We start from the raw sequence: 72,089 nt of genomic DNA, 5'->3' as shown, positions 1-72,089 counted from the left end.
TGATGATGATGAGGATGATGGGGATGAGGACAATGAGGGAGGTGATGATGGAGATGATGATTGCCAAGAGTGGAGATAGTGGGGTGATGATTATGAGGAGGGTGGGGATGAGGATGATGAGGGAGGTGATGAGGATGATATAGATGGATACAGTAGTGATGGACATAAAAGAGGATCCAGTGGATTTCAGCAAGGGGATTCTAGTATTGGTACAGGTAAGGCCTAGCTAGTTAGAGCTTATAAAGGTGATCAAAGAGCTCCAAATTTAGTTAGACTAGGTTGTAGCAAAGAGGGATGTGGTGATAGTAGGGAGAGATATAGTGATATTAGAGAGGGATCAGGCTATTGTAGAGAGGAAAGCACAGGAATCATGGGATTTTATTAGTAGCATCAAAGACATCAAAGATCCAAACTTCTAAGAGATGGCTATGATGATGGCTATGTCACATCAAGATGCATAGTACTAGAGGGATAACTATGAGACATTAGTGTCACCAGAGCAAAGAGTAAAGAGTTATCGGTTAGTGAGGACTCACTATTGGCAGACATGTAGGACACATAGCAGTGGGGGTGATGGGCTCAATGAGGCCACCATAGATAGGTGAGGGGTCATCCTTGAGGTTGGACAAAGGCTATGAGGCTCAGGACAACATAGGTTGACACAAACATGCTCTTGTATAGAGGGTGCTTCTTTTTCTTTTGGTATGTTGTTTCATGGTTCACACCTACGGGAAGTTAGTGTTGATGTAAACCATGGCCATGTACTCTGATACTTTTTGTGAAACATTTATGAGATGTAGCTATGTTATGATGACTATATGAGATGGGTTATGCATGTGTTTACTATGATTTATATGGATGCATTTATGCTTTTCTATGTGGACTTTAGATAATGACATCATGTGTTGGTTGGTGATATTAGATGCTTTGGAAATGATATCTTTATATTTTTATTTTTGTCACGTATTTTTCTCATAAATGGATGCCTAATGAAATGTAAATGGTATGGAATGAATGTAAATTAAATGTAAAATGATATGAATTCCATGTTTTTTGCATATATGCATTTCTTTAAGTTTTTATGGATGTTTCACATATGCAGGATGATAATGCTTTTGTTGTATCAGAGTATGAGACCATGGTAGTGGATGAAGTGGATGTCAAAAGATAGAGGAGATGAGACAAGGAATAGATGAGGAATAGTTAGTATGAGATGAGGACTTTTTCTTTCACAATGTGCACTATATGTCAATGGAGCTTTATGTTGATATGGTAAATGGAATGTAACACATCATGACATAATGGGCTAGAGCACAAAAGCAAACATTTTGCATCAACAAGTACAATGCAGACAACAAATTACCTTGTCCTTCCTGAGGCATATATACATGCCCCAAACTCTCAAAGGTACATTTTAATAGATGGAAAATAAAAGATGTGCATGGACCATCTTGGAAATTCGCATAGATCAATTTATATCATCAAGTGGCATAAGAACATGATTGGAAAAAAACAAAGAAAATATAAATCACTCACTAAACAACATGATCCAACAACTATTCTTGTCTATTATTACTTGTTGTTTAGTGTTTTAGGTTTTTAGATAGTGTTAGATAGGTTGATCATGTGATAGGTCTATGTGTTGATTCAGTTGATAGGTTCATTGTGATACATTGGATTGATTGTCATGGAAGTGTCATGCTTTGAGTTTTAGCTTATGAAAGTGTGAGTGCTTAAGCAAAAGGTGTGATCATTCATAGTGACTATTTTCAAGGTTTATTACAAATTTTTGGTGGGTTTTGTGATTTTTAGGGTTTTTGAGGATATTTGATGTTTTTGAGTGACTTGTTTCTTTAGGACATTTTATGATTTTTAGTGTTTATTTTAGGACATTATATGATTTGTAGCAATTTTTTCAAAACTTTATTGATTTTTATCAATTTTTTCAAGACATTTTATGATTTTTTTGATGAATTTGTTTAGGACATTTTATGATTTTTATGAATTTGTTTAGGTCATTTTACAATTTTAATAGATTTGTTCAGGACATTTTAGGATTTTTAGAATCATATTTGATTTTTTTAGGAGTTTATTTAGGATCATATTTAATTTCTTTTGTAATTTTTTAGGATCATAAGGGGTCACAAGGGTTAGCTCCAATCCAATATGTCATAAGTCCAATGGATAAGATGTGCTTAGGGACATGCCCCCAGTTCAATTTCAAACCCATGCACTATGTATGTTAGGATTAACCTCAAATAGAAATAACAATTACATGCAAATATAAACAATATCAAAAAATAATAAATCACATAGAAGAGAACACAAGACACCAAGATTTTTACGTGGTTCACCCAATCCCTAGGATATGTCCACCAAACAATGAGTCCAATATTATTACAATCCAATTATTACAACCTAATTATAATTGGTAATCCCTTATAGCTCAATGCCACCGCAAGAAGCAATTTTCACATCACAAAGAAAACACCTAATCCTAAGCTCTTTTATACAATTATTTTTACTGCTTTAGGGTTATAATTAATAATTACATGTCAACCCAAAATCTTGATAAAATAAGGCCCCAAATAATTATGAAGTATGTATAGTACTTCCCTGATCAATCACCACAAACTAACAGTGTAGGTGATATGCCCCCATACAAGATGCAAACTATGTACAAAGGCCAAAGATAGAGTATGTACAGACCAGTGACGCATGGGTAAGACAACAATGGAAATTAACTAGTTCTTGGGCCATGATCAAGGACTAGGGATGTCTTGCAATATGAAGGATATGACAAAAAGGGGGGGAAACCAGATGAAATCTTAATAGATGGAGGAGCTATAATTGATTACACATGGTGCCTATTTGCCAGGTCTTCATCATGGGACTTGCCCAAAGTGCCTATTTTCTAGGTGTTCACTCTTGGATGAAATTTTTCTCTTGACTCAAATTTTTGTGCCAAGATGTCTTTTTGCCAAGTTTTCATCAAGGCATCCATTTTTTCATGACTTCTTTCACTTTTTTTGTTTCCTTTTTCATGACTTTTTTGCTATTTTTTTATGACTTCTAGATAGAATCACGAATTTTGCTAACAAATGCTAAGAAGAAATTTTTTATTGCTAATGATAGCTAATAATTTATGGATCCATGATTGACCATAACTATGTAGGATTTTTTCCAAGTCTATAGCTAAAATCAAACCACTAGAAAGGCCTCAAGATATACCATCATGTACCATATGTAAGATAGTATATGTTGCTTATGAATCAAGGCATTTGAGGATAAATGGGTCAAATTATTCATTATATGGGATGCCACTGATGATGACATGCTCAAAGGCTTGATAGATAGAGGTTTTATTTTAGGTGTTGGATAGATTAGGCAGTAGGATTTGGTTATAAATAGGTAGATATAAGGAAGAACTAGGAGGATTGAGACCAATGACTTCCCACATGAGCATTGACCATGAGAGTTCAAAAAGACTTCATGGCATCTTGAACACTAGAACACTTATATTCATGGTATCAACTTGTTCATCTTGTATCCTTGGGAGTTTCTTATCTTTTTCTTTTTTATTGTCTAATGGTGCCTTTTAGTTTTCACCAAGAGACCTATTCTTCTCATGTTTATCTTTGTTTTCAATTTTGCAACTGGAAGATGGATTTGACTCTGCAAAATATGCTGACATGTTCTCTTTAAGTGAAATTTCTTCTTTATTATGATCACTCAGAATGCCTTCATAGATTTCAAATTTTATTACAAAAGCATCATCATTATCAAATTGATCAAAAATTAGTGGTCCACAATGTCCCAATCCAATAGTTCAAGGTAACTTGAGGGGATGTCATCATCAATGTTGAATGGGCTTTGGTCAAAGGTATATATATGGATATCAGATTTAGTTGTATCATTTGGGTCATCAAAGACATTGTTAAGTGCATAAAGATTATTGATTTTAGGTTGGGTGTCCTCAAATGCCTTTTCATCATTCAAAACATTCACACTCTCACATGTAGGTACCTTAGTACTAGGAGGACCTATTCATAATGGTTTGAATCCAAACCCCAAACTAGGAGGTCATCCTTCTATAGTGATAGGTTCAATTATTCCTTGTTTCTGAGATCTAAGACCAATGTGTACATCATAGCCTTGTTTCTACATGATAGTAAACCCAAGTCCATACTTTTTAGGAGATAAAAAAGTGGGTTCTTTTTCTTCTTTTTCTTTCTCAATATAGACAGATGTATTCTCATATACATGTTCTTCATGTAGGCTACCTACACTAATGAAATTGATGGAAGTAGAAGTTTTTGTATTGATCTTAGAATGTTGTGCTTGCAATAGTTGTGACTTACCATAAGATTGGGGAGAAAGTGGTGACTCTTTGATGTGGAATACTTAAGACACAAAGTATTCTCCACAACCTTTTGTCTTCAATATATAGATTTTCTTTGGCATTAATAAGGAATATATCTCTGTCCACATATTTAGAGGAAATTGTGGCTTGTACTTCATTATTTGTTGGGACTTGATATGTAGTAGCATCTCTCAATTTAGCACAAAACTAGAAAGGATCTGGATCACCAGGGATGGTAACCTCCACATTGTTGTAGGAAAACTTCAGACATTGATAGTATGTGCACAGCTTTCATAACATGAATCCAAAGGCATCCAAGTATCATGTTGTAATTCATTTCGATATCTAGGACTTGGAATAATGTATTCTTAGTAGCTGGACCAATTCTTATGGGTAATATGATGACACCCTTGGAGAAACATTCACCATCATCATAGGCCTTTATTGTGATTCTGTAAGAGGGATCCATATCTTCTTTAAGAGTACCTAGAACCTTGACAACTTTAAGGGTATAGATGTTTAGTCTCACTCCTCCATCTATCAAGACATGCCTAACCTTGACATTATGGATAAAGACTTTGAGATGAAGGGGATCATTTTGGTTGGGTCTATCCTTAGGAATATCACAAGGGGAAAAGGTGATATGTTGTGATGTGGATAGGTTCCCAACCATGGCCTAGAACTAGGTAACATCAATGTTATCTATGACTACTAACTCTTTGAGGGCTTAATCCAAGATCTTCTAATGTTGGGGGGACACATGTAATAGGTCCAAGATGGATATTTGTATAGGGTTCTTTCTGAGTTGTTCAACAAGGCTATAATCAAAAGAAGTAGGATCAATAGGTTTACCAGAGGCCGTAGGTTTAGCAAAGGTTGTAGGTCAAACTAGGCTCGTAGGTCTAGCTTGGGCTCCATATAAGGTTATATAAGTGTGATGGGTGGTGAGAGCACAGTGAGGGTCTTCATCTTTTAAGGTGAATATGGATATGTGAGAGTCAAATTCATTAAAATAGTTGATGGTGTAGCCATATCCAGTGTGTGTGTAATTAGCCTATGAGTTGGAGTTTAAACTGGAGGCTTTCCCTTTGTCATAATTACCCATAGGATCTTGAAAATAGTGTGATCAGAATTAGATGCTAGTAGTGATGAATCGACTATGATCACACCATCATCAATAAGGTCTTGTATTGCATGTTTTATTTGGAAACATGATGAGGTCTTATGTCCTTTGGTGCAGTGGTAATCACAGAATTTGTTGCCATCCCACCAAGAGGCCTTAGTTAATGGTACATCTTTAATTGGGGGTAACTACAGGAAGTTATTATTGATTAATTGTTGTAGTATAGTGTCAAGAAGTATCCCCAAGGGTGTGAATTTTTTTTCTTTGGTTCTAGGACATCTTCAAGGTTTGTCTAGCATGGAAGTTTTTAGTTTTATGTTGTTGAGGTAGTGTTTGATTGGAAGTTTGTGAATTTTTAGGGTTTTCACCTTTTAGAGTCAATTAAGGTTGTGTTGTGTTGATCGTTCATGCATCCACAATACCATCATAGGTTACATTCTTTTTTTTGGAGAAAAAAATTTCCTTGTCATTAGATGAGTTGGTTTTGGTGTTTTCCTTGTTGGTTTTGAGGATGCCCTTACAGATGAGAATGTCTTCAATACTAGCCCCTTTTATATCAACTTGGAAATGGTGCTCAAACTTTTGATCTTTAGTTCATACATTAAATCTAGGACTAGATTGTCAATCTAAAAATTAACCTATTGTTCCTCCAGAATGTTCAATGAGCATTGACTAACTTTCTCCAATGTAATAAGAAAATGATAAATGGTTCTCCCATCTTCTATTTAGTTAAGCACAAATTAGAAAGGGTCACCTCATTTGTAATGTCGAAGGTAAAATAAGAGATGAATTTGTCTACTAATTCTAACCAAGATTTTATGTGACCAAGAAGTTTGGAGTACCATTCAAATGTGGGCCCACCTAGAGAACAAGGGAATAGTCTTATGAGGTAGGTGGGCTCATCACTAAGTTTGGTACAAGAGGCATAGAATTCCCTAATGTGATCAATGGGGTTGCCTTTTCCTCGATATTTTTTGAATCTTGGTGCCTCAAAATGTTTTGGGAATGGAAGCATATACATTTTTTTATCAAATGGATTAGGACATAAGTCCCTTTCTATGTATAGAGCCTATTTATTTTGGACTCCCAATGCCTCAACTTGTTTAGAAAGTTGTTTAAATTGTTGCAATAACTCTTCATTAGGGTTTTGAATAATAGTCCTCTCTTTGAGTCTTTTGTGTCTACGAGTAGATTTTTTGCTAAGGCAAGAACTATGCCTACTTGGTTCTGACATTTTTATCTCTAAAGAGTCAGGTGATGTGTCACTAGGTGGTGGAGGTATGTTAGCACCTCAAAGACAAAAAGGTCCTTGTTGTGGTACATGTTGGGGTACTTGTTGTGATACTTGTTGTGGTACTTGTTCTGGTATTGATTATGACTATTGTACCATGGGTTTTTGTTGTATCACTTGTTGTGGTTGTTATTGTGTCATTTTTTGTGGTTGTTGTTGAGATACCTCTGTTGGTTACATGTTGGACAACATATGTGACTATTGTTGTAGAGGTATCTGTTGTGGCATGTTTTTGAGTGTAATAAGTGTTGTTTATAAGAAATTTATTGCTTGAGGCATCTTTGGTATTCCAACTATTGTTTTAGTTGCTCTTGTTGTTTAAAAAACATGGTTTGTTGTTGTTGGAATTGTTTCTAGTACATTGTGTGTAAGTCAAGTAGATTTGCATTGGGTTTCATGTTAGGGTATTGGATCCTTGCACCACTTGAGGTTGTTGTTGTGGTTGATGTTTTTGTTGATATGTTGTATGCATATTAAGTGGATTTTTCACTTGGTTGTGCAGTAGCAATGTTAAGTCCTTGTACCACTATAGGTTTTTGTTGTCTTGAAAGTTGGTTATGTCCCTTGGATGTGAACATCACGTTTGGGTCTTGATACTTTTGTGTGTTAGATGTTTCTCCTTGGGACATCATATTGATTTGGAAATGAGATGTGTTCCTTTGGGGAATGCATGAAATGTTTATAAGACTCTTTATTTACATGTCAATAGGGGTTTTTTCAATGGATGTTTCACATGGTGTACTCATAAGGGGCTCCATAATATTTGATGTCATAACAGTTGGTAAAGTTAGGAGCAAGGGTGCACTTTGTTGATTTTCCTTCAAAGGAGGTATGTTTGGCATCCCTAGAGTGCAAGTCCCCTTAGGAATGTCTTGTTGTTGCATTATTTTATTAAGGTCAATTCATAATGTCCTTTTGGGATATGTAGGAAGAGTCTTGTTTACATTTATTGATGGCAGTTTATCAAACAAGGGATTGATATTAATGTGTTCAAACATACTTTGGAGGATTTCAATGGTTGATTCTTGGTGAGATCTTATAGGTGTTATATGTGTGTCTAAAAATTCCAAAGGTTTTTTTCCCTTGTCTAAGTCCAAATTAATCATGGGTTGTATGTTTTCAAATGTTGGGGTGTCTTGATATTTGGACTTAGGTCCCTCCAAGTTTGGATTAAATTTGACAATTTCTTGGGTGGTCAAAAGTTTAAAGTTCTTCTAAAAAGTCTTGTCTCAACAAGCCCTAGCCATTTCTTCACCTATGATACCATAATTTGTGTCAAAATCATCACTGAGGTGTAACGTACCTTTTATTTTTGAGGTGTTGAAGGTACTTGTGTTAGGTTGATTGAATTCAAATGGGTGACTTTCTTCATCTTTAAGAATTGCAGGTACACTTCCACATCTAGGTGGTATGGGTACGAATATGGGTTCAAAATTAGGACTCCATTGAACCATTCCATGTGTAGGGGAAGTGCTTAAATGAAATTTCATAGTATTTTTGTTGTTTAGTGTTGATGGTGTCATCTCTTGATGGTTATGATCTTTTAGATACATTCTTAAGGGGTCCACAAGTAAAGGTTGTGATGCTTCGATTTGGTCTGTGTCAAATGTTTGTTGGGGTTTCTTACTCTTCTTTTTTCTTGGACAAGTTTTAGGTTGTACTTTGGGTTGTTTTTTCACCTCAAAAACAAGGGTTGATATAGTGCTTCAAGACTTTGAGCTAATTGTATCCTTGTGAGTGTTGGCATGATACCTAAGCATGCAGATGCAATGGAGAAAACCCTAAATGGATAATCTACCTCCCAAGTGTGCACCTAAACTACCAACTGCACTCTAATAGTACCAAGTGTGCTCTTGGTGCACTTAGGGACTTGAAGATAAGAATTTGGTAAGCAGAAGGTATGTAGTTGGTAAAAAAATGTGTTAGGGTGACCAATATGTAGAATGTGAATGATTTGAGTGTTTTGGGGTGTTTTCTAGGGTTTAGGGATGCAATTCAAGGTATGGAAGTGTAGATTAGGGTTTTGGAACCTATAATGAAATCCCTAATTACCAACTACACTGTGAAACTACCAACTATGAACTAAAACTACCAACTGTGCACCTGAAGTGTGCAGATAGTAAAATATGGGTGCAGTTGGTAAAATAGGGCAAAACTTGATAATTTGGATGTGGGTATGCAAGATATGAGTATTTTTTGGATTTTTAAGTGTTTATGCATGTTTTTCAACCTAAAGAAGTTTAAAATGAACTATGATTTTGATATGCAAGGTGAAAATGTCTTAAGGAAAGAAGGAAAATGCAAATGTGAATGAAGTTTTGGATTTTTGACTAAAGGGGATGAAAATGACTCTATGGTATGTAAAATGAAAATTAGGATTGAATTTTGGACTTTGGAATGATGTTAGATGTTGATTCATGCATGTTGGATTATGAAAATTATGGTATGCTAATCTTGATAATGACATTTAGGACATGCAACATGAGGGTATGAGATTAAGGTGACAAGTTGATTGATGGATAAGTTGATAGGGTTTGATATTGGAAATGATGCTAGTGTTTGAAACAATGAAAGATGAAGGGGATATGCCACTAGGGTAAGTCAAAATGACATTTAGGAAGATTAAGAATTTTATAATTCTATGATAAGGGTGTATGCAAGGTTTTATGCTTAGGATCAAATCTTTGGAAAGTATTTTATCTAAGAGTTTAACCTTGTGAAGATGGGGTTGGATCTTGAGCGAAAAGAGATAAAAGACAAAAAATATCAAGTTGATAAAAATGACAAGGTCAAATCCATCAAGACGTAGGTAGAGTTTGACCAAATGACAAAAGGACTAGTCAAGATCCATCATCCATCAACACTGGGAGATACTCTAGGACTCATACATTGTTCAAATTTTTGACTAGTTTCAAAGTTTTTGGGTTCAAAATGACATTTAGGGTGACCAAAAAATGGGCTAATAGCTAACATACTATGAGAAAATCACAAACTCAATAAACATATGTTAATACCCTATAGTCTACCATGAAAGCCCACTAAAAAAAGTCACCAAAAAATGGGCTAATATCTAGCATACCATGAGAAAATCACAAACTCAATAAACATATACTAATACCCTATAGTCTACCATGAAAGCCAACTAAAACAAAGAAAGCAACATAAAGTAAAACTCGCTCTTTAGTTGCAGCACCCATGTCCTACTTTCTTCTCCATATGATATAGCTCCAATTGCCTATAATTCACACAATTGAAAAGAAAAAGCCTATGATATGATGATACTATGAGAATACTAGAAGATTGATTTTAAGATTGAGGGACAAAAGACCAAGGGACCAAAAATGAGAGCAACGTGGCTCATTTTATAGCCAACACACAAGAGGAGAGCATTGGACTAGTCACCTTGAATGTACAACTTGGCAAGAGATTCCTTTAGGAAATTCATGACCCATATGATACAAGATGCAAAATATAAGATTATATGATGCATGGAAGTCAACATGCCTATAAATGAAAGAGGATCTATGATGCATGATATGACACCTTAAAGCCACTTATAGACAAGAATCTATGATGATGAAGGCTAAATATAGATATGTGTAAGGAATAAGAAAATGTGAATTATGACATATCTTAGCCAAGTGTAAATGGAGAATCTATGATATGTCACAATGATGTCAAGGTTATGTCAAGATTATGTGGAATATTTGAATTAAAAATTCATTATTCTACACAAATAGAAATTAGGAATATGGAAATTAGAGGTCAAAAATGTGATTTAGGAAATTGGGAATTTCCATGGTTTGTGAATGATTAATCAATTAATTAATAATATGAATTAATTGAGGATGTTAGTTAGAAAGAATAATTAGTAATGTAGGATGAAAAATGATTGAAATGACATAGGATTAAATCATGGGTTATTTAATCCTATAGAGAAAATTAGTAGATGATTGGAAAATTTGATTTGATAAGTGCAACAATGTCCTTTGATGAAATGTGATGATTATGCAGATCAACTAGGATGATGATGGGTAGACCAAAGCCATGGTCAAATTGAATGACTGATTAGGATTGATAACATGCCAAGGACACATGACATGGATTAAGGACATGTAACATTTAACTGACATTGTAAATGCTACAAGATCTAGATTGATTGATAGGGTTGAACATAATAACATTGACAAACACTATCAATGTTATTAAATTGATATGATAATGCCATGATCTAGCATTGTGATACTTGACAATGTCAAAGATCAAATGATGTGAATGATGATTTGACCTAGCACTGAGAGCCATGATAGTACTAAGGTCAAATTGATAGGTTTGATAAGTTTTGATAGGTTTCCAAGGAACTAAGATACATGGTACTGCCTAGGGTTGGACAAATGATGATAGATTTGGGATGTTTGACATGTTCCAGGTTGATTAGGATTGGTTCTAGGTGATTTGATATGATTCTGGGTTGATTTGAGGTGATTATGGGTTGATTTGATATGATTTCAAAATGATATGCAAATGATGCGAAAGGGGATATGAATGATGAAGGACATTGTTGAGATATAATCAAGTTGGCCAAAAGATCAGAATTAATGAAATAAGAAGATGGGATGAGTTAGTATGAGAAAATGATGAAACTGTAGACTTGAACCATTTTTTAGCATCTACACCTTCCTCAATGAATGTTATATGGGGTAATTCTATTGGCCCTCTTCACCTTGTTGCCAATAATGACTTGCCTAGAGCTTCTAGAAAGAATTTCCCAAATTTCAATGGTGATGGGAAGGTCTCTATTAATGAGCACATTGTGTCTTTCTTTGCTATATGTAGTGTTATTTATCCTCAACATGAAGATATATCAGTGAGGATGTTTGTGGAAACCTTGGTTGACAATGCAACTGATTGGTTTCAGTACCTTTCAGTAAGATGTATCACAACCTAGGATGACATTTGGAACCAATTTGAGGAACACTATAAGAGTATAAAGGATGAGCATACTCTCTTAACTTATTTTACTAAGATAAAGAAAGAACCAAGCATTCCTATGAGATATTTTATATTACTAAATTCAAAAAATTGGTCAATAGGTTCCCAGCTACAAGCAGGCCTACTGTTGATATCCAGAAGATGTTCTTCATATCTCCATGCCCCCTGACATAAGTCATCAAATTAGACAAGTACATGTGGCTAATTTATTGGCTACTCAAACCTTTTCAATTGATTTGAAAGATGATCTAATAATAGCTAGGAAATGGAAAAGAGAGATTCAGAGTGGAGCATCTACAAGCCTTGTCCCTAGTGTAACTAACAATATTGAAGCAATACTTTAGAAGCTCTCCAATAAAATGATTTCCATGAATAGATAGATGGGAAAATCTGGCTCTTCACTCTAGCAACCATATCAAGACATTCCTTGAAGGTAACACAAAGGCAGACCATTGTAATTGTCATCTACTCGGCAAAAGTTTGTTATTAAGGGACCTCCAAAGAAGAAAAATATGTGCATTTTTCATCTATGATTTGATCATGGTGGTGATTCATAACTAGAAATGAACAAATATAAGCATCTCACTACTTCTAATGAGCTAACCATTGAGTACCCTAAAGTGAGGATGATTCTACTCCCCATGGTGACTCTAGAACATTCTTTTTGGAGTATGAATCAGATTTAGAGGTTGGACGCGACTACTTTTCCACCGTGGATAGAATTTAGATGATTGTTTCTATAAGAAGTCAGAGAGAGAAGAACCCAATGAACTCTATTACTTCTTAGAACATAGCCACTAGCCCTTCCCCAGGTGCAACTAGAGCATCCACTTCCTCATCCTAGAGGAAAGAGCAATCAAATTTTGAACTGAATGGTAAGATTCATTCCTCATTTGATATTATACAATATTATAAGGATTCTCATATCCAGGTGTCTCCCCTTGATTATCTCAAGATTCATCTTATTGAATTACAAAAGCTAGTAGATTATTGTAAAAGTGATGCTAATGCTAAAATTCAGCTCAATGTCAACTCTACTATTAGAAATAACCAACCTTAGTTAGATAGTGCCCCACTAGCTTATGAAAATTTTATTTTTCCTATGCTCTTAAAAGAGGAAGAAGCATAAGTTTTGGTTACCTCCCCTGGTCAGAAGTTGGACCCATTCTATGTGTCCTTATACATAAATGGCCATAAGCTTAGTAACTACATTATTGATTCTGGAACTTCTAGTAATGCCATGCCCTCTTTAGTTGCTCGTACCCTTAGCTTAACTCTTACCAAAACCTTTGGATATTACTATTCCATGGATGCAAAGTAGGTCCCTCTAATTGGTCAAGTGAAAGATGCACAAGTAGCAATGGTTGTTCACCCTACAAAGAGAATGAAGCTAACTATCATGGTAGCAGATATTCTAGCCAATTATGGGATGCTTTTGAGTAGAAGCTTTTATAGAGACATGGGAGGTAAAATCAATATGAATTGGTCTCATTCCATTATTCCAATGGGGAATAAGAAAATCAAGCTGGAACCCAAGGAAAAGGCCAAATTCACAATTTTAAAGTCTAATGATCCTAAGGCACAGATCCTATATCAAGAAATGGAGTTTGGAAATTACATGATGTTCTCTAATTTTGATTATTTAGAAGAAAAACTAGGTCCTCGTAGTGATTTTTAAATTTAGACCCTGGAGTTTGATGGCAATTGTGCTACTATCGAGTCCAAAGCTAGTGTGGTGCTTGTTTCTCCAAGTGGAGATGTAACTCAACTTTCCTACAAGCTACAATTCAAAAACACCAACAAAATAGTAGAGTATGAAGCCTTATTTTTGGGTATCACTGTCGTGAAGAAAAGAGGAGTGAATATCTTAAGAGCTCAAGGAGATGTAGAGCTTATAGTGAAGTAAGTTTGTGCTCAATACACCATAAAGAATGCTAGACTCAAGAACTAAAAAAATAGGATTTTGGATGAGATTGAGCACCTAGATGCCTTCTAAATACAAGTTGTTCAAATGGATAAGAATGCAAGGGCATACTTGTTAGCCATGTCATCCTCCTTGCTACTCCCACATTTGGATTTCATAGATAATTAGTACAAGGTCAAAGTCTTGTTCAAGCCAAACATTCCTAACAACATTGAGACCTAGCAAGTGTTAAATGATGATAACCAAATCTAGTCTTCCTAGAAGGATCTAAACCTTTCAATGACCAATACTTTGAAGGAAGTGAAAATGCCTACAAGGATTCCTCCCCTGACACCAAGAAAGAATTGGAGCTTGGAGCTGAACAACTTAAAGGTAAAAAGATCCCTTGACACCTTATTTCACCTGATAAACTTTTTGATAGGCATGATGCATTTATTAGAATGGAGAGGGGAAGAAAGGGTGGAACTTCTAGAGAATATGAAGGGATGAATATTGGCACTGAATATAACCCCAAGCTGGTTAATATTGGTAGTAGTTGTTCAAAAGAAGAAAGGGTGAAAGCAAAACTTTTGTTGACAGAATACCGAATATGTTTGCTTGGGGATATGAGGACCTAAAGACCTTTAGGAATGGTGAGATCAAGCACAAAATTTCCCTCAAGCCAAAGGCTACCCACTTTAGGAAAAAATAGCATAACTACAACCCTATGGTCTTAGATGCCATCGGTCTTAGATGCCATCTTTAGGTAAGTTCACAAGATGTTGGAAGCCAGAATTATCTACCCCATACATCATTCAACATAGATAGCTAACATTGTCTCAGTCTGGAAAAAGAGTGGGGAGATTAGAATTTGCATGGATTTCAAGAATTTGAATTAGGCATCTCTAAAGGACAACTACACCTTACCTAATATGGATCATCTACTATAAATAGTTATTAGCTCCAAAATGATGTCCATGTTAGATGGATTCTTGGGTTTCAACCAAATTGAGGTGAACCTAGAAGTTCAGTTCAAGACTACATTCACCACTCCTTGGGGAACATTTGCATATAACATAATGAACTTTGGGATCATTAATTATGGTACCACCTTTCAATGGGCTATGAATTCCTCCTTTATTGATCTAAAGGAGAAGATCATAGTTATCTACTTCGATGATCTATAAGTCTTCTCTAGGAAAAGATAAAATCATCTAAGAAACTCAGAATAAGATTTGAAAAATGTAGGGAGCATGGGATTTCACTCAATTCCAAGAAGTCAGTTTTCTATGTTACCAAAGGAAAACTATTGGGTTACATAGTCTCCTAGGAAGGCATCAGGATTGACCTAGAATGCATTAGAGCCATTCAACAACTAAATTTGCAAGGAAGAAAATTTGGAATCAAATCATTCTTTGGATAGGTGAACTTTCTAAGATGTTTTATCTCTAATTTTTTTGAAATCACCAAGTACATTGTTGATATGATGAAAGGAAGTCAAATTTTCAAATGGAACAACTTTGAAAGAATGTCTTTTGATCAAATTAAGGATGTTATAGCCAAAGTAATCATGTTGGTACATCCAAATTACACCAAGGACTTTATATTGTCCTGCTATGCCTAAGCCCATACATTGTCTACAATACTCATGCAACAAAACAAGGAAGGTATCCAAGCACCAATTACTTTCATGAGTACCCCCCTTAAGGAGAATGAGTTGAGATATTCCCAAATGGAAAAGCATATCTATGTAGTGGTAAGAGCTCTCAAAAAAATTATATTCTATGTATTACACTCTCATTTTGTCATATTTGTACTTGATTTGACTATCAAAAGCATATTGACTCAACAAGTGATAGGTTGCAACACTACAGGTGCATAGATAGAAAAAGTTCAAGAATATGACATTGACCTTAAGCCAACCAAATTAGTGAGAGGAAACTAATTGTGCAAGATAATTATAGAAAATTGGGACTTGAGCAAAGAAGATGAATCTTCAAGGGCACTAATGGGAAATCTTCAAGATCCCTAGTTCTCAAACATTGCCTACTTTCTAACTTATAGAGACTGCCCTGATGGACTAACATACATGTAGAAATGAGATCTCAGAATCAAATCAGCTAAGTATGTCATTAATGATGACCAACTATATAAGAGGGTAATTGATAGGACCTTTCTAATATGTGTGGATAAACCTCAACAAGAAAAGTTACTTCATAGTTTCCACAATGAGGCTTGTGGTGGTCATTTTTCATCAATAGTTATAGCATACAAGATTTTAAGGCAATGCTATTACTAGCTTGTCATGGTGAAGGATGCTTATAAGTGGGTGGCCAAGTGTGACAAGTGTAGGATGTTCTCCAACAACCCTCAATTAGTTTCCCTACCTCTAAAGCCAATTATCATTGAAGGTCCCTTTCAGCAATGGGGAATTGGTTTCATTGGACCAATTAGTTTTCCCTTATCTATTGGTTATTTGTATATCATCACTACTACAAACTACTTCACCAAATGGGTGGAGGCCAAACCAACTAAGAAGACTACTATTGAGGTTGTCTATGAGTTCATCAAGGAGAATATTTTGATAAGATTTGGAGTGCCTATGAAGCTTTTCATGGATAACATTTTTTATTTTTCTTCTATGGAAATTACAAAATTCTACTATCACAACCCTATATACTTATTCATTCATCAATATACTTCCCTTATGGAAATGGTCAAGCAAAATCAAGTAATAAAAACTTGATCAGTATCATGAAGAAATTGATCTCTAAGGACTAGAAGAACTGGCACAAGAAATTGTATGATGTGCTCTAGGTAGACAAAGTTACACCTAAAAAGGTAATCAAGTTTTCCCCATTTGAGCTAGTATATGAAGTTGAAGTTAGTCTTCCTCTTCCACTAGAGCTATCCATTTGTAGACTATATCAAGTGATCAAGGATCCAAAATTCCAAGATGGATTGGAGAAGAAAATTATGTATCTAACTAAGTTGGAATAAGAATGCAAAAGGATGGTTAATCATATTATAGAACATTGGAAGTGTGTGAAAACATTCTTTGATAAGAAGGCCAGACCAAGGAAGTTCATGGAGGATAGCATGGTCCTACTTTGGGATACAAGGCATGAGTTGAAAGGTATGCATCACAAGTTTGACTCCCTTTGGAAGGGCCTTTTCAAGATTATTCAAGCAAACCAAAAAAATTATTTCATTCTGGCATATCCTTCTAGACGAATTCTACTATTCTCCTATAATGGCCAGGATCTAAAGCTGTATCAAGTTCACAATTCAAAAGTAGGTAGCCCCTACAGTTAATGTTATTCTAGGTAGGTTTTCTTTGCATCTTTCCTTGCTTTATTTTCCTACTTTCCTAATTTTCTTTTATTTTCTATTTTGTGCTTAGTTTAGTTTCCATAGTATTTTTCTATTCTATCTATGAAAAATCAAAGATTCTAGGTCCCTTCTTAGACATTTTGCAATGCCTAAGTCCCTAGTCAAAGTTGGTTGTTGCCAAGTTTTAGTCTTACCCTTTAAAAGCTTGAAGTCATTAGTAGAGGTGAGTCTTTGTAGAAGGGATATTTTTCTAAGTATACTTTACGTCACTTACTTCTCATCTTTCTCAAAGTACTATGCTTTTTTTTTTTCTTGGATCTCCCTTTGCATTACCTTTACCTAATATTTTTAAGTGGGTTTCCTATTTTTCTAGTGTGCACAGGGTTTAGGTGATCTAGGAAAAGTTAGGGTGTGTTATAGTGTCCTCCTAATGAGAAGTGTTCCACATTTCATTATCTGGTATCTTGCCCTAACATTTCATGTCCCATGGCTTCCAACCTTTCAAGCCAATTTCCCCCTTGTGAAAACTACATCATGTATGAATTTGAAGAATGAATTTGTGGCAATGATTGAGAAGTCATGAATATGATTTTGTCTTTCCCAAAGGCCTATGAAGATGTGAATCGAATCCAAGATAAGTCTCATCCAAATTTGTGGAGATAAGATCAATTACTACGAGGGAACATGGTCTATGGTTTTTCTGTTGCATATTCATGGAAATGAAGGTTTTTTTTTTTGTTTCCAAGGCTGTGTCAACTTGAGCCAAATCTTAGCTCCAATGATCAAATAGTGTGGACACAATGTTGAATGAACCATCTGAAGGCTCGTAACTAGCAAGGCATGCTTGAGATCTAGCTTCTAGGCCATCAAATTGAAGTAAAAGGTTGAGTTTTGTTTGTTTTGCTTTAGTCCAAGAAATTTTCTTGAGAAAGGAGTTTTTTGGCCTAAGGTAATGAAAAGGGATACTTCTCTAGGGGCTTTGAGAATAGAAAGTCAAGTTATCCTAAGATATGAATATCTTTCAGTGATGCTTAGAGAATACTTATGGAGAAGTCGGTGTTGGAGATGCAAACCCGTTATGAAGGAGATGTAGTTTTAAAAGTCCTAATTGGAAAGTGAAAGAATAGAGTCCACAAGCTAGCAAAAGGATTACTCCCTGTGCTATGATCCTTGATAAAAGGAAAATGGGTTTTCATAAAAGCTAAGTATCTCTCTCTTGCATGTGTTAATATTATCAAGTATATCTCTATTCTAGATTTTGAAGTAAAGTAAGGCACTTCCCATAACGCTAAGAATTTGTGTTGTTTAGTTACTCTTATTCATATCACTTTACTTTAAGTAAAGTAAGAGTGCTTTTGGGAACTTACTATTTTATATGCAAATGAACAAAAAGTTTAAATAGCAATTACTTGTGGAATTAAATGCAAATCCTACCATTATAATCATTGGTTAAACTTAATTTTGTCCATGTGGCACCAAAATTCTAATTCCTAAAGTTATTTCATCAAAATTGCATGTAATTGGTTTCTTCAAGTATATTTAAATAGCTCTTTATCGTGAATTGCATCCTATGCAGTTATAGCAAATGACAATCAAAGCTATTGGTTACGATAAATTAATTATCTTGGAGAGTGGGTTAAAAGAGTTTATAGACACATCCATCAAATTCTACAATTTGGATGATCTTCATAGGAGGCTTAATTCTCAACCCATTCACCCAATCACAAAAAAACATAAAGAGAGGGGACTAGTAGAAGTAGTTAGTTTTTCAATGGTAGTTCATGCACCTGAGTTAGTGTAGGAATGCATAGAGAGTCGATACAATCCTAAAACAAAGTAGATTTTGTTTCCTGATCAATCCATTCTTATATCAATTAACAATGTGCTAATGCAATCTATATTTTAGAATCCCCATGAAGGAGCACTATTGTGATATCAATTTTGGGTATTTTGCATCCATGTTTAATGAAAAGAAGACCCTTAGATAAGAAGACATGTTGAGGACCTAGTTCCAAACTACCCACTCAATGAAGAGTGAAATGTGAAAGACTCTATTTAACACAAATCTAAAACTCCTCAAACTAAAAGGAAAAGAGGAGATTTTGGAGTTCATCAAGCAACACTTCTTCCTATTACAAGAAATTTGTACTAAGGATATGCAAATCGACTAGGAATAGATCATCTATGATGAGCTCACCTTATGGTTGAATTCAACTAGATGATTCAAGCAATTCTACATGTCCTCTTATTTGATCTATGCTTTTGTGACACACCACTTATGGCTAGACCTCCCTAGCATCCCATATTATGATGACTGCACCAAAGTCTATGAGTTCTACCTGCATCTATAGCTGTAAAGGAGCTCTGAGGGGTACATAATTGTCAATGATGCTTTTACAATGAGGTTGTGCCAAGAATTGTAAGGATGCCCTAAAATGAGATTCTCGCCAAATGAAATTTCAGCCATAAGCCAGTTTTGATGCTCATTTATCTATTTTTTGAGTTTCTCCTATTTGAAAATAGGAGCCTATGATAGATTTCCTAAGAGGTTACCAAGATATATAAACGACAAGGTGGTTCTAGTCAAGTTGTGTCAAAAAATACTTTAACTGAACACACTATGTTTCAATGTGAAGAAGATTATCAGGATTCCATTCACTATAGTGGTAAGCCCATATTCATGTGCCACCAGATTAGATGCTCAAAATTTGGTAAAGAGCTTTGAGAGTAAGATTAAATTTTTAGACTATGAGGTGCTCAAGCCTCAATATGATCCAGTTAATTTTGTAAGGGGTCATCTAAAGATAGGATATGCCTATAGGCATGTCTTGGATATTGAAGACTTCTAGTCTAGGTGTCTCAATGAGTACCAAACTTGGGAGAGATTTTGGTCATAGCTAACCATTGATGAAATTAAATTATATAATGATTTTGTTGATGTTTTTGACCTTGCAGATGATGGAGCCAACATGCACCCTACATCTTATGAGAAGATCAAGGGAACGCCAATTTTTTCTACCCCATCTACAGATCTAGTCATTAACACTATGGATTTTCTCATATAGAGAATAATCAAGAGAATAGAAAAGGGTGGAGTGGACCTAAGCAAGGAAGAAAGGGACAAGAAGAACTGGTTCCATAGGTGGAGTATTAGCTGGAGTCACCCATTCAACCACAACAATCACCACTACATCCACTATATCAACATCTATAGGGCCATTATAGTCTATTGGCCAAGGTGGAGGCTAGCCTTTGGAAAATAATGTGCCACTCACCCCTGTAGCTAGCCCTATTCCAAAAATTAGGAAGAGTTGGGAGAAAGATGATGGTAAGGATAAGGGGAAGGAACAAGAAAAATTAGTCACCATGCCATCTTCTCCTATTCAAGTCATCAATTTGGATTGTGATACTAACCCAATGGATGGCCAAGAATAGGAAGCATCTTAGCAAGGGGATACTTTACCCCATTTGGTAACCAAGGAAGATGTCTTCCATGTTGCTTCCCAAAGCAAGCCAACTCCATTAATCTTGAGGAAGTTTTTTGACTCCACTACATTACAATTTGCTATCAATGTGCTCTCTATAGAGTCTTGGCTTGAGGATACCATTGGTAGGAAGAAGAGGAGATATGAGGATGTAACACCATCAAAGGACTTGATCACATAGCTCAACTCCTCTCATCCATCTAAGAAGACAAAGAAACAAAAGACAATTGTTGCATTGGAAACAGATTCAACAACTAGCCATATACTAGTTGAGATTGTTGAGCCACAAAAAGAGGGAAGATTGCATGATCTCTCAAAGGATGATTTCCAAATCAGGATAGTTGATCTTGACATCCCAATTCATGACTTCATCGTAAACATGTCAAAGTCAACTAATGAGAAGATCAAAGAAAACTTGGAAGAGCTTAAAGCATAGGAGGAGATACTAAAAGCCTCGAACAAGGAGTTAGTGGAATACATAAGGTATACATTTTGAGGCACATATTCAAGTCAATTTGACCTAAATGTAGAAGAGAACAAGAACTTACTCCTAAATTTGCAACAAGAAGGATGATTTGGGCAAGTACACTGCCTAAACATGGGTAGATTAGATGAAGGCTCAAAGTCCCCCACTGGTTGAAAACTTAGGAAGCCTAGTATTTGATGCTCATAAGCTTATGAGAGTGGCATCAAATCATTATACAACCATAAAAAAGGTAGCAAACAAGATGGTAGAGTAATTGACCCTTCTACAGGAAGTGATAGACATGAAGACGAATGTGGTCATTGCTCACAAGATTCTAAAGATAGGAAAGGTGTTACTATTTCACTAGAAGCAATCCTTAGAGTTTTTCATAGAAGGCTCCATGATATCTACAAATCAGCTCAAGGATGTGTATGACTTAGTGCAAAAGATCATTGAAAAGTTGTTTCAATATTTGAAGATCTTACACATAGAGTCCTTCATGTCTACTAATGAAAAGCTTGTGGATTATCGATGAAGGTGTTGACCTGCTCAACTTCCAATTATCCAAGATCTAGGAACTATTAGTAGCAGATGCAATCATAAATAGGGAATTGGAGAAAATCTAGTCAAGGGTGACCAGATTGATGAATTGAAAGAAATGCATGACTACTAGATGGTTCGAACCAACAATATCTTCATTCTAGATGTCAAAGAATTGTATAAAGTAACTAAAGCCATGAATTCTTATAGACATAAATTAGTTACTTCTAAGAAGAAATGATGTTCTTATGTTTTTCTAGACACCAATAATTCTTTCCCTCCTCTTTCTTTTATCGCCATTCATGGGAAATTAATCAACCTCTGTGATGGACAGTGATTCATACTTATCCTATTTTTAGATTATTCCATTTGGAAATGCTTTGAAAGCAATCATCCAATGTAATCGACCATTTTTAGAAGGCCTATAAATGTTATGTTTGATGAAGTTAATAAGATCCGAAAAATTTACATTGGGAAAACCACTATAGCTGGGACTAGTGTGTGTGACTATAAGTTCATTTTAAATTTTGTTGTTCATCTAGTTTAGAATTGATTATATGGAATGAATGTGTTAATGTGTAAAGTAGAATGAATGTGAATGAACTTGGCTTTGTTTCCTATGTTCAATATATCGTATGTCTTACTCTCTTCAACATAAGCATGATGTATGTTCTCTCTATTTTTTTTTGTGGTCTGTGTGTTTAGTTTAGTTCATTGCCAAAGAAATCCTAAAACTAGTGTGTGGAGTAGCTGAGGGATAGACAATCCAAGTATTGTCAAAGCATTAGCTAACTACATAATCCAGGAATTACTTATTTCACCATCTCTTCCTTTCTTCTCGCTATCATAGTTATGCATTTTTTCTTTTCTTGTATCTAGATTGTAATAAATTTTACTTTGTGAGTTAATCCCCCTTCTTTTCCTAGGTTTTCTAGTGTTGATTAATTTGGTTTTTCCTCTTTCACTCTTTGGTTAAGAGCATACCCCCAAAACTTGAAAGATAAATTCATTGCATATCTTGCACTCACAAGGGAGCTATATTTTTTAATTTAGGGGTCTTTGATAGATTACTTCTTTGACCCATTCTATTATTAACTTCTTTATTTTCCATAAATCGATTGGATAGTCAAGGAGTCAAGGATAAACTAAAATATCAAGGAAGACAAACTGTTAACCAACAAAATAATATTTTAAATTAATAAACTGAGATATATGTCAATAGATATTATTTTATTTTTCAAAATAATGAAAGATACACCAATATTTTATATCTTTTTTCTAGAGGGGGATTTCTTAAAGTTTCTTAAGCTTTTACATTCAATAGTAAAGTGATTGTGACATATGTGATACATGAAGAAAGGAAGATTCATAAGATTGTGCTTATTTTTTCATCTAGGCCTAGTAATCATTCTAGCAAGAATAAGATTTAAAGGCAAAAGTATTTATTGATTAAAGATAGATATATAATAAGTGTTAGATCATAAAGGAGAGGATGTTGATAAAGCATGAGACTCAAAACCAAATGCATCAATAGGTTTGCCATTATTTTGAATGCTTTGTGGCACACATCCTAATCCATGTTTTAAATTATAAGTTTAATTATTTTGATAATCAAGTTGATTTAATGGCATACTAGATAATTTGTATTTCCCCAATAATATGTTGTTAAGTCTAATGACCACAATCATCATCTAAAAAGGAAATTGTAGGAGAATAAGTATCTTTTGGAGAACATGTATTTCTATAAATATTGTAGGCATAGAAGGAGAGTCAAATTTAGTTCATATGAGTGGGTTAGGTCTATCATCAACAAGAAGTGTGTACCTTATATATGAACTTTATTGTGTGATGAATATTTGAAGGAACAACATGCATGTCATGTAACCATGGCCTTCCTAAGAGAAAATTATAGTTACCAAAACCAAGAATGACATTAATAGGTGTGTGTAAAATAACATCACCTACCTTAATAGGCAAAGTGATAGCACCCAATGTTTTCTTAGAAACATTATCAAATCCATGAATAGGGATAGGTTCAGATTTAATAGTTGAAGCATTAGCTCTGATTTCATGCAACATGTCCATACTATAAATGTTTAATCCATACTCATTATCAACTAAAGTCTTGAAAACAAGATTACCATTGTTAATGACAATATCCATAAGCACAACATGTTTTTCTTTAATTGTTTTAGAAGGAAACTAATATTTAGTAAACACAAACTTAGATTTATTGATAGTCACATTCATACATTCCATGAAAAAGTGATATTATCTTTCCTAAGATGTGGGACATACACATTTCACAATGCTTGTTATAGTGATTCAAGTTAAGTTGGTTAGGTTTGAATAAGATCCCAAAGAGAAGGAAGATAGGTTAAATAAGGAAAATTTGGTAGAGAAGAAGGAAGAGAATGAGGAGCAAGTAAAATTTTAGGTTGTTTATTATTTCTTGTGTTATAAGTGTGAGAACCCACATGATAGTTAGGTTGTTGGAGAAATTGTTACTGTAGTTATTGATTTATTTTTAGGTTGACAACAATGAAAAATATCTTAGTATTTCAACTACCCAAAACATTAAAAATATTAAAGTAATCAAGCTCTTGATTGTTCATGGGTTCATCACTATAAGGGAGAGAATTAAATAAATTAGTAATTATATTTTTCTCTTCTTCCAAAATGTCCTTAGAATAGAGATTATGGACTTATTTTAATCCTTTATCTCAAGAAGGAGGGTTAGATTAATGTAAGATGATGTTAAGAAAGGTATTTATAATATCCTCCTCTTGATCTAAAATATCCTCATAAAGTGGGTATGTCTTAGCATGAGGATCACCATCACATATGAAATATTTTCCAATAGAAATTATGTTTTTAAGAAAATGAAATATTTTCCATGTATACTAAAAATGAGGCACACTTCTATAAACCCTTATTCCCAAAGAATCTCATGGAAAGAGAGACTTGAGAGGTGGCTTATAGCTCTCTATCTATGATGTGCAAAGGTGAAAAATAGTAGTATGGTGGCTCTCAAATAAAATAAGCTATGCATCCCTTGTGAGTTGCTCCATAGAATGAGATATTCAAAGATAACAGCAAGGATGCTAGTATCCAGGAATTAAAGATGAATGTAATGCAAGATAAGATAAGGTGTTATGAAAGATACAAGCTAATAAGAATAAAGAGTTACAAAGCCTCTTATTTAAGCTATTTGATCTAAGCTAGAGCATAAAGAAAGATAAGATACATGCAAGTATGAGAATGAAAATGCAACAATTCTCCAAGCTCTCCCAAAGATCCAAAGTCACCAAGAAAACCTGCAACATAATGTTAGTACAAAAACATAGATGAGAAAATGGGGAGAGATTCTCCTTTTCAAGATAAATGGATGGTTGAGATTAAGAAGCAAGAGAGGAATAATCAAGGGAGGAGAATGCATCTTGAGTGGTCCGTGTGCACAAGAATCTTACCTAAGCAAGACAAACTATGGTACTTAAGAGGAAAAATATGTGTGGAAGAGAATTAAAGTGATTTGTAAAATAAAGAGTCCTCTCACATAGAAAAGTGTGCCCCTCATGTTATAAAAAAAAATCTTTTCTTTCTTTTTGAATAGTAATAATGCTCTTCATGTGCACACTTAGGATAATTGGGACTTTGGGGATTTTATTTAATTAAAAGGGATAAATTTATTGCAATTAAATAAAAGACTCAAGATAAAGTGGTCAAACCATAGGTTATAACCAAATAAATAGAAAAGTGATGATTTTAGTAGGAATAAGCAATGGATAAGTTAAGCAAAAATGGTAGCAAAGGGGCTCATAGTCTAGATGGCCATTTTTTGGTGATTATATTTTCCCCCCTCTGACTAATGTGTGATCAGTCTTGGAACACATTAAGTCAAAGAGTGAAGAAGGCAAGAAAGCAACAAATAGATAGATATATTAGACTCTAAAGAATGAGGCATAAAAAGATAGCAGAACCTGAATTCATAGTTAGTTAACAATAGAAATAGGCATTAGGAGAGACATAAGCAATCTCAATACTTAAGATGAGAATTTATATGTCAAGCCAAGTAAGTAGATAAATTAAGAGCAAATAGATAACCATAGCAGAAAAGTAGTGGTAGAGTATTCATGCCCCCTTGGAATCAAAATTGAAATTAGATAGAGGAGATGTAGAAATGATCTATGTTTAAAAAAAATGAGATAGAGTGAGGTTAAAGAGGATAGGTAAGTGATTAAGACTAGAGAATGACCACTAAGAAATGAAAATATGCCCAAATTTGAGTAAGATTAACCAAGAAAGATATAGAATCAGAATTAGGTCAAAGTAAGAATAAGCATGAAATGAAATAGAATGATCAAGAAGAGAAGAAGATAGTAGAAATGATGAAGAAATAAAGCAAGATTAATGCTTTAGTAAGATTCAGAGATTAAGCCTCAAAAAGTCAGCTAATTATGCAAAAGAAGAAAGAGTTTTAAAACAAAATTTTGACCAGCAAGATGAACCTAGAATTTGATCTTGATCTTGAAAATGGATCTAGGACATCAAAATCAGATAAGGCTACATTTTTTGTGCAAATCTGAGGAGTTCAAAGTCAAATGGTTATATAAAGGACCCAACAGGTGATTTTCAAAACATTTGTCTTATTTTATTTTGAGATCTTAGAGCATAGAGAGAGAGAGAGAGAGAGAGAGAGAGAGAGAGAGAGAGAGAGAGAGAGAGAGAGAGAGAGAGAGAGAGAGAGAGAGAGAGAGAGAGAGAGAGAGAGAGAGAGAGAGAGAGAGAGAGAGAGAGAATGATGGCCTAGAGGAGAGTTTCAATCGAGAGATGCCTATTCAAGCTCAACTACTACACATCCAACATCCACAATATGGTCCACCAGTAAGTATTTGACATATGAATTTTTTTGAGTTATTTTCAGAATTTTATCATGTTTTTATAGGGTTTCTATAGGTTTATAAAAAAAAATTGTATGATACTTTCTAAAGTAGAATATCACAATTATCAGAACTATCATATGATATAACTGGTACCCAAATTGTATTGTATCATTAATATGAGCATTATCATATTGAACTCACCCATTTATCATATGATACCAACAAAAAGTATCATATGGTTATAGAGAAAAGTAACCAACACATTTTTTTTTCATGTAGGAGGTATTTCTAGCTCTATTGATTAGGGCACCCAAGGTGGTGGGACTGAGAGTGGTGCCCTGACTAGATACCACAGAGAGATTTATGCTCAAGACCATGGGATTTGGAGGTCTACTTAAGTTGCTCCATATCTAGAAAAACCATGGACTATTAAAAAAATTAGTAGAGAGGTCTAGCATAGTGAGCACAACACCTTTCATCTTCCTACCTAAGAGGCCACAATTACTCTAGAGGATGTGTATTGCATTCTATGGGTGTCATGTCACAGAGATCCAGTGAGTCAGTTGAGAAGTTTTAGTTATCATTTTTACTTATCTTTTTTATATTAGTGTTGATGTAAAATATTTTATGTCACAAGTGTAATTTGATCAATCTCAAATAGATGGTAGAGTCACCATAAAGAAGTATTTAGATATCCGACCATCATAGATAGATACATAGTTTGGGACCAAATCATAGCATAGTATGGAGACCAATATTTGATGGCATGCATTTTATGCTCCTTGATTACATAGGCATTGATTATCGATAGGAATTAGCAAGGGTTCCTAAGTATATCGAGGAGACTGGTGATGGACTTGATGGGGAGGCCGAAATGGATGGCATGGGGTCTTACTATACTAGCAAACATGTATCATGAGCTACATGAGATCATATATAAGGAGGGGAGGAGCTAGGCATATGAGGCCATTCTGGTGCATATACGAGCATGGGATCACATTGTAGTGGTGTGTTTGAGGGTATATCCATGAGAGAGAGGGTAGCCCTTTATATACATATACTTAAGATTTATTACCTAGCCACACAATAAAGATGTAGCCTTCTATAGGAGGATATTAGATGAGTCATCCTTCTTTGAGTGGATGCCATACGTTGGGTGCAAGGGTTGGTATGAAGTTCAAGAGGAGCTTGGATATATGTTTAGCAATGGACCACTATTAGGGAGACATCCTAGGATGGTAGAGAGATTTATTATTAACCAGATATGGAGGTAGTTTAGGAAGAAGCATTGGATGCCTATAAAGACCACTACCTATGCCAAATTAAAAGAGAAGGAGGATATGGTTTGGCTACCCATGTTGTGCTATACAACCTATTTATAGGAGGCATAGGGATCACAATAAGAAATTTGGGACTATTTCCTAGTGGTGATAGATTTGGGAGTCTTAGCAGATTATGTATGAGAGATATAGAGGTTCCCCTTCCCTAGATTTAGAATTTAAGATGCCCTACCAAGAGATGATGGTAGATAAGGTGTTGATGAAGATAAGGGAGGAGATGGAGTAGATGTAATAGAGGGAGAGACAAACCTAGGGGCTCAAGAGAACCGTCAAGTAGTCATACTAGGTCAAGGAGCAAAGCTAGGGATGAAGATGTGGAGGAGGAGGATTCTAAAAGTGAGGAGAAGTAGATTAGATAGCCTCAGGTTGAAAGAGGAGGAGAGAAAAGGCAAGAGCCACCTATGGTAGCTAGGGGAGGAGAGGATCCATGGGACCAATGGATCAGGGCATTGGAGGTAGAGCTCCAATAAGAAGAGACTATAATAGAAATGAGAGACAAGCATCTCATTGATGCTAGAGTAGAGGCATAGAAATAGGAAAGAGTTCAACAAGAGGATCTAGCAGAGACCCAATGGGACAAAGATCAATAGGGAGAAAGGGAAGCTTACTACTAGGGGTATACATAGTAGTAGTGCCCAGGGAGTAGTGGGTGCCTCTCTACTCTGAGATAGAAAGGAGATCAAAGGGGGAAATATAGCCACCAGATAGGAAACAAGAACTACCTCTACAACCACATCTAACTTGAGAGGGAGGGAGCCATTCATAGGTCTAGCATAGGCTTCATGTTATTGTGACAATTTTGATGTATAATTGTTGAGATATTTATCCTACTTTTGCACTCATGTTATATAAACACTTGATATTCCACCATTTATATATGAGATTCTATATTTTACATTTAGCATTATGTACTTATCTCTTTTATGCTCATTTGATGGATGTATCTTAATGGTTCAGCACTTATGTTTATGTTTCATGTGATATTGATATGTATTCTTATGTTCATGTATGCGCATCTTATGTTGATATGCTCATAGATGTATTGATGTTTTATCTTTCATATGCTTAGCTCTATGTTATGATATGGACTCATGATTTGAAAACTCGGCACTTGGATAGATTAAGTGTGATTATGAGATTCACCTCATGTGATGACAAGATAGTAAAAGAGGTTACCAAAAGCCAAAAGTAGATGACAAGATATGATCAAGAAACATTGAGAGAAGGTCAATGCAATTAGCTGACACATCCATGAAAGATAAAGATGACTCTCTCAACATTCAAATGCAAAGAAAAGCTACAAATGAAACCTGAAATGCAAGCTAGTATGCAAAGGTGCAATTGAAAGGGTTATATAAGAAGGTCCTAGCTTTTTTCATCGAGCATTATTAGGGACATTGAAAGATCATACAATCATCACTAATATACAATGAGGATATGAATATGATCTATATCAGATAGTTATATGTGGGAACCTTACCTATATATATAGACATAAAAGTCAAGATGATAGTGAAATTAGATTCCCTAGGTTTAATGTAGCAAGATTATGCTCGCATCGAGACACAAAATTTCAAGATGGCCATAAGAATACACTTGCAAAAAATAATAAAGGATGATACATTGAAGATCTTATGTGTCAAGTGGGAAAAGAAAGATGCTCAAAACACCTAAGATCGACAAAGTATACCCACAGGAAGAAAGAAAAAAGAAAACATGCCACATGCCCCTAGTCCTCTAGTCCATGACATCCTTTAGAGATTATTAGGAAGGGAACACTCGATAAATATTTTGTCATAAATAACACACAAATAAAAATAAGCCAACTAGTCTCAACCAATTTTAGTGTTTAAGTGTGTGTGTAAAAGTTACATGACTATCTCCTTAGGACCCAAGTCTACTAATGAGAAGTATCACAACTTCCTATGTTGTAGCCAAAGTATATGATAAGTGTTGAGAAACAATTGATGTCAAAGGTAAGTGTTGACAAACATTGTTTAGAGAGCTATTGTTACCTATTTTTGCCTCCCACCAAAATTTGAAGTTTGAATGCAAACTGCACCCAATGGCTACTTCCCACTATTTTATTATTTTAATGCCATGGAAATATCAAAAAATAAAACTTTTAAAACCTATGGTATTTCCTAAGTTCATTTATGCCGACCTACAACTTTTTGCACTATCAAATATGGTTCAAATCTATGGTGGACGCTTTCCTACATTACCAAAACAAGCAATCTTTAAACATTGTGAGGAAGCCCCTTAGTGACGTGTAGCAGGTGGGTCTATGTTCTCTTATGGGCCATAGGGTGGACAAGGTGGTTGGCTGAGCTGGCAATTCTATTGGTGCCCGCTTTCTCGCATTCTGAGCTTTGTTAGACTTTTTGACAGTGCAAGCAAGCGCCCTGGTGACATATGTCCATGTGATGTCATAGTGGATATTTATGCAAGTTCAAAGAGCACATGTTATGAACACCATCCAATGTGATCAAATCAATGGTTGTCGCATGCTCGCAAGATGAAGTGACGAGAATGTTAAACAATGTGGGCATGTGCCCTTGCGACACATGGCTAGCATGACATCATGGGCCCACCCTTCTCAAAGAGGTAACAATGGCCCATATTCTATGGAAGTTGTCAAGCAAGTAAAAGTATGAAAAAGGTATCTCATTGGTCAATTTGCTGACTAGGTATGCAGTTACATAGATCTCTAATTGTCGTAGACTCAAATCAGATCAGTAGCTGGCACGTGCCTGCAATATAAAGATGCAAGGATGTTAAGGAATGTGGGCATGTGCCTTGATACCACATGTCCTTGTGGGGTTAGTTTTGTTCTAGGTGGCACCATTTGCATGCCAGGGTAATGTCAAGTTAGACCAGGTCGGACGTCAAATGTTTTCGTGGACCCAAGTTTTCATGGATAGGCACAATGAATGGAGTCTTTCCCGATCATTGATCTTGTGCAAACCTTGTCCCTATTAGGAAGAAGAATGGAGAAATTAAGTTATTTGTGGACTTTAGGGACCTTAACCAAGCCTCCCTTAAATATCACCATCCTCTCCCTTCTATGGAGCAGATTTTATCCAAGGTCAGTGGTTCAAGGAGGTTTTCATTTCTTGATGGATTTTCTAGCTACAATCAAGTACTGGTCAAAGAGTCTGATAAATACAAGATTGCATTTACCACAAAGTGGGGTACCTATTCTTATTATAAGATGCCATTTAGGCTAACCAATGTAGGTGGTACATTTCAGAAGGCAATGGAGATGGCCTTTAAAAGCATGATTGAAAAGTTTGTATTATTTCACCTTGATGATATCACAATGTATTCAAAGAATGTAGAAGATCATTTTGATCATTTAAGGTAGGTGTTTTTAAGGTGTAGAGAGTTTGGGGTATCCCTTAATCCAAGCAAGTGTGTCTTTGCCACCAATCAAGGAAAATTATTACGACACATTGTATTTGAGGATGGTTTAACCATTTATCCAGAAAGAACAAAAGCAATACTTGCTCTCCCTCTTCCTAAACATAAGAAGGGGCTGAAAAGTTTCGTTGGTAGGATAAATTTTGTAAGATTATTTATCCCTAATCTTTCTACCATGGTAAAACCCCTTACAGCTATGCTCAAGAAAAGTATGGTCTTTGCATGGACCAAGGAAGGGAAGGAAAGTTTTGAAGAGATCAAGGCAGCCATAGCCTCATCCCCTACTCTCATTAATCCAAACTTTGAAAAAGATTTCATCCTTTATACCCTAGGTGGCGAGTCAAGCATTTCTATTGTCTTGACTCAAATAAACAATAAAGATAAAGAGCATCCCATAGCCTTCTTTAGTGAAGGGCTTAAAGAGTATGAAGATGAATACAGCTATGTAGAGAAGCAAGCCCTTGTAGTCATCAGAGCTTTAAAGAAATTTAGAAACCTCCTGTCTCATAATAAAATTTATCTATTAGTACCCCATGCCAGTGTGAAAGATTTCCTTTTGAGCAAAGATATTAGTGAGAAGAGAGTTGACTGGATTACTAAAGTGATGGAATATGATGTTGACATCTAGATCACCAAGTTGGTAAGGGGGAAAGAGTTGTGTAAATAGATGATATCATCTCAAGAATTAGATGAGCAAGTTTCTATGATACTAATAGAGCAACAAGAAGCAAGAACTAATGACCCAAGGAATTGGATGGATGATATGAGAAATTTCTTATTAGGCAATGGATATCCTCAGGGTTTAGATAGGAATAAAAGAAGGCAGTATAGATTGCAGTCAATCCCTTATGTTATGGTTGATGATATCCTTTTTAGGAGAGATTTTAATGGAGCTCTATTAAGATGCATTGACACAGACCAAGCTAAAAGAATGATCAAAGAGCTTCATGATGGTCATGACGGTGGTCACTTCTCAGCAAGGATAACTGCAATAAGGTCATGAGGGCCAGTTACTACTGGCCATCCCTATTCCATGATTGTCATAGGTATGTGAGGAAGTGTGAAAAATGTTCCTTCTTTTCTAGTAAGTAGAAGCTTGCAGCTCTTCCTCTTCATCCCATTCAGGTGGACTAGCCTTTTGCTCAATGGGGATTGGATTTCATAGGCCCTATCAATCGTCCTTCTAGTTCTGGTCACAAATGGATTTTAGCTACTACAAATTACTTTAACAGATTGACAGAGGTAGTTTCATTAAAGGATGCCATAGAACCTTTAGTTGTTGAGTTCCTTGATAGAATTGTGACTAGGTTTGGTACCCCTTCAACCATTATTTTAGATAATGCAAGATCTTTTGTGGGAGCTTAGATTTGTGCATGGGAAGTTGACCATAATATCTACTTGAGCTCATCCTCAAACTACTATCCTTAGGGCAATAGTTTGGCTGAGTCCTCCAACAAAAATTTGATTAGCATTATGAAGAGAACTATAGAGGATAACCAGAGGTGTTGGAATCAAAATTTGAGAACTACACTGTGGGCTAGCAAAATAACACCTAAGCTGTCAATAGGGAATTCACCATTTATGTTGGTATATGGTAGAGAAGCAAGGCTTCCAATTTCATTAGAATTTCCATCCCTAGAGCTAGCTCATCAACTAGAGTTAATTGAAGATGATGCCATGACAGTAAGAATGGTAGAGCTGATGGAATTGGAAGAGAAAAGAGGTTAGACCATGCAAACCCTAGAAATACATTAGTAGTAGGTGAAAAGGAGTTTTGACAAGAAGGCTAGGGTGAGAACTTTTAGGGAGGGTGATTTAGTTTTGAAATGGGATGCGAACAGGGAAAAACCAGGGAGACACTCAAAATTTGATGCACTATGGAGTGGTCCCTATCTAATTGTCAGTTGCAAGCAAGCTAATGCTTTTCAATTAAGTAGACCTGGTGGTGAAATTTTTCCTATCCCAGTTAATGGGATCTATCTCAAACCATGTTTCTAAAAGGCTTGAAGCTTTCTGTACATATTAGAGTAGTTTCCTTTCTGTTGTTTTTAGATTTCCAAGAAGTGCATGAGCACATGTGTTTTGCCAAGTTTACAGAGTTGTAGAGATAGAGATTTTTAGTATTTTACTACCACACAGGTAGGGTTAGGGTTTTACAGTGCACTGATCCACATATTTCACAACTCTATAGCCCAATGGATGCATAAGGTCACTGGTCATATGTGTAGCTAGCTTGCGTCCCCTCTAAGTCGCCAGAGATATTACCCATTTTTGCCTCCCGCCAAAATTTGAACTTTGAATGCAACCCGCACCCAACGGCTATTTCCCACTATTTTATTATTTTAATGCCATGGAAATATCAAAAAATAAAACTTTTAAAACCTATGGTATTTCCTAAGTTCATTTCTACCAACCTGCAACTTTCTGCACCATCAGATCTAGTTCAGATCTATGGTGGGTGCTTTCCCACATTACCAAAAAAAGTGATCTTTAAACATTGTAGGGAAGCCCCTTAGTGATGCATGGTAGGTGGGTCCATGTTCTCTTGTGGGCCGTAGGGTGGACAAGGTGGCTGCCTAAGCTAGCAATTCTATTAGTGCCCACTTTCTTGCATTCTAAGCTTTGTCAAACTTTTTGACAGTACGGGCAAGTGCCCTGGCGACACGCATCCATGTGATGTCATAGTGGATATTTACATAGGTTTGGAGAGCACATGTTATGAACACCATCTGATGTGATCAGATCAATGGTTGGCACATGCCTGCAAGATGAAGTGATGAGAATGTTAAACAATGCAGGCATGTGCCCTTGCAACACATGGCTGGTGTGACATCATGGGCCCACCCTTCTCAAAGAAGTAATGATAGCCTATCTTCTGTGGCTATTGTCAGGCGAGTCTGAGTATGAAAAAGGTATCTCATTGGGCAGTTTTGTTGACTAGGTATGTAGTCACATAAATCTCTGATCACTGTAGATTCAAATCAGATCAGTGGCTGGCGCATGCTCACAATATAAAGATGTAGGGATGTTAAGGAATGTGGGCATGCACCTTGCTGCCATGTGTCCTTGTGGGGTTAGTTTTGTTCTAGGTGGCACCAGTTGTATGCCAGGGTAATGCTGAGTCAGACCAATTTGAACGTTGAATGTTTTTGTGGGCCTAGGTTTTCATGGACAGGTGCAGTGAATGGAGAGTCTTTCCCAATCATTGATCTTGTGCAAATCGACGATTAGTGCTTGCTCGTAATATGGAAGTACAAGGGAGTTAAACATTGCAAGGAGGCACCTAAATGCCACATGTCCTCATAGGCCTGGGGAGATACATTGCAGCTAGGTAGCGTGGTTAAGGCTAGATGTTGGCGGTTACATTGCGGTCAAGGTTTTGAGGAGGTGGCACAGTTAGTAAAGAAGATGTGGTCAACCACATGGAGACTTTGTGAGTGGAAAAATAAAAGAAGATTTTTGGTCCACATGGCTCATCTTGGTGCCAGAGTTAGGTTGACCTACTAATCTTATTAATTCATGAGCTAGAAACAGGGGATATCAAGGTTTATTGCAGGATTTGATCCTTGTGATCAATGCCAACCACTCTTGGATAAATGTTGAACACAGTGAATGTGGGAAAACACTCCACCATCTCTGATCCAATCCATCTACCTAGTTAGAACTATTTAATGGCATCATTTTTGTCTTCTCAGGGCCCTGTCATGACAAGATCAGATATCATTGTATCTAGATCTATACTTAGGTCATACTTTCTTTAGATCTGCATGATTGTTCTTGGTAGGACTTAATGGCAGTAGTTGTAGAGTAATTTCAATGGGAAAAAATCTCAGTTATGCCTGAACTATAAAGGTAATTTTTGTAGATTTTGGTAAAGGTTGACTCTTCTCTAACTTCTTTGATATTGCTTTGCAATTTCATGTGTAAATTCCCTTTGCCTCTGAATTGTATGGCATTCTGCCTTATCTCCTTCAGCCATTTACGTAAATTGCAACAACTATTTGCCTCTCATTGCTATTTTGTAGAGATCTGCAATCTACATGACTATATCTCTTCTGGCCTATGAATGATATAAAAGTGAATCTTTTCTTTCCTTGTGTCATTCATCTAGGTTTTTTGATCTACATGTGGTTGTTAGATTAAAGCAAGTATGAATGCGTATATCTTTTGGTGTCATGATGGCTCAATAGTGCATATATGAGCAGATATTGGTTTGAACATTCTATTTGGGTGCATCACCCCCTTAGGTTAGAATAGGTAGATTTTCTTTCATGCATTCCTTCTCCCTTTTCCTCTCTAAGAGTAGTTAGGTGCACCCTGATAGTAAAGGAAGTTAGCCTTCTCCGGAGACTCAACCTTATAGTTCAAGTCCCATAGGTTGGAGGTTGTTTCCATGTTTCACAAGTTTGTCCTTAGGTAAAAACTTTGGACATGGGTGCAAACTTTTGTGACAACAACTACCAAAGAAACACCAATGCAACAAGGAGACATTTATAAGTTGTGTAGTTTGAACTCCCTAGACCTAGATGAGAGTCAATTCCAAGCTAGGTAAGGAAAAGCAATGTGAGATGGACTAGTTCATGAGTGTAAGAGAGATATTGATAGACATAGGTGCAAGCATCTCAAGTAGTGTCTATTTCAAGGATTTCAACACTCGGATGGTTTTTTTTTATTTTTATTTTCAAGACATTTTATGTTTTTTTATTTTTTGTATTTTTGATGTATTTTATTTTTTGGTTTATGCATCAAAGAGCATATTGCTAGGTTTTCACTAAGATGGTCATTTTTCAGTACATTTTCTATTTTTTAAGATTTTTTCAGCACTCTATTTTATTTTTTTATTTTTTTAAGATCATATGATAGGTGCAAGCATTAAGCAGAAAGAACACTAAGCATAGAAATCCTTAAAATGAAGGATATTAATGGGCATAGAGATTTTTCCTCCCTCAACTATAGAAAGATACTAAGCATCAGAGCCAAAAGCATAAATGACTATATAAGGACCTAGCTAGTTAGGTTTGAACTTTTCCTTTTGTTCTCCATTTTGTTGATTCTTTGGATTTTCTTTAAGGGCAAGATTCCCAACTTGAAATTCTCTACGATGAAATTTCTTATTATAGCTAGTAGACATTCATTTATGATAATCTTTTATATGATCAAAAGAAGCCTTATGAAATTCATCTAGTACTTCAAGCTCATGTATCCTCATAACTCTATAATCTTCATAAAAATTTGGCACTTTCAAAGAGGCTCTCAAGGAAGAAATCTCAACTTCAAGCGGTAGAATAGACTCAAAACCATAAACTAGAGAAAGATGTGTATCTCTAGTAGGTGTTTGTATGCTAGTCCTATAGGTCCATAGTGTAGGATTGATCTGTAGATGCCAATCTCTCCTAGATTTATGTATAATTCTATAAATAATTTTGAGCAATATCTTGTTTTAAGCCTCATCTTGACATTGCCTTGAGGGTAGTAGATGGAAGACTAGTGTTGTTTAATTTTGAATTCTTACAAATTTGTCTAAGATCCTTATTTTTTAATTGCCCTCCATTATCAGTGACTATAAAGAAGGGAATACCATAGCAACAAATGATGTGGTTCACTATAAATAGAGCAACATGCTTTCATGTAGTAGCATGTTGTGGTTTCATAATGCATGCCTTACTTTCATGTAGAAAATGGGGATGCCCTAGTTTTCTTCTAATACCAAGCTCCTAGTCTAGAGCCCTAGTCAATTTGGACCTTCCCATGGGTCTAGATCAAATCCTAGTCTCTAACTGGGCAATTTTGGTCTATTAGAGACAAGATAAAATTAGAATAAGAGTGGAAAATTCACTCTGGAATAGGAGCACACATGTGCACATTTAAAATTTGTGCATATGTGCACCCTTTGGAGGCATGGAGATGCACATCATCTAGAGGTGTGCATGTGTACACCCCCAAAGGTGCCCACAATGTGCACCACTTCTAGGTCTATATACCTTGAGGCCTATATAAAGCCCTGAGCCCCCTTCCCTTACATTAGTTGCTCTTGCCTATATTCAAAAATCTCACCTCTACACCTAGACTTTGTGCACTACTCTACTTGTCCTAGTCCCCTACAACATAAAACCACAAGGTTAGACTTAATGATGTGCATAGATACACACCCCTCAGAGGTGTGCATGTGTGTACCTTCATACATTTTACAGAAAACATAAAATAAAAGAATAAAAACCTTAGGCTCGGGCACTCTATGAAGGTGTACATATGCACATCTCTGCACACAAAGGACCAAAATAGTCCCCCCAGATGGCTAAGGTAATGCACATGTGCACAATTGCACACATGTGCATGTGTGCACCTTGTCTAGGTGTGTACTTGTGCACATGTGCAACAATGTAAAATTAACCTTTTTCAGAGCTAATCAATGCACTAGTACCTCTATAATAGTGCACTAGGTGTGCTAAAATGCACAGCAAGCCTATTCTTGTGGGGGATTTCTTGTTGACCTATTTTGACTAGTTTTTTCTTTATTTTGATGACATTTTGAGTCATGTAGAGTCTTCTTTTTCCTTCTAAATAATTTGTGCCTCTTCCATGTAGATAAAATGGCATCCTCATCCTCTTCAATAGAGAAGAAAATGGCACCAAAAACTGTTGTGTTCAAATATCAAAGATCCTATTAGAGAACCAACCTCAAGTACATGTCACCTATAGGCACTACTCTAGCATGGCTAAAGAGGGAGGTTATGTTTTGTCAAAAAAGGTAGTTGGACTTGACAATAGAGGAAGAAATGAAGAAACTTATTAAAGTAGTGAAGATGCCTAAACCACCTAAGGGTGATGCAAGAACACTGGCCTTCATGATAAAGAACCAAGATCAAGACCTACTTGTACATATTTTTATTCCTCCTTCTCACACTAACACCAAAGAACTAACTTTGAAAGATTACCAAATTAGGGAGGTCATGTTGGGAAGGCCCATGGTGAGCATGGTTAAAGTGATGATCACCACAGGTATGATGGAGTTGTTTCGACTCATGGATTAGGATGAGGTTGAATTGATAACACTATGCAAGTAGAATTAGCTACTTAAAGGCTACCTAAATGAAGTAGTGGGCCCTATTGACCTAGAAATCTAGATATTGCTCTTGCAATGGTGCTAGAAAGAAATGGAGTAGGAACATAATTGTATTTATGTTTGGAGGCATGTTAGCAATGGCATATAAGTTTTGAAGAAAATGGAGTACATATAATATAGGGAAATTTGAACCTGTTAAACCACATCTAGCCAAGTGAACCAAGATTTTGGGTTGATGGATGAAGCACATACCTAGGCCAAGGACCTATAGGCATTAAAATCAATAAAAGGTCAAATATTTTGAATGCTTATAGACGTATATACTATAGAGGATCTAGATAAGCTCAATGATTGGAAAGAGAAAATATTAGCAGGTAATAAAGTAATGGAGGGATCGCATGAGGAGATCCAGCAAATTAAGGACAAAATTCAAGAGAAATTTTTGGAAGTGGAGAGGTACTATAATGCCACTTGCCTTAAGATTTTTAAAGATGAGTTCAAAACTAATTTTTTTGCAATGTAATTTTTTGTCAAACAATTTAGAGGAACATTTTAAGATGCTTCATCAGATGATGACATAAGACGAGCATTCGAGACCAAAGAGGTGTTGTTGGAGCTAGACACCAAGCTTGAGGAATTTGTGAGTACTCAGATAGAAGTCAATAATTACCAAAATCTAGTAAAGGATAAGTATGGATCTTTAGACTTACCAAAAGCTAGCCTAGTAGCAAAGATGATAGAGAAATTCAAGAATAAACATCCAAAAATCATTTTATTATGAGGGAAAAACCTAGATGTTGAAAATTTAGTTTTGGACACTTCAAAGTTTTTTTGGATTTTTGGAACCTATCGCCAAGGTGCACAGGTGCACAGGTGCACTTTTCACAAAGGTGTGCTGACACTTTTGAATAAGTAGTGCACTAACAATTAACTGAGAGTATTCTACGCATTGAAAATGCATTTTGATGCCAGTTCAACTCCAAGAAATTCCTAAAGAAGGTTGAGATCCCTTTTTTATAACTTCTAGAGACTTTGAGATCATCTTACAGTTTCCTTCTTCTTATATTCTTATTCTTTCATTTTTTTATGTCATGTAATGGCTCATGCACCCATTAATGGATATTAACAAGGGTGGAGACCTACTTAGCACCATTTAGAAAGTTAGTTTGTATATATTTAGATTTGTTTTATTAGTTCTTATCATAAGTTTGCATTTGAAGAGCTCTCACTCCTAACACAAAGGGAGGAGATGTTTTCTTATAAATGCATGGATGTAATATGAACTATAGGTCATTATCTTAATGCAATAATATACGTTATTGGTGCTCTCATTTTGACTATAGTTATTCTTGTCAGAGTGAGTTATTTTTTGTGAATACATGTTAATGAATAATAATGGATCCAATGGTTTTATTGTGTTGTTATGATTGTGCAACCTTTTAGTTCTGATATTTGCCTTGTGGTAATGAATTCTACTGACATAACAAATTAGAGAAAGGATCATTATTGTTCTTGCATAGCATCTTGTCTCACCTGAGTGCACTTTTTGTGGCCTTGAAATTTGATGAAATGTGAAACATCTTTTGGTTTATACTAAGTTCCAAAAAATGATTGCATCAGTGGAGTTGAGGAAGTGTTGCTCCTAATTTCATTAGTTTCCTACCCAATTCTTTTGATAGTTTAATTTGCAAACGTGTTGTTACCATGGTTTATGTTAGAGTAATAAGATATTGCCTTATTAATTAAATAATTTTGATTTAATTATTAAGTCACTTATTATATCCAATTTACTTAAGCTAAACTTTAGACATATAACAATTAATTATTATATTAATTATTATCATGCAACCTAGGTTTTACCTATTAGGGTTTTGATCTCCTTTTATAAGGATTAATCTCTTTGTGATTTATTGAGACAATTCACTTTTAATAAAAGCAATTTATGTCATGTCCCCTTTTCAAATAATTAAAAATAAAAATCTTTGCTAAGGCAGGCAGGCCCAAAAAGGCGAAGTTTTAGCAAAAAGGGGATAATCTTTGGAAGCGAATGGACTAATAAATAAAAATTATTATTAAAATATATTTTATTAACCCCTCTTGGACATGAGTTAGGGTTATGCCCTCTTTTAAGGGGTTTGGAGGCATTCTGGGCTCATTCCAGAACTTGATTTTTGCTCATTCTTTGTTATTCTTCAGAGGTTGCCAAACCTGTGGAGAAGGAGACCCAAGAACGGGAGTTTGCAAGTTTCCAGGAAAACCCAAGAATGGGAGTTTGTAGGTTTCTAGGAAGGCTAAGGATGGGATTTTGAAGCCATTCCATGTGCATGCTCATACAGAGTTTGCCTTTGTGCTGAACAGTGCAGATTTGTGAGTTTTCGGGTGTGTTTTTTGTATGAGTTTGGTGTTTTCAGTTGAGTATTTCATATCAGTTTGGGTTGCTGCTGTATTTCAGACTTTAAGGTGTTAAAATAGAGCTGAATATATGTATTTGGATGTGATTAAACTTTTGAGATATATTATTAGTCTTTTTGTGGTGTTTTCGGGCATTTTTGTGTTAATTTCAGGAGCCCGATGAGCATAGTTTTTGTCCTACATTTGTGAACTGTTGTCTAAAGGCTATACAGATTTGGAAATGTCATTTTTTAGGATTTTATGCTGCTGAAATTTTTGTAAAAATTTCCATTTTCAGATTTATTAATAATTTGTGAAGTTGTGAAGCTTTTGGCACTATTTCTCGCATACCCGATTTGGGGTTTCTTGAGAAATTTGGTGGATCTTTGTGATATTAGTTGTTTGATCTTGAAAATCTGATTAGAGGCATGAAATATAATACAAAACTAGTAAAGAGATATTTCAGTGGTATCAAAGCCATGATCTTGCTAGCCTAAGGGTTTGTAGAAGTTTGCATGTCAGTTTTGACAACCACCCAGATCTTGCATGTCAATTTTGACAACTACCCAGATCTTGCATGTCATTTTTGACAACTACCCAGATCTTACATGTTAGTTTTGACACTACCCAAATCTTGCATGTCAGTTTTGACAACTACCCAGATCTTGCATGTCAGTTTTGACAACTATCCAGATCTTGCATGTTAGTTTTGACAACTACCCAGATCTTGCATGTCAGTTTTGATAACTACCCAAATATTGCATGTCATAATTTATGGTTGCATGTTGCTTCCAATCAGTTGGATGTCAAAATTTATGGTTGTATTCTACTTCTAATCATTTGCATGTTAGTTCTTGGTGAATTTGGTGGTTGCATGTTGCTTCTAATCAACTGCATGTCAAAATTTATGGTTGCATGCAACTAAGTGAAAGAGAAAAGAGATATTTACAGTGAGAAAAGAATAAATAAATTTTGATCAAACCTCCAGTTGAAAGTAAAAGTATAAAATCCAAGGAAGGAAAAAAAGTATGGCTAATCTAGATGAGATGGCAAAGAAATTCTTCCAAGACATCCAAAATACTTAGAAGCAAACAGTGGATAGTTTGGCAGAAACTAGAGAGGCTTTGCGAATATTGACAAAAAAATTGCAAGGAGTTGCATTTATTAATGAGAAAGGGAGCACTTCAGAGGAGTCAAGAAATCTAAAACTCACACCCTCTCAATCAACAAAAACTATTTTTCTGCATGCAGATGAGCCACCAGTGCCAAATCCAGCCCTTAATCCCATGGAAGAGGTTACTGATAACTACCCAAATATTGCATGTCATAATTTATGGTTGCATGTTGCTTCCAATCAGCTGGATGTCAAAATTTATGGTTGCATTCTACTTCTAATCATTTGCATGTTAGTTCTTGGTGAATTTGGTGGTTGCATGTTGCTTCTAATCAGCTGCATGTCAAAATTTATGGTTGCATGCAACTAAGTGAAAGAGAAAAGAGATATTTACAGCGAGAAAAGAATAAAGAAATTTTGATCAAACCTCCAGTTGAAAGTAAAAGTATAAAATCCAAGGAAAGAAAAAAAGTATGGCTAATCTAGATGAGATGGCAAAGAAATTCTTCCAAGACATCCAAAATACTTAGAAGCAAACAGTGGATAGTTTGGCAAAAACTAGAGAGGCTTTGCAAATATTTACAGAAAAATTGCAAGGAGTTGCATCTATTAATGAGAAAGGGAGCACTTCAGAGGAGTCAAGAAATCTAAAACTCACACCCTCTCAATCAACAAAAACTATTTTTCTGCATGCAGATGAGCCACCAGTGCCAAATCCAGCCCTTAATCCCATGGAAGAGGTTACAAGTAACTTGATTGCATTAAGAGCTACTTGCAATGGTTTAGATGATGACTTTCGCAGTTTAGTTCCTTTTAGAGAATATGTGGATATGATGAACACTTTGATGCCCAAGAAAGAGTACAGAAAGGAGCATGACATAAGTGGAAGAGAGCTCAAAAATAAAATAAGCAAGTTTATAGCACCTACTTTTGATGGAACAAATAAAATTTCAGCTAGAGCATGGCTACAAAAATTACAAACCTTCTTCACACTTAACCCCATGAAGGAGAGTGATGTTGTTCAAATTGCAAGTCTACACTTGGAAGATGCAGCCTATGATTGGTGGTATAATGGAATGACTACTCAAGGTCATGATCAGGTAACTACATTTGATGATTTTAGTCAAAGAGTGATAGATAGATTTGACCTCAAGGATGATGATTATGAGGATGTTGTTGTGCATGATGGTGAGATACCTAGTAGAGATGAGCAGACATTGAGCATTCATGACTTTGCTAAGAAAGAGTACCAGGCATAGTTAGATGCTTCGTCACATGAGGTTGAGGCTGGTAGTACTTCACATGATTTGTCCAACCAGCTGAAAGTGAACAAAGACAGTATTGTGACTTCATTATCTCATCATGATAGGTATGTGGAGTTAGTTGGTATTGGTCATATTACTCAAGTGAGGATTTTTCTTGAGTTACCAGCTGATTCTAGTTTATAGATATGGACTCGAGATTGTTATATTGGCATTTGGGATTCAGTTGACTGAAGATCTTTAACACATTTTGGTAGCAGTGTTCGTCTGTGTGCTATCATGGATTTGATTAGCAGATTGCATGGTGTTGTCTTTTCTTGTGCTATCAACTTGTTTGATGTTGGTATTAGTTTTTATACACCGATGTTGGGATTTGTTCATATATCCAGTCAACCATACTTGTTGGAATGTGTTGATGATCTTTCATATTGGGCAGTGTGTACAGATGAGTCCCAGGATCATATTGGCATTGATGACATGCAGGAGGATGCAGTGGGCAATTGTGAAGACTTAGTTTCCTTGGGTACAGAGGAGTTGGATAGCAGTGCTACAATTTTTGATACTCTGTATGTTGATATGAGCTTTAGAGTTGATTCACAGGACATGGATGGTAATACTCTAGAGACTAGTAACTTTGAGGATACTCCTTTAGACAGTGCATCAGAGGAGGTTTCTAAGAGACAGTCAAGCCAGTGCCATCATGTGTCTAATCAGTTGAGAGTTAGTGACCAAGATATTGCTATCACTTGCCAGCATTTCAATGTTGCTCGTCAATTGTTAGCAGTTTATGGATGGGGTTCTCCTACTAGTGATGAGCAAGAAGGCAGTTATCTTTCCTTGACAGAGTTCCACTCTTTATGGGAGGCTATCCAAATTTTGAGGTAGGATTATATGCAGTTGGTAGCCGATAGAGATTATCTTATAGAGTGGGGCAGTATAGCATACGATGCATTGTTGGCCAAGGAAGATGAGGTGGGTGAGCTTACTCAGCAGCTTGAGGTGACTTTTGAGATTCTTGAGAGTACACAGTTGGCTTTCAAGGAGTCACAATTTCATTTGGCTAAGGTGACCATGGAGTTAGAGCAACTATAGTCTTTACCTAATTCTATACAGTCACAAGCTGTGGTGTTTGGTGATCTGAGGATGTCCATGGCCGAGATTGTCAAAGACAGTGGAGATGGGGATGCATCCATCCTTGATACTAACATTGGCATATCAAGTTCATTCCCACTAGATTCAGGTTCAATTGAGTTAGGTGTTGTAGCAGATTGTTGTATGCATGACATGGTGGTGACCTCTAGTACTAATGGTACAGAGACTAGAGATGTATCAAAGATCATGTGTGATGTTGGTGAGTTAGCAGTTGGCATGGTTCCTGCTAGTAATACTACTCCCTTGGTGATATCTTTAGAGGTAGTAGTCAGTTCCAACATGGTTAATGATCAATTGCAATTAGTTTCATCTAGATTATAGTATGAGCCACTGATTGAGATTGGTGCATTCTATCAGCATTACATTGTGAGGTACACTCATTAATTTACCTTTGATGACCATGTTGATGAGATGATGATACAAAGATGTACTTTGGTTCCTAGTGCTTATCATTAGTTATGGGACAGTTTGATGCCTCAAGATGAGAGTTGTGATGGGCATGACATGGTGATAGGTTCTGCAGTTGATAGCTTGATAATATGTGACTTAGAGCAGGAGTTTGGGAGTGATGCTTCAGTGGGTGTCGTTATTGATTCTACTCCTTTGGCTATGACATCTCCTAACTTAGCTAGTGATCAGTCACAATGGGTTGTATCACTTGTTCATGGTGAGTTATTGACTGAGGTTGGTTTTTTTAATCAACATTATATTGTAGGGTATGTACATCAGTTAGCATTTGATCCTTGTTTTGAGGAGTTGATGGCAGGAAAATTTGGTTTGGGTTCCATTTCTTACTTTTTATCTTGTAATGTCTTTTCACCATCAGCAGTGCATGGGAGTTATGGTTATGAGATAGTGGCTGATGATTTGCAGAGTTGTGTTGACTGTAGGAGTTGTACAGTGTGTGGATTCTCCATACTTGGTACATTTTCATTTGAGAGCATTCACCATTGTTGCAAAGTTGGATTGTACATTTCGTATAGGCCAGTGGGATGCGTTGATGGTATTTACTTTGTTGGTAGTTTGATTTGTCCACTTTACTTGGGTTTTGATGTTCTAACAGTTTATGTCTCATGGGTTTCTGACTGTGGTAGTGGTGATTTTGGAGTTTGGTTGAGTTGTAATTATCAGTTTGATTATGGATTCCTCTTAGTCATATTGCAGAGGATATTGCAGGAGCCTGTGTTAATTGGCAGTAGTATAGTTCATGACTACATTTGGGATCTAGGTGGATTGATTGGTTTACTGTTCAGCCATTGCTTGAGGACAAGCAATATTTGGGAGGGGAGGACTTTTCATGTCCCCTTTTCAAATAATTAAAAATAATAATCTTTGCTAAGGCAGGCAGGCCCAAAAAGGTGAAGTTTCAGCAAAAAGGGGATAATCTTTGGAAGCGAATGGACTAATAAATAAAAATTATTATTAAAATATGTTTTATTAACCCCTCTTGGATGTGAGTTAGGGTTATGACCTCTTTTAAGGGGTTTGGAGGCATTCTGGGCTCATTCCAGAAGTTGATTTTTGCTCATTCTTTGTTATTCTTCAGAGGCTACCAAACCTGTGGAGAAGGAGATCCAAGAATAGGAGTTTGCAGGTTTCCAGGGAGACCCAAGAATGGGATTTTTTAGGTTTCTAGGAAGGCTAAGGATAGGAGTTTGAAGCCATTCCATGTGCATGCTCATATAGAGTTTGCCTTTGTGCTGAACAGTGCAGATTTGTGGGTTTTCGGGTGTGTTTTTTGTATGAGTTTGGTGTTTTCAGTTGAGTATTTCATATCAGTTTGGGTTGCTGCTATATTTCAGACTTTAAGGTGTTAAAATAGAGCTGAATATATGTATTGTGATGTGATTAAACTTCTGATATAGATTATTAGTGTTTTTGTGGTGTTTTCGGGCATTTTTGTGTTAATTTCAGGAGCCCGATGAGCATAGTTTTTGTCCTACATTTGTGAACTGTTGTGTAAAGGCTATACAGATCTAGAAATTTCATTTTGTAGGCTGTTATGCTGCTTAAATTTCTTTAAAAATTTCCATTTTCAGATTTATTAATAATTTGTGAAGTTGTGAAGCTTTTGGCACTATTTCTCGCATACCCGATTTGGGGTTTCTTGAGAAATTTGGTAGATCTTTGTGATATTAGTTGTTTGATCTTGAAAATATGATTAGAGGTGTGAAATATCATACAAAACCAGTAAAGTGACATTTCAATTTCTCTTTTTTCTCATTAAAAATGTCTCATTTATGGATCTAGCAATTCTACCCTCCATAGCTTTTTGCTTCTCTCTTTATCTATGATAGGTGTTTGCATGCAAGTGATTCTTCGGAGCTATGGGGTTGATTTTTCATCACCTTCAATATGGTATAAGAGTTCCAAATCTTCATGCCCCTATTTTGGTTGTGAGATATTTGACATTATTTTCAAATCTAAGTTTTTTCCTTCAAAGGGTTTTAGTTTTTAGAAGTGTTTTGTATTGGATCTAGGGGGGCCTAAAAAGCATAATGGTCGGTGCCAAAAAATAAATTTGGTGGCCTTAAATATGTATGTCAAGAAAAGTCTAACATTCATGCCTAAAATCCCCTGATACCTAGAACAAGTTTATCTATGAACTATTACATAAAGATTCACATCCTCGCCGACTATTGTCTCTATTAGTAAAGGCTCTTTGAAAGACACTACATGAGAATCCACCCTTAAAGAAACAATTTTAGTGGTAGATTCAAGGAAATTCTCCATTAGAAGTTTACCAACTCCTCTATACTCAAAAAACATCATCATGATGGTATACCAAACAACACTCTGCAAAACCACCACCTGCACCATTACACTCTTGGAGAAACTCCCATACATTCCCTAGAGAAGAGGAATCCACATGACTAGAGTATTCGATAGAGTAGATAAGGAAAACAATGTAATCATCCACTCCAAACTTCCATTCTTTGCAAACTGAATCCACATTCCAAAAACCACCAAAACAATTTCCTTCTACAAGGAATCTATCACAATGAATCTGTAATTCATGTCGTATATTTTGTTAATCGAGATGAAATGAAATTAAAGTAGGGGAACTACAAAAATGGTGATAAAATGGTTTATCCCATAGCATTGATCAAGACTAAAAATCTTCCACCATTTGATGGAGCCATATGCAAGAATCATAGCCACATACAAGGGAACCACTATGCTTAGCACATTGTGCAAGAGGTGATGATTTTCTAATTCTTGGCACACAAATTGAGATTTTTTTGTTCAAAAATCAATATTTTTGGCATGTTTTCCAAGGTGATGACTTTCTAACTTTTGGCACATAAATAGGCAATTTGGTACATTTCTCAAGGTACTGATTTTGTGATTTTTGGCATGAAAATTGTGATTTTTTGGCATGCAAATCAAAAAATTTGGGCATGCAAGTTGAGACAAATTTGGTACAGAAGTGATATGCTTCCTGTTAGAATTAAGGTATATTTGTCATTAGTGCAAACACTTATTCAATTCTGGATGCTTACCGAGCTCATCACTCAGTCTACAAGTTTATACTGAGCATTCCTTTGGAAACTGAGTATATGGGCAATTCAGCAGTGTTTGTCAAGTTCATAGTGGTTATCGAGCAGAACAATGTTCTCCAAGAAATTAGTGGTCACTGAGATTTGCAGTGTTTATCGAGTGATCAAGGCAAATGAAGACTTAGAGGTAAGAAATAATCAATCCCTTCAGCATGAAGATCTTGTAGGTCAACTATCTAATGCAAATGAAGAAATTATAAATCTAAGATCTGAGAATGAAATTTTGAGGAATGATTTAATCACTGAAAGACAAATCAAAGCAAGATTACAAAGTGATCTAACATCTGAAAGACAAATCAATGAAAGTTTGGAAAATGACTTGATCACTAAAAGGCAAGTCAATGAAAGAATGATGAAATCTCAAATAGACATGACTCAATTAAATCAGCAAAGTGAGCAAAACTTTCATAAACAAAAAGGTAAAGCTGGTCTTGGATACAAGGAAGAAGGTGAAACCTCCAAGCAAGGTTCTCAAAGGAATCAAAGACCCACTTGCAATCACTGTGGCAAGATAGGTCATACATCAAACAAATGTTGGAGTAATGGAAAGGCAAAATTCAATGGCAAATGCTACAACTACAATCAACATGGTCACAAAGAAAATGAATGCAAAGAGAAACCAAAGTTTGAAGGCAAATGTCATAAATGCAAGAAAAAAGGTCACAAGGAATCTTTATGTAGATCCAAAGCATTCAATCCAGTAGAACAAATTATCAAAGCAATATTTGGTTGGGACTACAATACTTGGTGTAGGTGTCACTCTTGTGGAGAATATGGACACATTGGGATAAACTGTGCAAGACATCACCTAAGAAAGAAGGACACAACCATAAGATGTTACACTTGTACTAAACTTGGTCATATAGCCAAGAATTGCATGAATACTAGAAGAATTGAAGATGAAAAGAAAGCTAAAGCTGATAACATTCGAATGAAATTTGATAACCATTGGTGACTCAATGAATATTGTGTCACTTGGTGAAAACTGAATCCATTGATAACCTTCTTCACTTGGTAAACATTGATTCCTTCATTTACCTTGTTTACTCAATAAACACTAAGTCCTTCATTTACCTTGTTTCTCTATTCCAAAACTTCACATAACCTGATGGATTGGATTTCTTGTTCTCTTTTGAGCTTTCTTACTTCTTCCTATAGAGAACCATTCTTTGCTAGGAGTTCCTTGATTGCTTCATTAGCTTCATTTGAACTACTTCATGGTAAAAGGTCTTCAATCTTTTCTTCAATATACTGATGATCATTCATTTGTCTTGCAAGTTCCTTCCTTCTTTTCAAAGATTGAGAAAGATGCTCCTTTGCTTCTTTAAGTTGAGCCATGGCTATTTCTAGATCTAGCTTTTCATTCTCAATAGATTTGTCAAGTCTGAATATCTCCATTGTCCTTAATCTTTGCTCAAGCTGTCAAACTTTATCCTGAGAACCAGAAAGCTCTGATACCAATTGTTGGAAATAATCAAGACTAGCAAGGTTACTAAGAGGGGAGGGGTGAATTAGTAACTCTTAAAACTTTAAATCAGTTCTACATAATAACATATTCATCATTCATCCATCTAATCTACTATATGCATGAAAAGATAAACACATGAACACACTGATTTGGTGACCCAGAAACCTTCCAATTAGAAAGTAAAACTGGGGTGGGGATGATACCCACAAATTCGAGTTCAAACATCTGGAAACCAAAGGTTTGCCCCATATCCTACACTTGCCAAGGAACTTTCAAATGAAATGGATAAGATACATTTTAAGTCGTGTGCATAATGGTCAGCTATGGTTAGAGCAACCCATCCTGATAACGAAAAAGATGATTCATAAGATCATGAGTTTACCTATGTTGAGAAAATCAAAAACCACTAAAACCCTAAGTCAAGATGAACTTCAAAAGTTAACCCTAGTTGAACGGGATGGCAGAGGATTGAAACTTAACAATTTATTTGATGCAGAGCTAAGATTTGGAATTCATTTAATTGCATATAAGATGTATAGTTCCAGCAGATTGAATAGTGTGCCCTATGAGGCTGTGGACGTAGCCTATAAAGTTGTAAAGAAGAATATGGAATTTGACCTAGCAGATGTGCTATTGAAGCAACTAAACAAAAATATGGATAGCATAAGGACTTCAAAGAATAATCCTTGTAAATTTGGTTCTTTGTTAGTTTGTTTATTTTTCTATGTACAAAAGTTTTTCCCTTCTAAAGGTACAGTTGTATGGAGAAAAGATATTCTAGTTTTGTATCAGATAAATGAGTTTATTGCAGAAATGGGTATAAATTTTGATAAAGTAATGGATAATTATTTTGAAGATTTCAAAGAGAGAATGAACAACAGGTTTAGAATTCCCCCTAAGCTTGTTGAAGACTATAAGGAAGATGTATGTTTCATGGTTGACTGTGACAAAGTGTATATATAGGCAGTCATACCCCGTGTGGCATGGGTAAAACCATTGCCTTATGAACTGAATATTGATGAAGCAAGAGATATTTTTGAAGCACTGGTGAATGAGCCAGCTATTCCCAATGTTCCAGCATTCGGTACCTATGATGAGGCAAAAGAAAGAATTGAACTTGAAATCAAGCTGCCTCAAGCAATTAACAAAGGTAAGAGGAAAATTGCTAAGTTAAAAATTGATACTAGCCCTCTTATGCTTACCAATGGAAAAGGTGAAGATGAAGAAGGTGAAGAAGAAGAAGGAGGAGAAGAAGAAGGAGAAGAAGAATCTGCAAAAGAACAGCCAAAGAAGAAAGGTAGGGTAATCATTACCAAACCTAAGAAGAAGCCTACTGCAGTATTTACCAGAAGAACCAAAAAAGGTAAGCAGGAACCTATACTAGTCAGGCCTACACCCACATTCGAGCAAAGGCTCAAACTATTGGAAGAAGGAGCTGGCATCACAAATTTCAAGGCATTAAAATTTGAAACTAGAACAGATGCTAAGAAAATGCAGATTGAGGAACTGGTACTCAATAAGATGGGTAAATGGAAATACTCCCCAGACCAGATTGTCCCTCAAATCTCAAAAGAACTACTAGAGAGATTGCAACCGAGATGGGAGTCAGCCACCCAAACGGTAAAAGATATTTATGAGCAATCCCTAAAGAACCTTTGACCAAGTATCATTGGAGTAGAAGTAAAAACTGAAATGAAAAGCCATGAAGGTAAAATGATGATCAGATTCCACACCTGATAACAAGGTGGATCTAGCAATCCTACTTGCTCCTAACAGGGCAGATCATCAGAAGTGGTCATTGTAAGCCTTATCAGGGAAACTTTATATTGTAGTATTGAAGTTTTGTAGGTTTCATCCCCACCCCAGTTTTACTTTCTAATTGGAAGGTTTCTGGGTCACCAAATCAGTGTGTTCATGTGTTTATCTTTTCATGCATACAATAGATTAGATGGATGAATGATGAATATGTTATTATGCAGAACTGATTTAAAGTTTTAAGAGTTACTGATTCACCCCTCCCCTCTCAGTAACCTTGCCAGTCTTGATTATTTCCAACACTTCCTAAGGTAATTTCTAGTGCTGGTGGGCATGCTTTTTGATACATTTTGGCACAGATTAAGAGGTGGTAAAAAATATTTTGCCTTTCCAATACTTGTTTGACCTACATGTGGATTTTTGGCCATAACTTGCTCATCCAGACTCTGATTTTTTATCCAAAAGAAGCATCAAAAAGTTGATTTTGAGCCTATTGTGATGGTGCAGTTTGATTTTTGATGTTGTCTAATCACCTATTTTTCCTATCAATGTTAGAATTTCTATTTTGCACTCCAAGAGACATATTTTGAGACATTCTATTTTTCAAATTCTGCTCCAGGCACATCCCATTCAGTTTTTTGTTTTTCTACATTCTGATGGATACCTTGGTTTTTTCAAGTTTGAGGATCAATTTTGTTGTTTCAAATAATTTTTAATGGGTTATACTATCTATTGTATCAGCATTATGTCTCTTTTGATCTTTTTTGACATCTTTTTGTATTATTTTTACAAATGCACTGAGATAAAGTGTCACTCTATTGCATTTTAGGACCTTGCGCATCTTTATGTTTTGTTGTACTCATACTACATTATAAAGTTCCTTGAGGGGTTTCATGTTGACCATATTTTCCATCTTCCTTTGTCAAGTGACTATTCTTTCCATGATATTAACCTCATGATGTATCGATGACACATGCCATTATATGTGTTTGTACTTCTTTTGCACTTTTGATGTTCCTAGTTCTTCTTTCTACAAGAGATATTGCATTCAGTTTTAATGTTCATGTCTTATCTTTCAGAATTATAGGGGGTTATGTTTTTTCTATTTCTTTCTTGGTTTGATGGAGTGAGCTATGTATTCAGTATTTGATCTTATGTACTAGGCAATTGCAGTGGCTAGATACCTATACATTTCAGTGAGATGGATCATTTACCATATAGACATTCTTTTATTCCTATTTTTGGAGGCCATGAAGATACCTTCCATCTTCAATTGATTAGCTCTTTGGACTTAGTCTTTTCTACCTTGTCATGTTCTATATAGTGGAGGTTCTTTAGATCAGTAGTTTGATAGTGTTTGCAACTTTATGTTCAGTTTTGTTCTTCATTATCATATTTTGTTCCTATCTTCTAGAACATTATTTCCTTATATTTTTGGAGTAGGGTTTTTCCCGTGTGGTTTTCTCTATTTCTTCTCTTTACAGAGATTCAGTCGTGCTTGGTCATCAGGCCTTGTTGCCAGGACCTAATTTTCTTTCAACAGTAGTTTCTAGGTTTTTAGCTACTCCCTAAGTTTATCTTAAGGGGGTTGTTAGAGTAATAATATATTGACTTATTAATTAAATCACTTTTATTTAACTATTAAGTCACTTATTATCTCTAGTTTACTTAAGCTAAACTTTATGCATGTAATAAAAAATTATTTTATTAATTATTATCATGCAACCTAGATTTTACCTATTAGGGTTTTGATCTCCTTTAATAAGGATTGATCTCTTTGTAATTTATTGAGACAATTCACTTTTGATAATAGCAATTTCCCTTTTTTCTCATCAATAATGTCTCATCCGTGGATATGGCAATTCTAGCCTCTATAGCTTTTTGCTTCTCTCTTTCTCTGTGACAAGTGATTGCATGCAAGTGATTCTTGGAAGCTGTGGGATTGATGTTTCATCAACTTCAATATTTTATGTTTGTTAGGTATTTCCCTTATAGTTATTTTCTTTAATCTCACATTACTCTATCTTTTTTATTGCTTTTGTAACACTTGGTTAAAATAGGAATTTATATAATTGCATTAGTAGATTGCATTCATCATAAGATACAAAATACAAAAATGCATCTATTTTGTGGTCACACTTTTCAAACAACAATAGATTATCCAAGATTGTTCAAAACTAGCAAAGGCCTCCTCGTGAACATACACATTTATCTTCAATTGAGTGAGTAAGACTACTTGGAACCTTGGAGTTGGTCCTCGATCATCTTTTCAAGAGAGGGATTTGAAAGGATCCCTATCATTTAACATCATGCAAAATGAAAGCTCAATAGAAGTGGTGCTAGAAGGAGGACCTCAAACCATTCAGATAAGAAAAACAAGACATTGTTTGAAATTTGGCAGTTTTTGAAAGTTTAGAAAAAAATTTGTCAAACATTATTAGACGATGTGCAGGTACATTTTTTGAAGAGGTGCACTTTTTACATGTGTGGTTCCTAGAGGTGCACTTTTCTAGAATCAACATAAACTAGAAGATCCTAATCCACCATCTTCATTTTAGTGAGCTTTACAATCTTCACCTATTGGACACAAGTTTGTGTAAGTCACTCATTTCCACAAGACTGACAGTGATAAAGGATTACCAAGAATTCTATCACTTCCATTCCAAATTTCATCATCTTCTTTAGTTCCACCACCTAATCCTCTACTAATGGCATTTTCTACAAATGTAGTAGATTCACCAATCAACTTGCAAGGTGCACTTAATGACCTTCCCAAGATTCCTGAGAAATTCTACCGAAGGGTTTATCTATGGAGAGACACAAATAGTTGAGGATCACATCAAGGTCTTTAAAGAAATATGTAATTGAAAATAGATTCAAGAAGAGAATGTGGTCCTCTTTTTATTCCCATACACAGTGGGAGAAGTTTCCTTTAACTAATACATGAATTTACCACTAGGATGTATCCAAAATTGGGCTTCCTTTGAAAAATTATTCCCAAATCAATTTAAAACTTTTATCAACTCAGTTGTGATACATCATCATACATCATTAGTTTATATCAATCAACACGGACCCAGTAGAGACCATTTCACATTTCAGCCATTACTTTCACATGGTGTACCACAAGTTGGAGATACCTTACACCATGCTAGTTGAAGTTGTAATCCATATTTATCTTAATACTATGGACCACCTCACCGCTATCTTTCTACGAAGACTACCTACTACAAATATTGATACATTAGACAATATCTTCATAGAAGTAGTTACATTTACTAAACAAGATAATCCTAATGGAGGAGGATTGATGGTTCCAGCTCAAGCTAGTACAATAGTACTAGCATATCCTACTAGAGCATAAGTGATGCCTAGTCATTTCATTATAATGAATCCAATTCCACTACAATAGGCACCAGTTGCACCAGTCCTAGCCATAACTTACCCAGGATGTGAACCTCCAAAAGTTGCTTTCTTTGAGTAGAAGGTAGCAACATCTATTGAGGTAAAAAATAGTGTGGTAACTGAGATTGGCCAAATGAAGAAGACCATGTCTTAAATTACCAATGACCTAACCCATTTGAGGTTGTCACAAGGGCAAAACAACTTTCAGAGAATGAATGCATACCCTTACAACAACAACTATGGTCATAATTATAACAAGAACTTCAGTGGAAATAATAATGTAGGGAACAATTTCAATCCTCCAAATCACAACAATTATTTCCAACGACAGAATCAACAATGGAATACCCATCCAAACAATGGAATTATCCCTCCAAATAACAACAACAATGCTCAATTTTTGGACATCAATCAATTTGACAGTAATCAAAATATACCTAATGATGGTAGTTCATATTTCAATAGAAATCAAGAAGTGAACTAGAATTCACAAGGCAATAACAATAAGCCCCTTATGCAGTTCAATGCTATACTATTAGATTCCTGTAATTCTCCATAGAATCCTAAAATGAGAAGAACAAGTCAATGAAGAATTTACTTTTCCATTCAGTTAAGAATCAAATCCTCAACTAGAAAAAGATTCTTTCTTTTTGAAATGAAAATCAAAATGCTTACAATTTTTAGAATCAAAAGGAACCTATTGGGACTCAAAATTGAAGCCTTGATTTTGAGCACCATTCAAAAAATCAAGCCCTAGAAGCACTTTTTAATGTGTGTACCCAGTTGTCCTTTTTAGGCCTAAGAGGTATTTAATGTTTCTAACACCTTACATTCAGTATCTCCATACATCCCATGAAGATAAATTGTCATCCCCAGTCATTTTGTGAAGTTTCATCTTGAGCAATGTTCAAATCTGCATTTTTGCCTAGGTGTCAAATAGCAATAGGAGGCCTAATCTACATCTAAATATCTCATACCCAATTAAGTTTCATGAATTTCTATTTTTGGAGTGTTTAGTATTCATACTAGAGAACCTATGTTTCATATTTTGAGTTGTTTTGATATGTTTTGACTAGGTTTTGAATCCCTCAAAGTTGGTTGTTTATTGTTGTCATGCTGATGCAAATTGTTTAGAATTCTAGGATGCCCTATTTGACTTTTTATAACTTTGACCCAATTGACTAAAATTAGAAAAATCCTTTTGCATTGCATTCTAGATGTTAGAGACTCACTATCTTTCAATTTTGAGCTTATGATGAATTTGTTTGATTAGTTTTTGAACGTGATTCCATTTGCAATTTGTAAAGTTTTACAAGTGTCATAAAGTGCAGATTGATTGGTACCCTTGTTTGAGATGTAGTAACAAAGAATTCATGATAGGTGAGATCAAATGGATTGTACCATTGTATTCTACTCTAAAAATACTTTAAGTGTGTCAGTTTATAAGTCTTGAAAAATCCCTCGGCACACTTTCACAGGTTCATTTTGTTTGCAAAAACCACTTTTCTGCCAATGTTTCTAGTCCTACAAATCTGAGTTGCCTACTTTGACTACTCACCAAATCTGCCCTGTTATTCATCATGAGCCCAAATAATAAATTTATACTCTCCTCCTAAAAATGAATTAACACCCCATTTTTCATATGCCCAAGTATCAGATTGCCCTATTTTCAAAGCCAAATCCAAATGATTTTTATGGTTTTCTAACATATTGCCTTGTAGGAAGTTTTGAGAAGGAAACTTTGATAGTCAATATCTTTTGACTAAGAATTTTTCATGAGATAAGGTGCAATAATGTTGAATAGAGGATTAGTAGGTTTGATTTCAAAGCTCGGTCATGTGTTTTGATCAGCTTTTAAAGCCAGTTGAAGGGCCTCTTAGCACAAAATTGACAGTTGGTAGTTAAATGGTAAAATGAGCTTAATAGATATTTCAATGATGCATAAGGGTTAAATTTGATTATAATCAGTATCAGGTGACTAATGGATTAATTTGATAGTTTAGTTTTTTGAAAACAAAAAAAATAGCCAGACCCACTTTGGGCCCAACTGATTCCATCAGACTGATAGAAGTGTGTGTCGACTAAAGATGCTCAAAGGTTTTTAAAAAATAGCATAAGATTAATAAAAGATCAAGGACTTCCAAAGCTCTCATTGGCTATAAGTCAAGCATTAAGAGCCTTATTGAAAGATTGAAGCCATACTATGGAATTTAACGATCTCAAGAGGTGATTTCAATCATGTTATTCATTCAAAAAATACATAAGGAAAGGCAACTATAATAATGATGACTCACAAATTTCAAATAAATTTTAAGTCAAATGAGGAGAGAGTAGTCTTTCATGAATACCTTTTAAGGAGGTTCTCTAACAAATTAACCAACTTTTCAATCATTGGCTTTATCCCCACCGGTTTGGAATTGATGGGTAGTAGACTTCTTGTACACTTTCATCTTTGTGATTTGCTTGATGATTTTGTTTCTTCTATGTGAGACACCATAGTATGGCCTACCTTCAGTTGGTTTCCATCAACAATAAAAAAACTCATATGGGCTTTAATATTTTGAATTTTTCTGCCCACTATATGGCTATGAATCAATCAACTAATACCCAAAGTGCAAAATTGAGAATTAGTAGTATGCATGGAATCCATGATGCATATTTGAAGAATGTCCTATGCCATCCTCTACAACAAGAACCAAATCACCCATAGCAGCATCAACACATCTATCGTTAGCAGTTTGGGATGTCTTAATTCAAAGGAAGGTTTTTTATGCAATTGTACTAAATAAGGAAAGCAATCACTTGGTCCAGATGGACATCATCCCCTTGAATCTTCAAATGAAAGCCATTTTTTTCTTTCCATTTGCATGCATTAATGCCAAAACCTTTACCATGCATCGTATGAAGTTTAAATATTATTTTAGATGATGACAAAATGCATGGTAGGAAGGTAGAAATTTGCAAACTGCTAACTACATTTGAAGAGAGGATCTTCCATGATAGGAACTAGTGTGGCAGCAATCAAGGTAAGAGAAAACCAATAACATTGCAAGGGTTTGTACGTCCACACCTTCACTGCATAGGAACTATTGTGACTACCAATGCTCCTAATGGAGGGCTCTACACCATGTTTTATTGATCAAATGCAACAATTTTTTATTGCACCCCTTGGCATTTTCGTACTTGCAAGTAGATTGTGGATCCACGTAGAGTGGCAAGAGATCTACTTCTAGTATGTGCACAAATCCACTGTCATGAGAAAAAAGTGTTGTTCCAATGTAGAGGATGTAGTTTGGGCAAAGATAGAGATTTTATGAAATATTCCACATTTCTCATGTACAGATAGTCTCTTTAGTTTAAATACATGAGTGCAATAGTGTTATGTGTCTTAAGAGACATAGATTTTAAAGCCTTAAATAGCTCACATGGAGCCTATAGCTGGCTGGACGAAGGAAAAAACATTGAATAGACATTCCAAAAAATATGCTGATATCAATGATGATGTGGAATTCTAACAAATCAAAATTGACATGTGGCACTAGTAGAGTGGCACCAATAGAACGAATCTTCTAATGACAAATAGCAAAAACCTCCAATCTGGCATTGATTTTGAGGTGTTGATGTGTCCTAAGAGGGACATGTGTCACAAAGGTGCATCCATGCATGCATAATTAGCAGTTATTGATTATGATATAGGAATGTGCCTAGTTGACACGTGGCAATATGCCTGATCAGTGGTGAGGTGGTAGGCGATAGTCAAAAGGATATGTGGCACTGATGAGACAGTCTGAGAGCCAGTGAGAAATTGACATGTGGTGATCACAATCAACTAGTCATAGGGTGCACGTGGTGCCTGGGTGGAAGATGACATGGTAGACTCTAACCAATGGTGTGCTACCATGTGGCAAAAAAGTCAATTCGTGGGTAAGGTAGAAAATAAAAGATGATTTAAAAGTGACTTTTAAATATTTTTCTCAAAGATTCACATATAGAATTTTTAAAAACTCAAAAGGAATAAAAGCTAAAGTTTTAAACTTTATAATTTTTAAATTTATGAAAAATGATACTTAGGCTAGAGAGCCAGTATAGGGGCATGATTTTCAAACTAAGATTCTTGGCGTGTCTGATAAGAAAATATAGCAATATTATATATCGCCAAAATTGGGAGAGAATAAACTTTACATTTTTTGAGTTTTTTTTTTTGTACAAGAAGTCATCTACTTAGGTTATACAAGGTTTTATCTCAGATACTCAGTTTGCAACCATATTCAGGTATCAAAGTTCAGATTTGTTTTCTAGCAAGGTGATGAATTGAATGTGTTTAAAAGGTAGTAAAAATGCAATTAGGGTCAAGTTTGGTCACCTTCAAGTCAGTTGAATCAACATATTATTAGCATTTTATGATACATTTCAGATATTGGGCCAACACAAGGTTTTTTATCATTCACAAGAGATTTTTCCAAGTTTGTTACAGAATAATGATGAAAATCATATCAGATTTCATGGGTAGAAAGAGGTGAGATGTTTTACAACTGTAGGGAATGAAGATTCAAGTAGACACATGCCACTTCTAGATAAGATTTGGGACTTCATTCATCTCCTATATCTCTCTCTTTTTGATTCATTGTTGGGGTTCCAATCTTGAGTTTTCTTAGATCTATGAGACCAAGGGTTCCAATTTTGAACATATTTCACTACTAGTATACCATTTTCTTTAGTGATTTCCCTTGCAATGAACAACAAGAAATAAGAATACAGATAGTTTGGATCTGTTAGCTAGTTTTACATTTCAATTTCATGCATCTTATTGTATTTGTTTCAAATAAATGAATGAAAATACAGCAACAAGTTAATCTTCATTCTAATATATTTTCTTTCATTCATGTTGTTTGTGATCTTTTGTGTTTTGTAAACAAAGATTATGAAACTCAATTGTAATCTATTGGTTGTATACAATTTATTTATTTTTCTTATGACTCAAGGAGTTATGTAAATTCTTGATTTATCATCATAGGATTGCAAATCTCATGAAGGGATAGGTCAAGTATGAGGTTTAGAAATATAAAGATGTCTAATTCACAAGGTGAATAGATAGATCACGAAGTCCTGATGTATGGTATATGTTAATGACTTTTAGGGATGTATGTTAGGATTTTGTAGGATTTCCCAATAGATAAGGCACTGATCAGCTACAAGATTAGAGTGTTATGTTGTTCATGTCATGTTTTTTTCTGAAATCAACATCATTAATCAAATATTTTTCCCTTTAAATGTTGAAGAACTAACATGTGATGCCCTCACTTAGCTTAGAAATTTCTTTGGCCATATTATTAGCTATTCCATGTATGAGATCTTTGCATAAGTGTTAGAAGGTTACGGGTTTTATCTTCTTTGTTAGATTCAAGAATATGTTTTAGCACTGGTACCATATAAGTGAATCTAAGGTCCACCCGCTTAGGTTTTATAGAGCCTAAAGTAGAAGAAGGGTCTAGCCTTATAGTTGGCCCAGTGTCGAAAAGTGTATGTTGAAGATGGGAAGTAGCTACCTCTAGATGTATCTTGTTCTCATCAAGGTAATTTGAAACCAAGATGGTTCAAAATACCAATAGAACCCATTACTGATGGGATTCCTCTTGCCTTACAACCAACACCTCTAGATCCAAGGACTAATAACAATCTAGTTCCTACATGAGCACCCTATGTTGGACAAAAAAATCAAAACCAAGGAAACATACCTATGATAGTGAAGAATCATGCATGGTCAACTAAAAAGTACAGGGTAGTCAAAGATTTAAAAATAATGAAGGCTAATATATATGTGTTTGATATCCTACAAAGTTTCCTAATCAGAGAGAAGCACTGCTAAAGAAAATTGATCATACAAAGGCAACACCTACTATAGGCCATCAAAAGATAGTATCAAAAAAACTTAACACTTCGAAGGCTATGCCAAGCATGTATAAGGACAAGGCAGAAGTGCCTCCTTTCTTACTTGTTATTAGAATTTTTGGAAGAAACCTTCACAATTATCTCATAGATTAAGGAGCTTCTTGCAATTTCATGCCACTTTTAATAGCTCAAAGGTTGGGAATCACTCCACAATGCACCATTAAAAATGTGATTTAACTCGACAAAATGAAAGTAAAATTTATCAGGGTATTGAAATATGTTCAAATATAGATGACTATAGACCCCATAATTCAAGATATCATAGATATACATGTGGTGGAGATTCCAAAAATATGCAGCATATTACTAAGTAGAGAGTGGACAAAATGCCTAAGAGGATGGTTTTCAACTAATTTTCCTTCACTATGGTTACCTTGGAAAGGATTGAATAATTAGATCAAGATCAATGTTGAGCCAAAACTGAAACCAATGATCTTATAATACAATTCACCAAATGAGGTAACATATTTCCAAGTAGATTTAGGTTCTTACAAGGTGATGGCTCTCAACATAACTTCAACCAAGAACCAGACAATTTGTATAAGAAATCCATGGAATATAATCCAAGAGAAGAGGTTGTCACTCAGTTCATAGTGAGGCATTGTTGCAAATTTACAATGCTTAGGCAAGGAAGTGGACCCAAATGTTTTGCTTCTCCCAAGATTTTGCAGATTACACAAAATTAGTCATTTAGAATTTGAGTGTCACCATTGCCAAGAAGTAGTTTCTTAGGTATTAACTTAGATGATGCACCTAGAAGATGGTAAAACTATATACAAAAGGGAAATTCAAGTCCCATGTATATATCTAAAGTCATGAAGAATGATGAAGAGGAAAAAGAAGATCTTAATGTGTCATATAGTGACACCTCTTTGAATTGTGGGAATTAATCTTGTCTCCACTAGGGATGATTAAAGTCCTACGGAGAAGATTTTTTGTAAAAGGTAAAGGCTAGACCTTGATATTTATTCATCCTAAACCAAAAATTGACAAAATCACAGAGTTAATTGGGGAGATTCAAGATCAAAAAGAAAAATGGACAACCCCCATATCAAAGGTAAACAATCGTAGCATGCCAAGTCCACCATGTGAAAGATTGCAATATATCCCAAAGAAATATTCCTTCAAAGTTCAAGTGAATGAAAAACTTAAAACAAATAAACACAACTCTAGAAAGCCCAAAGAACAACCAATTTGGACACTTGGGTTTGATGGCTCTAACTGCAGATTAGGAGCTAGTGCAGGTATTGAATTAATTAATCCCAAAGGTTGGTCTTTTATGCTACATATCACTTACAATTTAGATCTACTAACAATGTTTCAGAATTTGAAGCCTTGATTCATAGACTTCTCTTCGCATTAGAGAAAGATGTTAAAGCTCTCACAGTTGAAGGATATTCTTAATTGGTGATTAGACTAGTCAAATCAATCTACTCTTGCAATGATAGAAGACTACTTGTGTACTAAAAAAGGGTTTAGGACTTGATGGAATGTTTTGAGGCTCTAAACATAAGGTCCATTTTGAGAAAGAAAAATATGGTATTTGATGCCCTTGTAATTTCAGCCAGTGCACTACAACCTGTTGAAAGAACGAAACTGAAAAGGTTTTCAATTGAATTGGTTTTTTCTCCATTTATTCAAGATAACATTACAAACTTCCAATTTTTCCAAGATGACCAACATATTCTTGAGTTCATTATGTGCAATGACCTTTTCAAAGTTCAAGATATTGATGATACTCCTAATGATAAACTTGAAGATGATGAACTAGAAGATGAAGATGGGATTATAAAATTTAAGACCAATACTATCTCCAAGGGGATGGTAAAATTGGAGTTTATCTTTGACCAAATTGAATCAGCATATAATAAAATAACTATTGAAGAATGTAATTTATATAATCTAGGCATACAAGAAGATCCTAAGATGTTGAGAATTAGAAAGGCATGTAATCCCTAGGAACAAGAAAGTATCCTTCAATTGCTTACAGAATCTAAAGATATCATAGCTTGGAGTTATGAAGAACTCAAGACATGCGATCCTAAATTCATCACCCATGACATTCTATTGAGACCTTATGCCAAATATTTTCATCAAAGATAGAGACCGTTGAATCCCATTATTGAACCATTAATAATGAAAGAGGTCCAAAAGTTGCTTGATGTTAAAATTATCTTTCTAATCTGACATTTGATATGGGTTGCTAACTTGGTTCTAATAAGGAAAAATACTATAGAGATTCACCTTTGTGTTGATTTTTTCAATTTGAACCTAGCATCTCAAGAGGATAACTACCCTTTTCCCTCACTTGATGAAGTGTTGCAAATTTTGAATGCGTCTAAAATGATGTCCTTTCTAGATGGATATTTAGGATACAACTAGGTGATGGTAGATGAGGAAGATAGGTTAAAGACTACATTTACAACAAAATGGGGAATGTTTGCATATAGAAGAATGCATTTTGGATTGATCAATGTAGGAGCTACCTTTCAAAGAGTCATGGATGAAGCATTCAAAGGGTTGATCAATAAATGTATAGTTATTTATATGGATGAGTTAACCATCTTTTAAAAAGATCAAAGTTCTCATATTGCTAATTTGAGACAAGTTTTCAATAGATACCAAAGAGATGTCATATCTCTTAATTCTAAGAGGTGTTCATTTGGGGTTACCAAAGGAAAGCTTTTGGGGCACATTATTTCTAAAGTTGGGATATCCATTGATCTTGAAGGGTAGAAGCTTTTCTAAAATTGTCACCTCCCCATAGTCGAAAAAGGGCTTAAATCTTTCTTTGGGAAGATTAACTTTGTGATAAATTTGATTAGTGGGTTTGTTGAGATAATACATCCCCTTAATGACTCATTCAAGAAAAGAGAAAAGTTAGAATGGGTTCTTGAGATCAAGAAATATTTTGAAGACATTAAAATATCGATCTCTACGACTCCTATACTTGTAAGTCCAGATTATGGGTTGTCTTTCAAAATATATTCATTTTCTTTAGAACTCATGTGTTGGGATTCTCACTCAAAAGAAAAATAAAGAAGATGAGAGGTGTATCACATTCATGAGTTGCCCACTAAAGAATATTGAATTGAACTATTCTAATATTGACAAACAATCTTTCACCCTGACAAAATTAGTCATGAAATTTTGTCATTACATACTCAAGAGTAAGGTATATGCTATTGTGCTTGATCCTGCAAACAAATCATTACTGATGTAGAATGAATTGGGTGAAAGAAGAAGAAAATGGATGGCTATATTACAAGAGTTCAATTTGGAAATTCAACCAATGAAGCTAGTAAGAGAACAAGGGATGACTGACATGGTAGTTGACAATGAGATTGGTTATGATAATGAAATTAGATTTGATGATGAAATTAGTACTAGAAATGAAGAGCATAGTATATCAAGTCAACATCGATGAAGGAATAATTATAGATATTTGGTATCAAGGTCTTGTGTACTATATGTTATAGAATCAATCCCTAACTAGATGAATAGTTCCCAACACAGAGGACTCCACATCAAATGTGAATCCTATATCCTTCAAAATAGGAAACTTTATAAAAGAAACTATGAGGGAATCTATTTGAAGTTCTTGGTATATGAAGAAGAAAAAGCGGTATTGGAATAGTACCATGATAAGTATGGCATGGGACATGGATCAGCAGAGGCTATGGCCCATATGATTTTGAGATAAGGTTATTTTGAGATAAGGTTATTTCTTGCCTACGATTTTCATGTTGGAAGCATGAATGTTGATGATACTTATATGGGGGAGGATTGTAGAAACATGATTAGATCATTATCATGATGATATGTTACATTCATGACTATGTTTTTCATTGATGTCAACATAGCAGTTTTATGTGGTATCTAATAGAAGAACAATGGTAAAGATCAAGTTGGTACAGATAGATTGTTGAGAATTTTCACTAAGTGAAGTTAAAAGGAGATAATAATAAGTGTCTAGTATATGAAGCTAACCTCAAAAGCATAAGATATTGAGTCTTGAAGAACTTTTGCAAGTTTTGGTGAAGACTGCTTTGAGATAGAGTTTATAGAAGCATGTTCTGGTAAACTTGTTATATCTCATAGTAGATTCATTATTTTGAGAACCTAAAGTTAAATATGTGAAGAAGATATTCTAGTAGCTAAGCTTGCTCATCATAATGTCACACATATAGAAATTTATTCAAGTTACAAGGTGAAAGCTCAATGTTATCACTAAGTGTAACATGTTCTTAAAGGTGTAATAGCTGACTTAGAGAATTGTTTTATGGATTCAATATAAAGGAAGGACATTTTCTTTTATCATGTATGGAATGTATGAATTATTGCAAGAAGAATGAAGAGTAGAATGTGAAGACAAGAAGAGCAGAGTGAAGGTGGAGAAAACTTCATTTTTGAGGTTTTATTATGAAATCTAAGGTTTGATATTTGGATCTAAGGTTCATGACCTAGTCTACAAGGTCTGACAGTGATTAGTCTAGCTAATAAGATAGAGGAAAGAGGTTAAAGTACAATATAGAAAATTATTCTATAAGGAATAGTTGAGAGATCAATTAGACATTGAGTTCAATGGTCTTGCCCAAAAAGTTTTTTGGACAGTGGGTCATTTTGCCTTCTACAACTCCTAATAGGGTTCGAATCTCGTAAAAGAGATTCAAAGTCTCCTAACAGGGACTCATATATACTAAATGTTGTAATAGACTCCTAACAGGGTTCATCCTCTAATAAGTAGTATTTATATTAGTACATCATCTTATGGGCATCATTCCCACCAAGGTTTTCCCTCTAATCAAAGATTTCCCTAGTTAACAAATCTAGTGGAATTATGTATGTGAATCTTAGTATGGCTGTTTTTTACTTTGATTTAATGGTTAATATTAATTAAGGTTGATAATAATTTTAATTGGAGAACTAATTCACCCTCCCCCCTTCTTAGTTATCTTGGTGGACTATTGCTTCTAACAATTTGTATCAGAGCATCAGGTCCTTGAAGATAAAGTTTAACAACTTCAGGAGATCCATAGAAAACATATTTAGAAAGGATAGTCTGAAGTTTGATGGAACAAATTATGATAGCTAGAAGGAAAAGATGAAGATACATCTATTGTGTATGGGTCCAAGATATTGGATCTTGACAAAATTAGAAAAGATAATTATTGTTGAAAGTTTTTTGGAAAGTTGTATCGAGGAAGGGAGAGAACTTTTCATGTGTGATATGAGAGCTAGAGAAGCACAATTGTCTGTACTTCCTAAAATTGAGCACAACCAGGTAAAATCACTTAATAATTCTCATGAGATTTGAAAATCTTTGGAAAATAGTTTTGAAGGTGATGAACATTCTAAGAAATTAAGGCTAAAAAGTTGGATTTGTGCATTTCAAGATGCTAAAATGATGGAATATGAATCTATAAGAACATATGTAGGAAGGATATCAAAAATTACTACAGGTATCAGATCTCAAGGAGGAACCAAGCAAGATGATGAGGTGATCTAGAAGATATTGAAGATCTTAACGCCACCATCTAAGCAAGTAGTTCAAATGATACAGTTGTTGATCTCTTGTACCACAGATTTCACAAAAGAAACATTACGTGGGAGACTTGAAGCAATTGAGAATGAGCTTAGACAATCCAAAGAATTGACCAGAACAAAAATAGCTTTCAGTACCCTAAACATTTGACCTAGTTTATTAAGGAGAATAATCACTAAAGGAGATTTTGCTAGTAGTATTAGATCTGATGAGGATAGAAAGATAGGAGTAACCCTTTTGGTAAGAATAGAAAAGGATGGTAATAAAATCTTTAAATGTTGGACTTGTAATGAGTTTGGTTATTATGCATCAAAGTGTCCTAAAAGAGAGAAAAAATTATAAAATAAATTTCAAACCTAGAAGAGATAGAGATTGTTTGTATGCAAATGAAGAAGATGATTCTGATGAACAAGTGGTAAGTGCTGGTGATGATGAAATAGGATTTGTAGCTATTAAAGAAGAAAGTCTAGAGAAAATGGCTTTTGTATCATAGAATGAAAAGAAATCTAATTGGATAATTGATAATGATTGTTCACATCATATGAATGGTGATATGAGCAATTTTTTTGACTTCAAAAGTCATGATGGAGGCATTGTCAGAGTTGGAAATAATGTAGCTTTCCATATTAAAGGTATTGGATGTATAACACTTGATGGTAAGACAAACACTGAGGATGTATATTCTATTGATGGTTTGAAATAAAATCTTTTGAATGTTGGATAACTAGTGGATAATGGTTATCAATTACAATTTACAAAGAAGACATGCATGATCAGAGACAAAGATGGAAAGGTAATTGGAACAGGAACCAGATCTAGAGGTAATGTATTTCAGCTAAATCCCACTAACATGACATGTTTGGTACTAAGGTTGATGATAGTTTGTTATGACATAAAAAATTTGTCATATGAACTTTGACATCATTGTGAAAACTAGTAGTATGTTTGTAGTTAGAGATTTTCTTAAGATTGTAAAGCCTACTAACTCAATATGCAAGGAGTGTGTATTGGCCAAGCATACTAGAACTTATTTTCCCAGCAAGAAGTTTACTACTATAGAAAAGTTGGAGATTGTACACATAGATCTTAGTGTTTCTACGAAGACTAAAGGATTCTATGGTTAAAGGTATTTCATGATTATAATTGATGACTTTTCTAGAATGATGTGGTTGCATTTCTTAAATAAAAATCTAAGGCATTTGATAAGTTCAAGATATTCAAGAATAGAGTTGAGAATGAATCAGGAATGAAGATTTAAATTTCTAAGATCAGATAGAGAAGGAGAGTTTACTTCAAATGAGTTTAACATATTTTGTGAAGCTAATGGAATCAAAAGATAATTTTCAACTCCGATAAACCCTGAACGAAATGGCATTGTAGAGAGAAGAAATAAGTCAGTAATAGAAGTAGCAAGAACTATGTTAGCTAAGAATGATGTATCAAATATGTTTTGGAGAGAAGCTGTAAATACAAAAATCTACACTATGAACAGAGTGCAAGTTAGGAAAGACAAAAACAAGACCCCTTATGAACTATGGTTTGGTCACTCACCTATAGTTAAGTATTTCAAATTTTTGTTAGCAAATGTTACATCAAAAGAGATGATGATGTTGATAAATTTGATGCTAGAAGCGATGAAGATATGTTTCTTGGTTATTCATTGAAAAGTAGAGCTTATAGATGCTATAATCTGAGAACTAAGACTATTGTTGAAAATGCAAATGTAAGAGGTGATGAGAAATTCAAGATATAAGAAAGAGTAGTTGATTACAATTCTGATGATGAGAATGTTGTTACTAAACCAAGGAATGATGAAGTATTCTTTGAGACTAATAATGATTTGTAGAATGAAGGTGAGAAAAGGCATGAACAAAGCTTGGAACCTTCAACAAAACTAAGAGTTGAGATAAGAACTCCTACTTCTGGTAAGAATATGACAAAGAATCATCCACCAAAGTAGATCATTAGAAGTAGAGATAAAGGTGTGATGATAAGAAATGGAATAAATGAAGAACTATGTCTGATATCTCAAGTTGAACCAAAGAATGCAGATAAAGCATGTAATGATGACTATTAGAAGAAAGCTATGAAAGAAGAATTGGATTAGATATTGAAGAATGAGACATGGGAATTGGTCTCTAGACTAGCAAACAAAAATGTGATAGGAACAAAAAGGGTATTCAAGAATAAGATGAATAAACAAGGTGAATTGGTAAGGAACAAAGCAAGATTTGTATGTAAAGGTTACTCATAGAAAGAAGGATTAGACTATGATGAAACCTATGCTCCTATGGCAAGAATAGAAGTAGTAAGGTTATTCTTAGCCTATGTAGCACATAATAAATTAAAAGTGTATCAAATGGATGTCAAGTCAGCATTTCTGAATGGAGAACTTGAAGAAGAGGTATACATAAAATAGTCTAAAGATTTTCCTTTAACAGATGACAAGGACATCATATGAAAATTGAAGAAAGCATTGTATGGTATAAAAAAGCACCCAGAACTTGGTATGCAAGGTTGGACAAGCATTTAACAAAGCTTGGATTTAGCAAAGGTATGGCAAATAGTAATCTGTACTGGAAAGAAATAGGTGATGGATTGATGATTTTGGTAATATTTTTTGATGATATCATATTTGGAGGAAATGATGATGAAAGTGACAAGTTTACAGAAGAAATGAAGAAGGAATTTAAAATGAGCATCATAAGAGAGATGAAATACTTCCTAGGATTACAGATTGTGCAAGATAAAGAAGGAATCTTTATTTCTTAGACAAAGTATTTGAAAGATCTACTGAAAAGGTTTGGTTTCAAACATGTAAACCAATTGGAACACCTATGGTAACTAGACACAAGTTATCTACAAAGAATGAGACAACTACTATTGAGAAGAAGAAGTACAGATCTATGATTGGAGGGTTGCAATATATTACTCACACAAGGCTAGATATAGAAATTGCAATTGGAATTGCTGTGAGATTTCAAGCTGATCCTAGAGAAGCACATTATGCAGTAGTCAAAAGGATATTTAGATACCTGAAAGGAACACTAGAGTTTGGATTTTGGTATGAAAAATCTAATGATTTCACTTTATATGCTTATAATGATGTTGATTGGGAAGGTAATAGGGATAAAAAAAGAGCACCAATCATGGAGCCTTCTTTCTTGGAGGAAGATTGGTTTCTTAGTTAAGCAAGAAGTGTGATTGTACCTCACAAAGTGCAGTAGAAGCAAAATATGTTGTAGCTACAAACAATTGTAATCAATTTATTTAGATGAAGTAGATGTTGAAGGATATAAGGATAGAATTCAATGAACATGTTGTAATACATTTTGATAACACAAGCGCAATGAATATGTCTAAGAATCCAGTGTTGCATTCCAAGACTAAGCACATTTCTATCAAATATCACATGTTGAAAGAGAAAGTTGTAGAAAAGGAAATTAGATTGGAGCATGTAAGCACCAAAGAGAAGATTGTAGATAGTTTCACCAAGCCTCTTCCCAAAGAGACTTTTGAGTATTTGTGAGGCATGCTAGGGGTTATGCCCCTTCCTACATCAAAGTAGATGATGCAAGAGTGCATCATTCTAGTGTTATAGAGCATTATTATTTATCTAGACTAAATGTTGATGCTTCCTATATGGGGGAGTATCTATGATGGAAAAAGTCATCTAAGACTCTTGTTGGATGTTATTTTGAATAATGTCTTTGGACACTTGAGCAAGTCAAAGACAATTGTTTTAGAGATTGATGGTTGTTGAAACCTTTGACATCGATGTCAATAGGGGGGGGGGGGGAGATTACAGCATGAAAAATAGTTTGATATAGAGTACATTGAAGAGAGAGATTAGATTTTGATACAAAGTACATTGAGTCATATCAACAGGGAAAATGATTGATGAAGAGGGTTTGAAAAGAAAGGATAATAGTCTTTTTCAGTTGGTATTTTTGAAACTAAATGTTTTTCATCTATGTTGTCATCAATACCAAAGGGGGAGATTGTTGGAAGCATAAATGTTGATGATACTTCTGTTGACACTTAAAATTGTCTTAAACACTATATTAATTGATTTAATTTTTCCCTTGACATTATAATTGATTATTCATTAATTAATTATATTTTTTCATGTTCCTCTACTTATTTAATTAAATAGGTTCACTTCCATAATGTATTTAAATTTAATTTAAATGCATCCCCTCTAATGTGTTAAATTTATTTAATGCATAGTGCTTCATAAATCCCCTTTTAAATAAATTTCAATTTATTTAAATCCCTCCACTTTATTGAATTCTTTAATCATGTGGTTAAGTTAAATCCTATTTAATTTAGTCTTAATCACACCAAAAACCTAGTCTACACCCATCAGTCTCATCCTTCTAAGCCTACCCATTAATTAATCTCACTTAGCTTATCCTATACACCTTTCTAAACTCATATCACCCCCTAAGTGTTTGCTCACACATGTGTGAGAAACTCAAGATCCAATAAAGCTTCCATTTTATTATTTATTCAAACCTCTTACACCTCTTACACACTTGTCCCCCTTTCCTTTCTCCAACATTTCTCACACATGTGTGAGAAAACCTTGAGCCATCACTTTCACTAAAAAGGCTTATGTTGACCTTTGCATGGCTTATCTCCTTAGACCATGTGTCTCCCTTGTGGCACCTATGTGGATGCCACATAGATGCCACCTCCCCAAGGCTTCTCTCAAATCTATAAATAGAGCCCTTGTCTCAAGCATTTCACATCTCCCTCATTTGCATTGTTATCATGCTAGTATAGAGTTAGAATTTTCTTAGTGATTTTCATATTTTCTACTAACCCTTAGGTAGATATTAGATGTCTTGCATTTATACTTGCATTTCATTATAGATTACTATTGCTAGTTTGCTTCATTGCATTTCCATTTCACATCCTAGAATCCTTTGAGATTGGCTCACTCATAGCCATTTCTTGAAGGTATTCTACACTCATTTATTCTATATTCACAAACTCCATGTTGCATTTACATTACATTGGGATTCAATAGTTTTGTTTGGGAGAGCACACTCACATCCCTCCAATCTAAAGCACAACAACAAGTCTTATGGGTGCCCTTGTTGAGTTTCTTTGAGGTTGTAGGAGGATTTTAACTTGTGGTTGCATATGTTGTTGAACTCAAGCTTGTCTTAGTTGTATTTCCATTTGTCTCTAATCTTTCTTATGCACATGTTACAACTATCATTTTCTTGTTTATGCATGCTCCCAATTGGTTAGATTTTCTTGCATACATTTTGGCATGTGTGGTGGGACCCACGTCCCTCATCCACTTTCAAAAGTCAATCAAAAACTCATATGTTGCTGTAAAAATTGTGCATTCTCATCTCCATTAGGAAATAGTGTCAACTATGCAAATGCTTCACCATCTCTGCAGATCGTCATCTCTGTGTTTTGGCATCTCTGGAAGACTCAACCCATAAAAAATTACTAAAAAAAAATTGATATTTTTTTATTTTGTCATCTCCAACATTTGGATGTCTCTGCATACTAAATTGTCATCTCCACAGTTTTTTTTTTTTCCCCTGCATTGTGGGCAGCTAAAAATTAGCGGTTCACTTGAATATCATCTCCACCTTTGAACCAACATCTTTGCCTTTGAACTGTCATCTATGATTTCCCAACCACTCACTATTTTGTCATCTGCAATTTTCTGACAGTTGCAAGTTTTGTCATTTATGTGGTTTGGCATCTCCATTCTGCTATTGTCATCTATGACCAACCAGAGTAAGTATTAGGCATTTACTTTTTCCTTTTTTTTTTTTTGCAAATATTATCATCTCTAAAGTTTTTTTGTCTCTGCATGCATTCTATCATCTGCAATTTTTTAATTTAAGAAATATATATAAATCAAAATTTGACTTTTAGTGGTTATATGAGATTAGAGTCATTCTAACCTTACTTACATATAGAAAAAATATCAAATAAAGTTCAAATAAATTTTCTCGTAGTAAAGCCTTCATTATGGAGAATTTTTGTGAGACTAATCAAGTTGTGTATTGCAACATTTGTAGATTGGAGCATTCTAGAAATAATTAACCATGTTTCTTGTAAGTTTTTCTTAGTGTTTTATTGCTCTTGGGAATGAACTTGAATTCTTAATCATTTGTCTTGGAATGTATGTTGCAATTAATTGGATAAATCAAAAACACTCTTGAATGACTAAACTTAAAACAAGCAAATCCAATCTTGGATGCATAATCAATTGAATAAAACATTTCATTTGGATGAATGTTGTAAA

The 72,089-nt window shown here is 35.0% G+C and overlaps 1 pseudogene; it reads right to left on the bottom strand.

Moving 5' to 3' along the window:
* Positions 1–30,454: 30,454 nt before the first annotated feature.
* On the bottom strand, positions 30,455–59,928 carry LOC149531217 (auxin efflux carrier component 4 pseudogene; annotated as a pseudogene).
* Between the last annotated feature and the right edge of the window lie 12,161 nt (positions 59,929–72,089).

The sequence above is a fragment of the Cupressus sempervirens genome, chromosome 11 (assembly GCF_028749045.1).
Source record: "Cupressus sempervirens isolate cs-2001-9-10 chromosome 11, ASM2874904v1, whole genome shotgun sequence".
Taxonomy (NCBI): Eukaryota; Viridiplantae; Streptophyta; class Pinopsida; order Cupressales; family Cupressaceae; genus Cupressus; species Cupressus sempervirens.
Note: the sequence above shows the minus strand (reverse complement) of the source record. Positions and strands in the feature narration are given on the sequence as shown.